The following is a 72,089-nucleotide window of genomic DNA, read 5'->3' as shown; positions in this document are numbered from 1 at the left end:
GCCGGAGGAGGCGGCGATACTGGTGGTGGTGGTCCTGCTGCTAATGCCAGATGAAGTGGAGGATGTGGATTGCCGAACTTTAGTACGTTTTGCACTTTCACCACCACTAATTGAGGTCGAGGTGGATGGAGGTCCCTTCTGGCGAGGAAGAAATATGGAAGCGGTACGTGTTGGTGTACTACTTAACTCCAATGATTGTGGTGTTTCTTTCATTGCCTCCTCGTCGACAACATCATCACGCTCAGCAGCTTCTTGGGCTAGGGTCAAAATGTCTGTTTGCTGCATGCCCGCTGGGGCTGAGTGACCTTTATGATGACTGCGTCGTCGTCGTGAGAGTCTTCATCAGCAGCAATATCCGCCACTTCTTGTTGAGCCTCATCACACTCCATAACTATGAGACGTTGGACAAGCTTCCTTTTACGCTTAACTACCTTTGTGAGATCATGGTGTGCCTCACTCTCAGACGGCAGTGGTGCTGGTTCCCAATTTTGATCCGTATCATCAGAAGGAGGTGTGCTTGAAGAAGATGTAGACACCACCCTTGATCTTTTCCTTGCTAGGGATGAGGAAGACAATGAATGATCAGGAGGAGTGGCTTCCTCAAATGATACCTCGGCTTGATTGTCGATTTCCTGATGTGCCCCTACTTCTGGAGGAACAACTATTGTGGGCACTTGTGACCCTCCATGCACCTCTGCTTGCGCATCTCCTTGCGCTGCCTCTCCTTCCACAAGTACTTGGGCTTGTACTTGCACATGTGGTTGTTGTTGCGGCTGTAGTTGTTCAATCAACACTTGTCAGATGAGTTACAACAACCTGTGTTGATTGAGGGACATTGCTGCTACTTTCTTGCGATGAGCCAACATCACTGGTCGATGGTGATTGAACAACTCGACTAAGTGCCTCTGCAGCACTCAAGGGCTTGGACTTCAGTTGGCGTGGTGGTGGTGGTGGCATTGAGCCCAATGGAGCGGGGGTGCTGCTCCCAGCTTGGTCCCCAGCAGATCCCGCTGCTGCTGCAGGCATACTTTTTTTTTTTACTCCCATAAAATGTGGCGGGCGGCACACCAGTCTCCTTGGTAACTTGCTTCTTCTGCTCCTTACTGGCAACTTTCTTGCTAGAGGAGCTACGGGGAACATTTTTGGGGGCCATCTTCTTCAGAGGTCAGAACAGCAGGCCGCAGTTGCACGAGTTGCAGAGTTGTCTGTGGCCAGACGTGACGTCGCGAGACGTTATGCTGCACACACACACCGCAGCAGGACTTCTTCCTGGCACTGGTAGTTCTCTTGAGTCTTGTGCACCTAAAAGCAATGGAAGACAGAGGAACATCAGTTCAGTTATACACCCCAAAAAATCGAAAAACACAGAAAAATCAGCACAATCCCATGCCATCCATGATGTTTAAATTCAAGACACCACACAGAAAGACTAGGCCCATGCACCACTCAATACCCCTGGTGAAAAGGCCACAACAGCCCAAAAAAACGAAAATCACAGAAAAATCAGCGCAATCCCAAGCCATCCAGGCCCTCCATGATGTTTAAATTCAAGACACACCACAGAAAGACTAGGCCCATGCACCACTCACTACCCCTGGTCAAGGCCCCAACAACAGGTCAAAAATCGAAAAACACAGAAAAATCAGCACAATCCCATTCAATCCATGCCCTCCATGATGTTTAAGTTGAAGACAGCCCACAGAAAGACTAGGCCCATGCTAGACTCAAATACCCCTGGTGAAAAGGCCACAAGTACAGGCCCAAAAAACGAAAATCACTGAAAAATCTGCACAATCCCATTCCATCCATGGCCTCCATGATGTTTAAATTCAAGACACCCCACAGAAAGACTAGGCCCATGCACCACTCAATACCCCTGGTGAAAAGGCCACAACAACAGCCCAAAAAAACGAAAATCACTGAAAAATCAGCACAATCCCAAGCCATCCAGGCCCTCCATGATGTTTAAATTCAAGACACCCCACAGAAAGACTAGGCCCATGCACCACTCACTACCCCTGGGCATAAAGGTTGAAAGCTAGGCATAATGGTTGCAGACCTAAAAACACTGCCTGCATTCAAAATGCCCCCCTGCCTCCCAGCACATGGCCAGGGCCTACCTGTAGCAGCACTCAAAATGGCCCCCACCCACATGGCCTGTACCCATGAACCCCCCAAAAAATCGAAAAACAGAAAAATCAGCACAATCCCATGCCATCCAGGCCCTCCATGATGTTTAAATTCAAGACACCCCACAGAAAGACTAGGCCCATGCACCACTCACTACCCCTGGGCATAAAGGTTGAAAGCTAGGCAAAATGGTTGCAGACCTAAGAACACTGCCTGCATTCAAAATGGCCCCCTGCCTCCCAGCACATGGCCAGGGCCTGCCTGTAGCAGCACTCAAAATGTCCCCCACCCACATGGCCTGTCCCCATGAACACCCCAAAAAATCGAAAAACACAGAAAAATCAGCACAATCCCATGCCATCCAGGCCCTCCATGATGTTTAAATTCAAGACACCCCACAGAAAGACTAGGCCCATGCACCACTCAATACCCCTGGTGAAAAGGCCACAACAACAGCCCAAAAAAACGAAAATCACAGAAAAATCAGCGCAATCCCAAGCCATCCAGGCCCTCCATGATGTTTAAATTCAAGACACCCCACAGAAAGACTAGGTCCATGCACCACTCACTACCCCTGGGCATAAAGGTTGAAAGCTAGGCATAATGGTTGCAGACCTAAAAACACTGCCTGCATTCAAAATGGCCCCCTGCCTCCCAGCACATGGCCAGGGCCTACCTGTAGCAGCACTCAAAATGGCCCCCACCCACATGGCCTGTCCCCATGAACCCCCCAAAAAATCGAAAAACAGAAAAATCAGCACAATCCCATGCCATCCAGGCCCTCCATGATGTTTAAATTCAAGACACCCCACAGAAAGACTAGGCCCATGCACCACTCACTACCCCTGGGCATAAAGGTTGAAAGCAAGGCAAAATGGTTGCAGACCTAAGAACACTGCCTGCATTCAAAATGGCCCCCTGCCTCCCAGCACATGGCTAGGGCCTGCCTGTAGCAGCACTCAAAATGTCCCCCACCCACATGGCCTGTCCCCATGAACACCCCAATAAATCGAAAAACACAGAAAAATCAGCACAATCCCATGCCATCCAGGCCCTCCATGATGTTTAAATTCAAGACACCCCACAGAAAGACTAGGTCCATGCACCACTCAATACCCCTGGTGAAAAGGCCACAACAATAGCCCAAACAAACGAAAGTCACAGAAAAATCAGCACAATCCCAAGCCATCCAGGCCCTCCATGATGTTTAATTTCAAGACACCCCACAGAAAGACTAGGCCCATGCACCACTCACTACCCCTGGGCAAAAGGCCACAACAACAGCCCAAAAAAACGAAAATCACAGACAAATCAGCACAATCCCAAGCCATCCAGGCCCTCCATGATGTTTTTATTAAAGAGACCCCACAGAAAGACTCAGTTCACCCACCACTGAGTACCCCTGGGCAAAAGGCCCAAAAATCGAAAATTCCAAAATTGTAGTTGCAGCAACTGTAATGCCCCAAACAAACTTACTTGTGAAATTTCTAATCCAAAAGTGATCCAAAGAAAGTCAAAAAGGCCTCAAATCCAAATTTCCAGCAGCATCCACAAAAAGTAATCCTTCCAGGTGAAGAATCTGAATGAAAGTGACCAGCACATGAAGAAAGCACTGGGAGGAGCCTGCTGGACAGGAACAGGAAGTTGGAGACTGTGGGGCACGTCCTTCCTCCCACCCCCCACCCCCCCCAAAAAATTGACTCCTTGCAAAAAAAAGTGCAGGCAAATGTCAACCTGAGGAGTTATTCTGATAAAAATCATCATTTCCAGAAGGTTTATGCTGCTTGCTGGTGGATTTCTTGTGCAGAATTGCAAATGTTGTAGTTTCGCGAGTTGCGAGATTGTTGCTGCCCGCCGCACCTACCTGTTCGCAATTGCGAACTCAGCCGATACGTGATCCCGGCGTACTCGCGTTGACAAACTCTCGCTGTGCAAGGTGGCAAGCCGCAATGACGCAATCGCGGTCGCCAAACTCCTGCGGGATCCCGCAGCAAGATCCAAAATGGCGCAGCACTCGCAAAATATCGAGAAAAACAACTCGGCAAACGCTGAATGGCGGTAAGTGAACGCCATATGCCGCAGAATTGTATCACCAAGAAAAAAAAATCCGCTACGTGCGAATTTGCGGATTTTGTGGGAAATTCGCGAATCTCGCAGATTGCGAATTTACCGAAAATCCACAAAATCCGCGAGCGGAACGGATTTTCCGCCCATGCTTATTTGTGATCGATCTCCGCGTGGTGAATAACATTGTAGTTCCGCAGTTTCCTGTTGTGCCTGATATCACTGCTTTACTGACTTTGATCCCGGCTACAGCCACGTGGTTTTCTGTGATTGACTTGAAGAATGCTTTCTTCAGCATCCCGATTGCCGTGGAAAGTAGAGATATCTTTGGCTTCTCTTCAGGAGGATGAAGTTTCCGGTTTAAGCGCGGTCCTCAAGGCTATTGTGAGTGTCCATCGATCTATAGTCAAGCTTTGAAGACGCAACTTGATTTGCTGGTTTTACCTGATGGTGCTGCTCTTATTCAGTATGTCGACGACCTGTTAGTTTCTGCTGACAATGAAGAGATTTGTAGAGAGGCTACTTTGTCGTTGTTACGTCATCTTTCTGATTTCCATCATAAGGTTTCTCTTTCGAAGTTGCAATATTGTCAACAAGAAGTAACCTACTTAGGTCACCTCTTATCGAAGGAGGGAAGGAAACTGACCCCAGAAAGAATCCAAGCTATTGCGAAAATGAGTGTGCCTACGACACAGAGAGAAGTACATGCTTTCTTAGGTATTACATCATATTGTAGACAATGGATCCCTAATTTTTCGTTGCCCGCGAAGCCTTTGATAGCTCTTACTGTTAAGGATACTCCTAATCCTATTCCTTGGACTGACAAATGTCAGAAGAGTTTTTCAGAATTACATGATGCGTTGTGTTCAGCTCCTGTGTTGGGTACTCCCGACTACAGCAAGCCTTTCACATTGTATGTCCGCGAGAGAGAAGGATGTGCATTGTCAGTTTTGACTCAACAGTTTGGCGATAAGCAGCGTCCATGTGCTTATTTTTCGTCGACTTTGGATCCGGTAGCTAGAGCGTTGCCGAGTTGTTTGAGAGCTACAGCGGCAGCGGCTGTTTCAATTCGACAGTCTGCTGGTTTAGTGATGGCCAATACACTGATTGTGATGGTTCCACATGCAGTGGATACCTCGTTGAATCGTACCAAGACACAGCACTTAACTAGTGCTCGGTTGTCGGGTTACGAATTGACACTGTTAGCGAGTCACGTGCACATAAAGAGATGCAATACGTTGAATCCAGCTACGTTGTTGCCGATTTCAACTGAAACAGATGTTACTGAACAGCATGATTGCTTCCTTAGGACAGAGGAAGAAACGAAATGGAGGGTAGATCTTAGGGATACTCCTCTTCCAGAGTGTGATGAAACCTTATGGGTTGATGGTTCGTGCTTTAAGCTTCCGAATGGTGATACGACTGCGGCATATGCTGTTACGACTTTGCATACGATTGTTGAAGCTGCACGTATCCCACATAATTCAGTGCAAGCAGCAGAGTTGATTGCATTAACGAGAGCGTGTGTGTTGTCGAAAGGAAAACGAGTGACTGTGTATACTGATAGCCAGTATGTGTTCGGTGTGGCTCATAGTTTTGGACGTTTGTGGAGAAAGCGTGGGTTCCTGATTTCGCATGGAACCAAGATACAGCATGGTCAGCTGGTGAATGAACTTCTTCAATCTCTCACTTTGCCGTTGCAAGTTGCGATTGTGAAATGCAGTGCGCATAAGAAAGTTAAGGATGATGTTGGTCGTGGTAATGCGTTTGCAGATGAAGTCGCGAAAGAAACTGCGAGAAATGTGATGAGTCGAATGTATGTTGCGGGTCCGGCGAGATGGGTTCCAGATGGAAGTATGTGTGAAGATGCGATTGAGAGTGTGAAATCCATCCAAGCTGAAGCTACAGAGAAAGAGTTGAACGAATGAAGAGAGAGTAAGGGTAAATTTGATTTGAATGGTTGGTGGATTGATTTGTCAGAGTATCAGAGATGGTTGTTACCCGATGCGTATGTGCTTCCAGTGGTTACAATGGCTCATGGATTGGCTCATATCAGCGTGAAAGGGATTTGTAAGTTGTTAGCTCCAGTATGGCAGAATGCTGGAATTCCTAAGTGTGCAGAGAATCTGGTTAAGAATTGTATGGTGTGTTTGATGTACAATTCTGGTAAGGGAATTCCAACTCCAGCTGGTCATTTTGCTCCTCCAACGTATCCGTTTGAGGCTTTGCAGCTAGATTTCATCCACATGGAGAGGTGCAACAACCTAAAGTATGTGTTAGTGGTTGTTTGCTCTTTTTCTAGATGGGTGGAAGCCTACCCTTTAAAGGATAACACTGCCTTGTCCACAGCGAAAGCCCTTATTAAGGAATTCTTCCCTAGGTATGGTTTGTCGAGAATGATCTGGAGTGTCAAAGAGAGTGAATTTGTGGGTCAAGTGATGAAGAGAGTATGTGATGGATTAGGAATTAGGCAGAATTTCCACGCTGCAAATCACCCCCAATCAGCTGGTCTAGTTGAGTGCTATAATGGCACTCTTAAACTGAAATTAGCCAAAATTCAAGCGAGCTCTGGTTTACAATGGCCAGATGCCCTGCCTTTAGCCCTTTTGTCCACTAGAATGACTGTGCATTCACAAATGGGTCTGAGTCCATACGAGGTAGTTTTTGGTCACCCGGCAAACATTTGGGATGTGCCGCGGCCGACAAAGTTTAGCGAAATAGAACATCCTGTGTTGCTTGACTACCTGTATGAATTGATGGCTAAATTGCGTGTTTTGCATCAACAGGTTCATGATAAACTGCCACCAGCTTCTGAAGATCCAGGACATGCCATTGAACCTGGCACGTGGGTGCTCGTGAGAAACTTTCAGCGGACCAAGAACGAGCAGCCCCGCTGGACTGGACCATAATTGGTGTTATTATCTACCCGTTCTGCAGTTCGAGTGCACGGCAAAAAGAACTGGATCCACGGCGTACATTGTAAGAGGGCCCCTTTGCCTCTGCCGTACGACCAGTGGGTCCAGAAAGGACTTCCTGATTCTGAAACTGAGACCGTGCCTCGTTTTCTGCCTTTCAGCGATGCCCGTTTGATTGGAACGAACACTGAGCAAGAAAGTGACGATCTTCTTCAAGAAGCTGTGCCTCCATTGAACTGTTTGAACACTGTTGAACATGACTTACTATTCCGAGAACAGACATTGCCTGGTAAAGAGCGTTATAATTTGCGACCGAGAGTCGCTGGACTAATAAAGAATTTAGATTTTTTTCTGATTTTGCAGGTTAACTCTCCTCCGAGGAACTACTTTGATTTTTGTTTTTTGAACCGCCATCCGGGATCAGCTGTAGGGTCGCGGTTGTCAAGTCTTTGGAGTGCAAGCCGAAGACGTTAGGTCGACGGTTCTGGTTGGTCTAAGGGAGTTGCCCTGGACTAACAGAAGCGTTCCTTAGCACAGAACACTCTACCGCCGCGAGCAGCAATTAGAGAGGATGGAGTTCTTCGAGATGGAGAAACCTGTTGAAAGAATAAGCTTTAGGAGCAAAATGTGTAAATTAATGAGCATAAAACGTTTTTTAATATTGTGTTTGCTTATATTGCTTAGCTTAATGATGTTTTTAATTGGATATGTGACATTCTCTTTTCAAGTGACGTTCATGCCCACTATGCAACCTATACCTCCTCCTACTGTTTCTTCTCATTCTTTTCACCCTCTGCCCGAACATGAAATTGTTAGAAGATTGGAATTTGCTAATAATTCCTTTGTTCAACTCCTGCATCAACACCAGCTAGTAATGAACACGACAAATTGTTGAGTTTGTGGCCTTATGCCCCATACTACCGATAAAAGTATTCCTTACCTGGTTTTGCCTTTTAGCTACAATGGCTCAATTTGGGCATATAGGTCGATGTTGCCCTTAGTAACTTGACTGCTGAGCTCCAGTCGGATCGACTTATGACTCTTCAGAACAGAGTTGCGCTAGATGTCATACTTGCAGATAGAGGTGGGGTGTGTAAACTGATTCAATCGAGCTGCTGCGTTTTCATTCCAGACAACGCTCCGACAGTTTTCCAGGCCATTTCCAGGCTACATAAGATCTCCGAGTCTGTACATATAGACGAGGAAGATTGGTCGTTGATGGGATGGTTTTGGGGATTGTTATCCACGTGGGGATGGAAGATTCTGATGGTCATTGGGATGATCTTAGCTATCCTTTTCCTGTTCTGTCTTTGTGTACAGTGTGCTCTTGCTATATGTGGCCTCTGTGCTACTTTGTGTGCGAGGAGACCTGTCCAGAGAGAGTTGCTAAGTACTAGGATGATGCTACAGCAACATCTTGATGATCTGATAAATATAGACCTGGATTCAGACTGACATGGGTTTGGGTTTGTTGCCTATGTAAGGGCAAAAGGAGGGTCTGAGGTTCCGAGGTTCTGAACCCGTTTAATAAAGGTCGTAGGATATGGACGATTTTGGTGTCAGCGGACCGCAAATGACGAGTGCGGTATGTACGAGTGTTTTCGTCATAACCGATCAATGAGAACACTATGTATTCATGGATTTGGTTCGAACCTTCGGGTTCCATTTTTGTACGGCAGCCATTTTGTGTGGTTGCCCTCACATAGGCCGATGACTACGGCCAAACAAGTCTTTAGGACACGTACACCTTAGTTGACTCCTGAGTGACCTGACCGAGCTGACTCCCTTGCCCGAGGCTGACCTCGTTGAGCCAGTTCCTTGTTAAGCAGCTGGTCAGATAGAGATCAAAGAGCAGGACATTGCTGAGTTTATGGTACATGCACACACCCTTCTATCTTGCTTCTCATCTGCTTCTGTTCCGTCCTTTATGGCTTAATTATTGATAAGGGTTGAGGTCTTTACGATGGGTTCGTCCGGCCCGGTCGAACAGGAATGTTGGATTTTGCTTGGTCATTTCTGGTGGGCTGGACAACGAAAAGTGGGATTGTCGTCATGCAATATGTTTGAAATGTCACTCTACGATTGGTCAGTTTGTATGTAATCAATGCTAGCCAGGAATGTGATTTTTAGCATAAAAGACGATGCTCCGCTCTATGAATTTGTGCAGTCTTTAGCGAACCACCCGTGTTGTGCTTCGTAGACCTCTGTTCCTGGTTGCAGCCAATAAATTTGGTCTTTGACGTCATCAAGAAGTGTCCTGTGTCTCTGTTTGCCAAGGCAGGGGAGTATGAAGACATCGGGCGTTATCCCTGGCGCCGCTGGGACTAAAACCCGGTTCTTCAACTTACCATGGTGCAAGGGTGCCCCCATTGGCATTAGGCAGCAGATTGTGTGCCAGCGCAATCAGTGAGCAGGAATGTCCAATTTATTGGTAAGTATAGTTCAATCCTGCCTTCTCTATTTCACGCAGCACGTTGTCCAGCTGTATTGCATTGCATGAAAGATTGATGAATCTGGGCCCTTATGTTTTACAAGAAACTGAAGCCCCACTCCAGAAAGCTTTTTCAGCGTCTATGTCTGATGTAGACCAAGAAAATACAGTGACACTGTCATGCACAGTTTACGCCTTATTCAAAACTGCATTGATAGATGCCTGCGAAGTGCAAGTGTTTAGTGCACAGGCACCTGACTACATTAAACACACTTATGTTTGTTCTTAGTCTTGGGGGCGTTAGCGAATGGGTCATTGAAATCTAGAGAAAATGAGGTAAATTCCTAGCCATACTTAGGTGGGTCTTAAAATCATTTTGCAACACATTTACTACATTTATCAGCATATCTCTCTCCTACAAAGAGAAGTGGAACGCTGTTGAAAATATAGGAAGGTGTATTAATTGGGTTGCAATTGACAGGATAATTGCAGGAAAAGTAGATGTTTAATAGAAAGCATGTAAGAGATAGAAAACGTGTCTTATGAAAAAAAAAAATCTTGTCCACAAGCGAGTAAGGTCTTGCAAGTAAAAGACAAGTTTAAATCAGCACTGTGAGGAAGTACAGTTTCTTCTGTGCTTCACTCCCCAGTGTTTAGTTCCTTAAATCTTGGGGTTTCATCCTCTTCAGTAGCCATTATCTGCTGCTCGGGATATAGCAAAGTGGACTCTGTTTAAAAGGACTGTAGATTTTAATCTGACGTTCTATACCCATCACTTGCAGAAATAACAGTCTGTGCCCTAGGGCTTTGTGCAGTTGTACATAATGCAGATATGAGGAGGAGGGCTGAATGAAAAACATGCTAGGCTCATTGCACCTTCAAATTTAATATGTGCATTTTGAGAGTACATATTTATTGCACCAATACAGTGCAGCATTTTCATTATATATTTAGGACTGAAACGTTATATGAACAATGATACATTCATTATCTGTAAAAAAGTGTTGCTTAGTTAGAGACAATTATTATGTTATATTAGAATTAGTTAATTTGGCAATTGAATTGAAACCTAAGCGCTATATTTTAGTATTACACAGTGGCGATCTGTGTTGTTATAGTTAGGTCAAAGTTTCAGTAGGAAGAGGGTTTTATGTTTTACTAAAAACGTTGGTGCCATTTGGCAAATCTTCATGAACCTTTCCAAAAACAGTTCATCCATCTTAACTCCTTTTGATGAATGTGTCACGGAATCTGTCAAGCAGGGGCCAAAATGACGGGAGGGGTCAAAATCCCATGTAATTTTCATAGGGAATTTTAGACGGCACTACAGCCAAACCGACTGAAAGGAATTACACCAAATTTGGCGGAAAGCTACATATTTCCCCAGAAACATGCTTTTTGTGATTTGGTGTAATCCATTCAGTAGTTTTTGAGAAATTACGGTTCACATTTTATAGATATGTTGAGAGTTGGGCTGAAATAAAAAAAAATTAACACTTCTGATTGGCTGAGTGGGCTTATTTGAGCAAGTGGTCTGAATGACTGGCCAAAACGTGAAGAGAAATGTTGTGGTGGCAGTTACAGGGCTGAAGGACTTGGTCCCTATGTATTGAACTTTTTTTTAAACAGGACATAAAGGGTCAGGCCCTGTATTTCACTGAATTACCCTGGGGGTGTGCCAGAGCTTGAGGGTCAGGGCATATTTAAATAATGTTTGGGGAAATGGGCATGAGACCATCTTCCTCACGCCAAGTTATGGCCCCAAGAACCCCATACTCTGGAACAGAGTGTGGAGTGGATGGGCAGGGAATTGTGCTTTGCTCCTTCATAATAATGGCTGCTCTAGCCCCACAGGAGCACAAAGAGAATGTTGCTGGCTTCCGTGCTGGCTCAAGAATAGAGGCTACCTACAGGGAGCAGGTGGTAACCAATGAAAAATAAATCTGTGGTACCTTGTGGGGATCTGGTGCAGCCCAATGTGAAGCTGTGAATATTTATGATAAAGGAGAGGCCAGAGCTGCTCATTTATTATTCTCTTCACCCATCAAGGAGCATCCCATAATGCCTTTTGTAGGCTCATTTACACATTTTGTCCTGCTTAATAGTGCCTCAATCTGGGCAGGGGCAACAGCAACATGTTAGAAAAAGTGTGGCGGAGGACCGCAAAGAGTGCAGCAACTCCCAGAAATCAGTTATTAAATGTAACCTTATGTTTCCTGGGGCAAATACAATGAGAAGGTTCACCAGACACTGATCTGGACGGCCTAATGCTCTGCTCTAATCACTCAAAGGAGTGTAAATCCATAAGTCTTTGGTAATTGTCAATAAAGTTAATCGGTGATTAAACACGATGTATGGACAACATCAAAGTAAGCGACGTCAAGTTCTTGCTTTTTTTAGTAGTGTTTCTTTATGTGAAATCAAAAGTTATCCAGGGAAATGTTCAAGGTTCACATAATCCCAACGGGAGTATTGAAGCAATTCTTCAAAAGCAATTCAGTTTAAAAATCCCAACACATTTCGGGCTAAAGGGACAGCCCTTCATCAGGTGAATCTAGGAAAACAATATTGTATTTTAATAGAGGTGTATTGGATGCAGACATTTAATCAGCACAAGAGGATGCGAGGAAGACAAGCTAGGAAAGTTTGAAGCAAAGAGTAAAATTAGATGGGGTGAGTAAGCATTAGAAATACAAAGGCAGGTAAACACGCAGTAAAAGCTAGTGAGCAAGCAGTGAAAAACTTAAGCGGGTGAACAAACACTGGGAATCTAGTGAAGGAGCATTGAAAAACGTGATCAATCCCTTGACGTGAAAAAAGCAGATTGGTGGTGCTCGGTGTTACATAAACATGAGAGTGAATGAGAGCCAGTGAAAAAGATATTGTGCACGTGTGTAAATGGAAGTATTTAGAGAGTTGGCATGTATATGAACTTACTTAACAGAGCAAGATGCTCATAGGATCAATGTCAAAGGGTCAACCAAGAGGAAGGCGTAAATGCGTGGTCTAACAAAGAAAAAAGCATCAATAATAAAAACCCTTGGCGGTCAATAAGCGGGAGTGAGGTGAGTACTTAAACAAACAAGGGCTTACCAAAACACTCTCCGTAAAGGCACAAAGTGAGTCGTACTCGGAGGGGGAAGCTGCTCTGCACTGGAATAAACGTGCAAGGCATAAGAATCGAGGAAAAGCGAGTGTACTTACTGTGTAAAATGAAAAGAAATATAAAACGGCTCATCAGTGGCTGCGTAATAAAAGGACGTGCCGGGGACCCAGTGATGGCAAGGTTAGAAAAGCGGAAGCTGTTTCTGCAATGGTCCGTACATGCAGACGGCGCAGTAAAGAGTGAAAAAAGAAACAAAAAGTGGACTATGACCCGAAAAACGGTGTCAGCCATCTTGAAGTAATAGAACTCAGGATCAAAAGGGACAGCTTCAAAATGAAGTGTAAAAGAATAAGCAAAAGGAAGAGATGAAAGTCCAATGGGCAACAGATACAGTAAAGATTACATAATACTGACTTGTGTTATACTGAAAGGAACAAGAAAAACATTTGTCAGAAAGATAAACTGTACATATCAATAAACATGAGAACAGATCAGATACATCAATTAGAGAAAACATGCTAATTCAAACAAAAATTTACTGGTGTCTCGATCTGGGCGTTGTTCTACAGTTTCAAGTACCCCACATTTGAGTTGCGCAATATTGTGTCTAATGTTGTGCTATGGGCAAGCTTGTGGTATTTGCCCTGATGGGACTTTTATGCTCAGTGATGCGAATTTGTAATGCTCTCTCTGTTTTGCCTACATAGAATAGATCGCATGGACACTTAATGAAGTAGACTAAATGATGACTGTTGCAAGTCGCATTGAATTTGAGATGAATAGGTTTTCCTGATCTAGTGTGATGGATGACGTTCCCTTTGATGATATTACCGCAATTTGAACAATTCATACAGGTCAGCATCCCTTTGTATAGCACTTTAGAGCTCGGTGATTTATTCAGGATTTCTTTCAGGTTACTTGATCAGGGACCATCTCTCTTGGATGATGGCTTTAAGCACTTTGGATTGGGTGGAGTAGGTGGAAACGAAAACTTCTCTTCTGGGAGAATCAGCTTTAATTGACTTGGTGAGAAGTTGTTCTCTTTTGAGGGCTTGTTGAATCACTGAGGGTGGATACCCTCTTGACAAGTACTTATCTTTGAATTTCTCAATTGCCAGCATACCAGTTTGCTCATCTGAATGTATCCGCTTAATACGTAGAAATTGACTGTAGGGTAGGTGGCGTTTGAGTGACCAAGGGTGGAAACTCTGGTAGGCCAGAGCGTTGTTTCGGTCAGTCTTTTTAGTGAACAAAGTAGTCTTAATTTGATGTTCATGAAGAATGATGAGTACATCAAGAAAAGGAATGCTCTCAGCTTCAATTTGAAAAGTGAACTTGCTCCGAGGGTGGATGTTGTTCAATGCAAGAATGTTATTTTCAAGTGTGGTTCGTGAGCCTCGCTATATGATGAATATATCATCTATATACCGTTTAAACAGTAGTAGATGTTCAGACCATTCAGCTTGTGACAAGATGTTTTCAACTTCAAATTTCATCATAAAGATATTTGCATAGCTGTGGGCTCCTGAAAATCCCATTGAAGTACCGTTAGATTGTAAAAAGAAATGGTCTTTCCTTTGAAAATAGCTGTGAAAAAAACAAAACTGTAAGATTTCAAGCAGGAATACCCAATTGGCTCTCAATTAGTCAGTTCTGAGTAGTGCCCACTCGATGGCTTCAATGCCTTCAAGGTGAGGGATAGAAGTATACAGTGAAACAACGTCTACTGTACATAGCCAGATATCATCATTCAGCGGAATGTTAACACAGCCAAGGATAATCAGTAAATGTGTGGTGTCTTGAACATATGTTTCACAGGCTTTAACAATGGGTTGCAGAAAAGTGTCAAGATATCGTCTTGGAGTGTCATGTTTGGAACCACAACCTGAAACAATCAGTCTCAGGGGGGGGATCCACAAGTGATTGTGGCTCTTGGGAAGCATATACAGACGGGGTCTGCGTGGGAATCTTGTAAATAGATATTCTTTAGTTTTGTGAAGTATCCATTTCATTTCTAAGGGTCTAGTGAAAATAATGTCCAAAACTCTCAGAAATTCATTGGTGGGGTCATTGGACAAAAGGAGGTATGTAGAGGTATCTTTGAGCATCTCCTCTATTTTGTGATCATATTTAGTTTGGTCCATGACCACTAAAGCGCCACCTTTGTCTGCACGAGGGAAGTATAGTTCGGTGTCATTGTGCAATGATCGCATTGAGTCTTTTTCACTTTTAGATAGGTTTTGATTAGAGTGAGAAGTAAGAGGTAGTTTAGCAATGTCTTGCTTTGCAAGAGTCTCGAAAAGTTCAATGGCCTTGTGTGAGATAGGTGAGATAAAGGTACTTTTAGGTTTAAATTCTTGGATCTCAGTGGACTCAGGAGTAGACTCAGATGAATTGATGGTGGAAAAAAATATTGTAACCTCAATTTTCTGGTGAATCTAAACAATTCAATTTGGGCGTCTAGGTTTCTTGCTAGGTTAGTTGGAACAAAAGAGCAACCTTTGCTTAGTACGGTCATTTGAGTCTGAGTAAGCTGTTTAGAAGAGATGTTAACAACTAGTGTTTCTTCTTTCTGCTCGGTTTTCCTGAATCTGTGACCTCTGCAGGTTTTGGAGGTGCGATTTCTATAGGTGGTGCATTGGCAGCCGGACTGGTGGATAAAAAAGACTTCGATGTTGAAGGACCGCCTTTGGCTGGGTCACTAGTAGATATTGTAGAAACAGGTGGTCGAGACATGTGAGTGTCAGTGATGGAGACTACACTTTTGTCAGATGACGCTGTATCAGATTTTTTCTGCCATGTTCTTTTTTGAGCATAAACCTCAGCCCAAGAGTATACCTCGTCAAGTTTATAGTCGATGGTGTCTCAACGGAATTTTCTAATTTTGCGCTCATGGAGGTCTTTAGCGTTAGAGTCTAACCTTGTGTTGATCTCTTCTAAGGTAGAGGACAGTGATTCTGTTTCCATACGTTTAGTCGCAAAAGCTTGCAAGTCTTTAATTTCAGTCTCTAGTCCTACAAGAACTTGTGACAATTCCTCAACTATCAGTAAAATAAGGTCGAGGGAGCATTTATTTAGGATGGCATACCATCTTTCCATAAATTTCTTGTTCATTTTAAATAGCATAGGTTTAATTGCTAAACGTAATCCTCATGGAATACAACATGACCCCAGGAATAGTTTATGGTGTTTCTAAGCAATCCCAGTGCTGGTGGTTTTGTTCTGCAAATAAGGATTTTAAGGATCCCCTGTGGTTGTTCTGATTGCTGCATTATGTGTCTCCAGAAATATAAAAGAAAAACTCTGCCAGTACTGTTGTTGGCAAAGCCAATAGGCTTGCCTTGCTATGTTGATGTGGATATTCCTTGACAAAGCCAAGAAGCTTGCTTTGTATATTATTGGTTCTGGCCTTCATATAATGATCTGTTGGAGGAGCCAAGCTCGCGACCTTGATGGCCGCACTGTAGCTCGGCTCCGTCAACCTTCCTGCCTGAAACGCATATCCTGTAGCTCATCCTGCCCCGAGGAGACACCATCGGCTAAATATGGGAAGGTGAAACATTGCTAGCACTTACCGTCCGTCCCGGGGGCTCCTGGGTGCCGCGGGTCTGGAGTTGTGCCCTTGCTTGTTCCGGAGCCTCAGCGGCGTGCAGGCCGGGGACTCGCCTGCGACGGTCGGCCGGAATGGTGTGTTGACGCCGGCCCCCGGTGGAGGAGAGGGGTCGGCTGAAGAGGCCGTTGTGCGGTTGTTCCGGTGGCGACTGACCGGGCCCGGTCTGGTGGCCCGGGGGCTCTGTGGTGGGGCGCGGCCCGCATCGGACGGGGGTAGACCGTACAGGAGGCTTGTCCCCCCCTTTGTTGCCTTGTCTGGCCATCTTGAAGCCCTTCGCCCGGATTCGGCGGGCGGCGCCCGTGAGACGGTGGCGCCGGCGACCCCTTCTTTTTTGGTGGCCCATCTTTCTGCACCAAGATTGCCATTACTGGGGTTCGAGGAGACTCCGGTGGGCCTTATTCGAACGCCCGGTCCAGAAGTTAAGGAGCAGAGAGTCCCTGCTGCACTGACAAGATGGCCGCCGGCGCCCCGGTCCCGGACCTGCTTGGGGCGGCGAACCTAGTTTGTCGAACCACACGATGGCTGAGGCTTGTGGGCGTGAGCCCATGATCGGTGATGTCTTGGCCGCCCTATGTTCTTTACGTGCGGCCATGGCCTTCGACGCTGTTACGCGAGATAGCGATTCTGCCGCCGTGCCTGTTGGCCCGACCCCCATGAATGCGGCTCGACTGATGGTGTGTGCTGCTTTGCCCCCCTCGGCTGCTGCGAAGAGTGATGCCGCCGTGCACCTACGAGACTGTATGTCAGCGGACCCGAATCTCCAGGAAGCTTCTACTGTGGCGAACATGAGCGAGGGCCCCACGTTGGGACCCGTCCATGCCAGTCTGGCTGGGGAGCTCGGCGGATGTTTGATTCGAACTGCTTTAGTGAGGTCCCGCGGCTGCCTTGCAGGGGTTACCTCGCTGTTTTGGACGGCGGGGCCGCACCCAATCTGTTTGCTGCTCCTGATGTTTCTACTTGACAGTCTGGTCTGCCGCAGCCACTGCTTGCTTTGCTGTTTGAGACTGGGGTCCTCTGGACTGCACCCTTGGCCTGCCTTGTTTCGATCCTGTGTGCACTCCATGCCGAACTGCTTGCTACCTACCACTTTATTGCGCACGAAAGCTATGATCAGGAAAGGACAGGGGTGAGACAGAATTGCCATGGCGGACTACTGGTTAATGTACGTAGATGAGGACTACCCGCAGCTGTGACAATATGGCCGACTCCTTTTCCTGTTCCTGATATTTGAGGTTGTGTCTTTCTCGCTTTGATGTGGGTTTCAGTTGTGTTAAGGCGGGGGGTAGGAGCTGAATGTTCGATTGCAGATCTCCTTTCCCACTGGATCCCTTTCCCCTTTCCCTTCTCTTTTTCTTTTGGTCTGTTGTGTTCTTTTTCTTACTTTCTGATTCTTCTATATTTCGGGTTCCATTTAGGGCGACAGGCACGCTGCTGGGGGGGTAGGCCGTAGCCTTCTGCATGGGTGCAGGGTGGTGTGCCTTTCTGTTGTTGGGGTTTTTTTTTCTTTAGTTCAATGGCTCTTTTGTATCCCTTTATTGGGACGCTGTGTCTGCGCGCGTCTTCCATGGAGTGTTAGCGGATAGTGAAGGGGTTGCTTTCCCGCTTCCACGATATTGACTGCACATATAGCATATCTTACATGACTTGCCCCGATAGCGGGTCCTCCAGTTCTGCGTGCTTTATTCGCCGTGGGGCGAGTGAAGTGGCGCCGCGTTCTTTCTTTCCCTCTTTCTGACATTCTCTTCTCTACCCCTCCCCTCTTTTTCTCTTTATTTGGGTTAGTATAGTGGATGGCTATTACGTTGCTGCTCTGATTCTTCCGATCCGTGCCAGCATGCATTCAGGCGGTGACGGGTGTGTGGCGGGCCGTGGTTAGGAACTGATCTGAAACGGGACGACCATAAGTTGATTCCTGTCAATTGCTGCTATTACTTCCATTTATCAAGGCCCCTTTGTATTGATGCTTTACATATATGCCGCCATGGGAATTCAGATGTCGAAAGTTGCAACTGATCCTGCTATACTTCCTATTATATTATAAAATTAACCTTGTTTAATCCTGCTTCTAGCGGTTGCATTCGGCCTCTTAATGTTTGATTGCTTGCCTGTATACCACTGGGTGACTGCCGGGGAACTTCAATGTTGACTCCTGTGCGTTCATAATGTGTCGTGGCCGGCCTGATTGGTTGTAGGCCCGTATTTGTATGCCTTTATTCGCACAATAAAGGTTTAAAAAAAAAAAAATATATATATATATAATGATCTGTTGAACCCTTGACAAATATTGATGTGGTCATCTCTTGACAAGGGTTATAGACCTGCCTTTAATGTATTGATGTAGTGATCCCTTGACAATGCCAGTAGGCTTGGTTTCTATATTGATCAGTCACCCCTTGACAAGGGCAATAGGCTTGCCTTCATATAATAATGTGGTGACCCCTTGACAAAGCCAATAGACTTGCCTTGTATATTAGCCTGCCTTTTACAAATTGATGTGGTGAACCATTGACAAAGCCAGTATATCTGCCTTACCTAAAATGACACCCCTTTATATTGTGATGTGTGTGCTCAATTGGCTGGCCGTGAAAGAGGTAGGATTAGCTGTGAGCCTGTCCATCACAGGCCAGTGATGGTATATTAGACATAGTAATTAGATCATACTTGCCTTGTGAAATTTACTGGAAAAAAACAAAGGTTAAAGTGACATTGCAGTTAAGTAGGGTAATAAGGTCTTGCTTTACATTCAAAAACTTTAGAAATTCACTCAAAGAAAACAAAGGTTAAAGTAATATTCCAGTTAGGCGTGTTAATAATTTGCTACTTTGTAGCTTTAAAAAAAACCTGGAAATTTGTTGAAGAAAAGGTTAAATTGACGTTATATTTATGGCTTCTCCCTATGTTGTAGGCACAAGAGCCTGTGGACGCCTCAGGGCGGCATGGGTACCCAGAGAGTCTGTGTGCCGGGCGCCTCTCGCGCAGTGCTGGCAGAGGTAAATCTCCTTGAGTCTGTCTGCTTTCTTGGCTACTAACCTTCCTCTGTCTGGCTGGCCAGTATCTGGGCTTCAGCGGCAGCAGTGTGAGGGTGCTTGCAGGCGTCTGCCGAGACCTCCCCCTTCACACGGCCACAGATCTCGTGCTCCCACTGGATAAGTGTCGGGTATGGGAAGCAGCGGTCGGGTGACACGAGGGGCTCAGTCCCCTCTGCAGACATGGGTGGTTGCAGACAGCTCGCTGGGGGTAGCGCTTGCCGGGTTCATTTCTCCTCCATGAGGAACAAAGAAATAGAGTGGCAAGCATGCGAGGCTAGCTATCCCACCTTCATCACCAGTGTGGTGTTGGGCCTCAGGCCCACATGATGGCAAGGACGGACACAGACACCAGGGGTTGTGGTACAGTAAACTGGCCTTAAGCACGTGAACCCGGGCCCTTTTATTAGCGGGGTCACGTCACTCGTGACACCCGTGATGGATGGGTGTGGGGGTGCAGTGTGCCCAGCCCTCGAGGGAGTGGCTGGCATGACAACTTCCTGCGGGGCACTAGAACGTGTCTCGCAGAATACTACACGGGGCAGTCACTCGCAACCAAAGTCACAACACATGAAAAGGAGGGACAACAAGCAGCGTTTTGCCAAAGAAAAGTAAGCAATTTTATGTGGCCTCTATTACGCAAACTAAAAAAAGAAATATACAGTGTAAAGCTGCCTGCCTGATCAAAACACCGTCACTTCCTTTGTTACAATTGAAGCACTAGGAGAACGGCAGTAGCTACGTGTTTGCACTTAGACACAAATACAAATAATAACGTAGCTCAACTTAAGAACATACTTATTTTTCGTGAATATAGGAATCTTAAGTAATTAATCCACATTCATAGGCTATTAAGCAGAATCAGATTTAAAACCTAGTTTCCAAACTCGTACTTTGGCAGTTCTGCCCTTTAAACAACATCCCCTCCCCATTTGTACGGTTTGTGTGCTCTGTGTTAGGCAGGCAAAAAACAAGCATTTGCAATGCAATAGGTCTCGCATTAGGAATGTGTGAGCTATTGGTACATTGGTACTGTAAATGACAATTTTTTTTAATGTGTTGTTTTTGAAAATATATAAATTAATAGCATTGTTATTCACAAAGCCAATAGCTTACACTTTCCTAATGCGAGTCCTATTGGCTATGGCAATGCTTGTTGGTAGCAAGCAAGGACAGTGCTGGTGTGGTGCTGAGCGATGCTGTTGTGGTGCTGAGTGATGATGTGGTTGGACTGAGTGATGTGGTGGTGTATTAGAGTGATGTGGTGGTGTCCCAGAGTGATTTGGTGGTGTCCCTGAGTGATGTGGTGGTGTCCTTGAGTGATGTGGTGGTGTTCCTGAGTGATGTGGTGGTGTTCCCAAGTGATGTGGTGGTGTTTGTGAGTGATGTGGTGGTGTCCTTGAGTGATGTGGTGGTGCCCCTGAGTGATGTGGTGGTGCCCCTGAGTGATATGGTGGTGTCCCTGAGTGATGTGGTGGTGTTCCTGAGCTAAGTGGTGGTGTCCCTAAGTATTGTGGTGGTGTGCGAGAGTGATGTGGTGGTGTCCCAGAGTGATGTGATGGTGTTCTATAGTGATGCGATGGTGTCCTATAGTGATGTAACTGTGTCCTATAGTGATGTGGTGGTGTCCTATAGTGATGTGGTGGTGGCCTAGAGTGATATGGTAGTGTCCCTGAGTGATGTGGTGATGTTGTGTGGCATTTAGCAGTGTGAAGTGTGCAGCAGTGTGAGGCGTGCAGCAGTGTGAGGTGTGCAGCAGTTTGTGGTGTGTAGCAGTGTGTGGCATGCAGCAGTGTGAGTACTGCAGCAGTGTGCAGCGTGCAGCAGTGTGAGGCGTGGAGCAGTGTGAGGCGTGCGGCAGTGTGAGTCGTAGGGTAGTGTGCAGCATGCAGCAGAGTGAGTAATGCAGCAGTGTGCAGCGTGCAGCAGTGTGCAGCGTGCAGCAGTGTGCCGCGTGCAGCAGTGTGAGGCAAACAGCAGTGTGTGGCCAACAGCAGTGTGTGGCATGCAGCAGTGTGTGGCATGCAGCAGTGTTAGGCGTGGAGCAGTGTTGAACGTGCAGCAGTGTGTGGCGTGCAGCAGTGTTTGGTGTGCAGCAGTGTGTCGTGCAGCAGAGTGAGTAATACATCAGTCTGCAGTATGCAGGTTTGTGATGCGTGCAGCAGTATGATGCATGCAGCATTGTGAGTCGTGCAGCAGTGTGAGGTGTGCAGCAGTGTGAGGCGTGCAGCAGTGTGAGGCATGCAGCAGTATGTGGCGTGCAGCAGTGTGAGGCGTGCATCAGTGTGCAGCATGCAGCAGCGTGACTAGTGCAGCAGTGTGACTAGTGCAGCAGTGTTAGGCGTGCAGCAGTGTGAGGTGTGCAGCAGTGTGAGTAATGCAGCAGTGTGAGCCGTGCAGTGGTGTGAGGCATGCAGCAGTGTGAGGCGTGCAGCAGTGTGAGGCGTGCAGCAGTGTGTGGCGTGCAGCAGTGTGTGGCGTGCAGCAGTGTGAGGCATGCAGCAGTGTGTGGTGTGCAGCATACAGCAGTGTGAGTAATGCAGCAGTGTGCAGCAGTGTGAGGCATGTAGCAGTGTGAGACGGGCAGCAGCGTGAGGCGTGCGGCAGTGTACAGCATCAGCAGTATGAGTAATGCAGCAGTTTGCAGCGTGTAACAGGTTGTGTGATGCAGCAGTGTGAGGCGTGCAGCAGTGTGAGGCGTGGAGCAGTGTGAGGCGTGCAGTAGTGTGAGGCGTGCAGCAGTGTGAGGCGTGCAGCAGTGTGAGGCATGCAGCAGTGTGAGGCCTGCAGCAGTGTGAAGTGTGCAGCAGTGTGTGGTGTGCAGCAGTGTGCAGAGTGCAGCAGTGTGAGTAATGCTGCAGTGTGCAGCAGTGTGAGGTGTGCAGCAGTGTGAGGAGTGTGGCAGTTGCCCCGTGTTGGTCTATGATTGGTCTAATTCGGACCACGTGACCGCGCGAAGGCTACTTCCTGGTCCTTGGTAATTGTCCCTGCAGGGCGATTCTATCCTTAAACGCGGATCGCATTGTCGACCCGTCGCTGTTGTATTCAGTTAAGAGCCCACAATTCAGGTCCCTGAATAGTTCTCTATATGACTTTCTCCCGTTAATTATCGCGTGGTGTGGAGAAGTAATATAGCGTTTCTCTTTACAGCCATCTTCCCATTACGGAGGTTGTATTGTTGCCTAAATTGGTAAGCTGGTCTCTTATATATTTTTAAAAAACACCTAGCGAATGCTCCGTTTGCCCATGGTTCTAAATTATTAACTTTTATATTTAGGTAGTTCCTAAACATTCAGGCTAGTGACATTTGCGCCATCCTTGCAGGTATAATTAATTCCCTCTCGTTTGCGATGAGGTGAGGTGACGGGTTCTTTAACATCCTTCACTTGTTGCACGTGATCCATAGCTATACTCTCTTGTGACCTCCCTAAAACACCTTTGCGCAACTAGTATTGTTCTGTGCACAATAATCGCCAGTCGCTTAATATGGGCTATACTCATGACGGTAGAGGTCTGCACACTATGGTTACGCTATGGGTTAGCAATGTCTATGTACCCTCATACTCACGACGGTAGAGGTCTGCACGAAAGACTTATGTTATGGTTTATTAATGCTTATGAATCCTTGGTTACACTTGTATTGTGTTTGTTTCTAATGGGGATAACGTTGCAACATTTAAGAGGCTATAATAATTTTTTGAATTTTTTGTGTGTGTACAGTTTTTCTTAAAAATGCCCTAATCTATGGAAATTGTTTGTCTCTCTTTTTTTCTCTCCCATCTAAATTTCTTGTTTGTTATAATATATGGTTTGGCAATTATTGTCCTCAGTAGGGGTTGAGAAAGTTAATTTTGACTTTTTTACAACTTTTCAAAAGTGGAAGGCATATAATTAATGTCTTGAGGATGAACCTGTATTACCCATAGGTTCGAAACATTGTCGACTGTGTCACACTATATGCAGATGAAATGTATTAATTGATGCCAGCAATAGTGTGTATATACTATCGTCTGATGGTGAATTAACTACACAGACTGTTGAATTGCCTTGTCTGTCTTTTTCTTTAGTGTAGAGGATGCAAGAGAAGGGTTGCTGCACTGTTCCTTGTGGAGAGATAGGGGAGGTTTAGCTGGCGTGACCAAAGGTGTTTGAATGACACCCTGGGGCATCCATTATGTTGGATGTAGTTGCCTCACACACCCAGAAGGGTGTCATGCTTCATCATTGGCGTTTGCTCCTCGTCGGGGAGGCGGTGCAATCCCCGACGGGCTCACCTCAAGAGGGGCTCTTTGGCGGAGATCTTTTTATCCAACAGCCTTATGGTGAAGTGGGGGTGTGTGGGCAGGATGGTGTGTTATTATGATATGGTTGTTAAAATGTAGCAAGGGGTACCGGAATTCACTTTATTCTGGGGGTCCCCTGGCTGCAGTTAAAACGTGGGACTAGCTCGCTAGGTGTCTACAGGTTAGGTCGAGTGACCCTAGAGAAGGCTATAAGTGAAAGTGGTCGACATGTTTCTCGCTTAGGGTAAAGTCACCCGCGATTTATCAGGACCTTACAAAAGTGAGGAAAAGAACAACATGCTTGTGTCATGTGTGTGGTGTATGTTACCTCTGTGGAATCTCCTATGCCTAAACATAGAGAAAAGAAACAATGGTTAATACGTTTTACAGTAGACCAAAACAAGTCACGTCAATGCCAGGGCATGTAGAAAATGTGGCATGCTGGTGGTACTGTGAACTATTGAGCACAACCAATGCATGCCTGGAAATAATGAGCGTGCAACGTGCATGTGGGGAGCACACACAATCACTGAGTATGTGAGGGGGACTGTGGTGAAAAAGGGTGATGTTTAAAAACAATGGTTAAAATGCAGCAGTCTAGGAGGGATGTACTGCCCATTCAGTGTCATATGATGAGCAGTTCGTGTGGTAAAGGCACCGATTAAAAAATACTATGTCTTGGCAAAAACAAATTCACACTGTGGCCTGACAAGTGCTGTAAATTATGAAGTACACGCTCCCTACTCACCTACTGGTCAGGGACTACTTGCCACATGAGGGGTCGGCGGGACAGAACATCAGGGGTGAGCCCATTAGATATAGCTAAGGGAGTACATAAGTAGCGCCTCTGGGTTAATAGCGCTAACAAAGTAATGCTCTAAGGGTAAAAGTTATGACCTCCCTTCTCCTGCTAAAACCGGTGTCACTCACCTCGATACGCCTGTGTCCGCGTGGAGAGACCTACCCATTTCCGCCGAGCTCGAGTAGATAAGAGAGCTCGGTGGTCAGAGTTATTTAAACAAACAACCAAACCGGCGCGCACAGGCGCGTCGCCGCCTACAGTGTAAAGTCACATGATAGACGCCGGTATTGTGGCGGCCATTTTGTAATGGTGAGGAAGTGCTGTATCGCTAATCACTTGAGTTTGTAGCGACCAATGATTTACACCAGTGGGCCTTGATATGGGAAACCTTTGGGGGAAGGAATGACCCCGTATATATCAAAAACATGCCCATTGAGTTTCTGCGTGTATATCGGAAAGGCTGCCCGGCCTGATGTCGGTTCTAAATGTGGCGGCCATGATGTAATGGGCAGAAAACCTCCCGTGAGCAGACAGTGTCGAACCCTTGGCTAGGGTGTGTAGGTCTATCGGCCGTGTGTATGACTTATAGTCAGGCGGATCCTGGTGTGTTGGTGGCAGAAACCCGTTGTTGACATGTGGGTCAAGGCCAGTGGGAGTTATAGTGACAACAAGGGAGAGTTAGACTAAATATTGTATTTACACTTGATGTTTCACCTTTGTCAGGTGTGAGAACAAGGGGATAAGAGTGACCACGGTACAAATTGTGGAACAGGATGATTTAAAGTGAGTGCCAGGGAATGTCTTCATTAAGGCCATGTTTATCAGAAGACAGTCGGTGTACCCATCTCTGTTCCTTCCGGAAAAGGGCATTTTTGGGGCAGTTTGGGCTGGATTCTAACACTACCCACTTCAAAGAGTCTTCATTGTGGTTGGAATCTACATAGTGTTTGCACATTTTTGTATGGGTCTTCTTGCAGCGGAAATTGCTGCGATGCTCGGTGATGCGGGTTTTGATGGGGCGGGTTGTCATCCCGATGTATTGTAAGCCACACGGACAAGTAAGCATGTATATGCAATGTGATGTGTTGCAATTGGTGTGATGTCTGAGCTCCCATTTGAAAGTCTCAGAAAGCTGTATGGTCTTCAGTGTCATGGTGTATCTGCAGACCCCACACATGCCACAAGGGTAATGGCCCGTCACGGGGGGCAAATGCCACAAGGTTTGTTGAGTTTCTTTCCTGACACTCTTGGGCCTTGTGTTGATTAGGATATCCTTCAGGTTTTGTGATCTCTTGAAGGTGAACCTCGGTTCTTCCAGTACCATGTCCCCTGTGTTGAGAATACCCCAGTGGTGTTTGATCGTATTCCTGATCTTACTGGATAGTGGGGTGAAAGTGGTCACACAAGTGATCGGTTGATTCTCAACCGGGACTCTTTCCTGCCGTTCAAGGAGGGCTTCTCGGTTATTATTCCTGGCCCGTTTTCTAGCTTTTAGGACATCGCTTTTAGGGTAGCCTCTATCTAGTAGGTTCCTAGAGAGGATTGCGGACTCCTTCTTGTAGTCGGTTATAGCACTACAATTGCGCCTTATCCGCAGGAATTGGCCAAAAGGCAGGTTAGTGCGTAAGGCCCTTGGATGGTGGCTCTTGTAGTGTAGAAGGCTGTTGCGGTCCGTGGGTTTTCTGTACATGGTAGTGCTTATGGACCCTTCTTCCAGTTTTATTGTTAGGTCAAGGAAGGAGATCTCATTTGGTGAACAGGCCATAGTGAAGTGTAGGTAAGGGTTCAATGTGTTGACCCATTCAAGGAAAGCTTCGTGAGAGGTTGGGGGGCCTTTCCACAGGATTAGGATGTCGTCAATGAAGCGTCCCCACATTTTGATGTTGTCCCGGAAAGGATTCGACTCATGGTGTATATGTAATCCCTCAAAATCCGCCATATACAGGCAGGCCACCGAAGGGGCAAAAGTACTGCCCATAGAGGTACCCTGGGTCTGGTGATAGTACTTGCCTCTATACTCGAAATAATTTTCGGTGAGGGCTAAGGTGGCGCATTCCATGATGAAGGTCTGCGGAGTGTTAGAGTTCCAGGTTTCTAAGCCCAGTCTTTCCTCAATTACCTCTAGAGTGGCCCTCTGCGGAATATTCGTGTAGAGGGCTTCTACGTCTAGGGTAATCAAGAGATCAATCTCTCCTATGTCCTGGATGGTATTCAAAATCCGTAGTACATCCGTGGTGTCTTGGATGTATGAGGGGATGCCTTTCACAAGTGGTTGTAAGAAATGGTCACAGAATTGTGAGAGTGGCTCCAATACGGAGTCTATCCCTGAGACAATTGGTCTCCCTGGTACTGGCCTGGTTGCTTTATGGATCTTGGGCAATATATAAAAATATGGTACCCTTGGGTCCTTTTTTATAAGAAAATCAGCCTCTTTCCTGGTGATCCATTGTTCACATTCCGCGCTTGTGACCAAGCTTGTGATCATGGTCTGCAGGCGCATGGTTGGGTCACTGGGGATGGGTGTGTAGTATCTTTGGTCGTTAAGTTGTCTGGTGCATTCCAACTCATAATCCACAGTATTCATTAAAACTGTGGCTCCCCCTTTGTCCGCCTGTTTAATAGTAATCAAGGGGTCTTCTGCCAGTGATTTCAATACAACCATCTCATTCATAGAGATGTTGGAGTGTGGTGTTTGCCGATCAAGTTTATTGATGTCTTTAAGTACAGCTTGTTCAAACGTCAAGACTTCATTTGGGACCATTCCATTATGGGGTGTAAAGGTTGAAGGATTGTGTAACCCTGAGTCTTCAGTTGGTTCGCAGGGCTTACCTTCAAAGAAGGTTTTCAGCCGTATTTTCCTGAAAAATGATTTGAGTTCTCTGGTTTGTTGGAATGAATCGATCCTGGGGGTGGGAACAAAGCCCAAACCTTTCTGCAGGACTTCTTCCTCTCTCTCTGTGAGGAGACGGTCAGATAGATTAACCACCAGGCTTATTTTGGTCCTGATCGGTTGGTGCTCCTCGTGTCCATTCCTTGGGGGCGTGCATCCTCCCATTGAACTCTCTTTTCTGGTACGTTCCCTCTTTTTCGCCCTCGCCCTCTGCCCCAGCCTCTGCCTAAAAAAGGAGGGTGAGCAGGGTTTTGGGGGGAATAGAATGGAGGATATTGTGGGGCAAAAGGTGGTTGGAAGTGGGGGAATTGTGGGTACTGCCAAAAAGGGGGACCCGACGGTTGTCCCTGGTTAGGGTAATTGGGGAAGTTATGTTGTCCCCGTCCCTTACCTCTTTTTGCCCTAGGAGGCATCTGTGCAGGATTATTTTCCCCGCTACTGTCAGAGCCACTATTGGAACCCCTTCTTGATGAAGTCGTGCTAGAGTCTGAATTGTAGCTAGTGCCCGGGGGGACGTAGTCATCCCTTAGATAGGGATAGACTTTCTCCTTTGAAAATTTCTTTATATCCTTTTGTAGTTTAGCTACCTTCTGGTTCATTAGATACTCTTTATGTTCCGCCATTTCTTTATTTAATTCAGCCAGTTTCGTTTTGAAGCCTGGGTTTTGTACCGCAGTCTTCAAAGCAGCCTCGGCTGCTTGGATCTTAGCTAGAAGCGCATCTGCTAATCGTTTAGCTGTATTTACGATGAGGATGAGGAGGTCGTGGGTGCACTTCCATGATACTTGTGACCATTCAACTTTAAATTGTCCGTCCTCCCAGAAAATTCTGGGGAAATTTTTGACGATTAAACCATTAGGTGCAATTTGGGCTTTAAAATACTCAGCCATCATAGTCCCGTGGATTGTTATCCTTATCCATTCTCGTTTGAGGTCGGACAGGGATTGCCACTCGGTTGTGTTACTGCCCGTTGCTGGTTCGATGTCAATGCCAAAAAGGGAAGGTGTCCTCATAATTGCTGCTGCATCCTCCTCACCAAAACTCAGTTCTTGACCCTCCATAATGGTGAGATCAAGGGGGGCTGGTCCCGGTGGGGTGGAGTCCTTCACAGAAGGTAGGGAAAAAGGGGTAAACTAAGAAGAGAAAAGGTTCCAACGCCAATATGGGGCGTGGACAAAATAAGACCCACCACAATGGTGTGGGCTTGATTGGTAGGGGGATTTGAACAATCTAACCCGCCGAGAGGGAACTCCCACGGTTGGCACCGTGCAAAAGTTTTTATCAAAAAGGAGGGAGGACAATTGATCACTTGATCAACGGACACTGATTACCACTCAGAATGGTGGACGGTCCAGTAACAGCTTGTGTCCGTATCTAGTACAGAGGATGCAAGAGAAGGGTTGCTGCACTGTTCCTTGTGGAGAGATAGGGGAGGTTTAGCTGGCGTGACCAAAGGTGTTTGAATGACACCCTGGGGCATCCATTATGTTGAATGTAGTTGCCTCACGCACCCAGAAGGGTGTCATGCTTCATCATTGGCGTTTGCTCCTCGTCGGGGAGGCGGTGCAATCCCCGACGGGCTCACCTCAAGAGGGGCTCTTTGGCGGAGATCTTTTTATCCAACAGCCTTATGGTGAAGTGGGGGTGTCAGTTGACATCGGCTGGTGTCGTACTGTTATACACTTTTTATGCTTCTAAAAATTGCCTACTAAAAATAAATCTGTCCGGCTGGACAAAGAATATAGTGTCTATCTAGCCTATATTTATTTACTAGTTAAATTTGCCTTGTCTAGGGACCACTGTCCTGTTTATAGTGCGCAGCATGCAGCAGTATTAGTAATGCAGCAGTGTGCAGCATGCAGCAGTGTGAGGTGTGCAGCTGTGTGAGGCGTGCAGCAGTGTGTGGCGTGCAGCAGTGTGTGGCGTGCAGCAGTGTGAGTAATGCAGCAGTGTGCAGCATTCAGCAGTGTGCAGCATGCTGCAGTTTGCGGCATGCTGCAGTGTGCGGTGTGCTGCAGGGTGAGGCGTACAGCAGTTTGAGGCGTGCAGCAGTGTGTGGCATGCAACAGTGTGCGGCATGCAACAGTGTGTGGCGTGCAACAGTGTGAGGCGTGCAGCAGTGTGAGGCGTGCAGCAGTGTGAGGTGTGCAGCAGTGTGAGGTGTGCAGAAGTGTGTGGCATGCAGCAGTGTGTGGCGTGCAGCAGTGTGTGGCATGCAGCTTTCTTTCATGCAGCAGTGTGCAGCATGCAGCATTGTGAGTAATGCAGAATTGTGCAGCATGCAGCAGTGTGATGCATGCAGCAGTTTGAGGTGTGCAGCAGTGTGAGGCGTGCAGCAGTGTGAGGCTTGCAGCATTGTGAGGCGTGCAGCAGTTTGAGGTGTGCAGCAGTGTGAGGCGTGCATCAGTGTGAGGCGTGCAGCATTGTGAGGCGTGGAGCAGTGTGAGTCTTGCAGCAGTGTGCAGCATGCGGCAGTGTGTGGCATGCAGCAGTGTGTGGTGTGCAGCAGTGTGAGGCATGCAGCAGTGTGAGGCGTGCAGCAGTGTGAGTAATGCAGCAGTGTGCAGCTTGCAGCAGTGTGAGGCGTGCAGCAGTGTGAGGCATGCAGTGGTGGGAGGCATGCAGCAGTGTGTGAGGCGTTCAGCAGTGTTTGAGGCATGCAGCAGTGTGTGAGGCATGCAGCAGTGTGAGGCATGCAGCAGTGTGTAGCATGCAGCAGTGTGTAGCGTGCAGCAGTGTGTAGCGTGCAGCAGTGTGTAGCGAGCTGCAGTGTAAGGCATGCTGCAGTGTGAGGCGTGCAGCAATGTGTGTCGTGCAGCAGTGTGTGGCGTGCAGCAGCGTGAGGTGTGCAGCAGTGTGTGGTGTGCAACAGTGTGAGGCGTGCAACAGTGTGTGGAGTGCAGCATACAGCAGTATGAGTAATGCAGCAGTGTGCAGCAGTGTGAGGCGTGCAGCAGTGTGAGGCGTGCAGCAGGTTGAGGCGAGCAGCAGTGTGTCGTGCAGCAGTGTGAAGCGTGCAGCAGTGTGAGGCATGCAGCAGTGTGAGGAGTGCACCAGTGTGAGGCGTGCAGCAGTGTGCAGCATGCAGCAGTGTGAGGCATGCAGCAGTGTGAGGCGTGCAGCAGTGTGAGGCGTGCAGCAGTGTGAGGCGTGCAACAGTGTGAGGCGTGCAACAGTGTGAGGTGTACAGCAGTGTGTGGCGTGCAGCAGTGTGTGGAGTGCAGCAGTGTGCAGCATGCAGCAGTGTGAGTAATGCAGCAGTGTGCAGCAGTGTGAGGCATGCAGCAGTGTGAGGCGGATGTATGACGTTACATCGCAAACTTTTACAACGCACACCGTTTCAACGCAATTTTTACAACGCAGATACATTTACAACGAATGCCTTTACAAAGCATGACATTACATAGCAGATGCTATTACAACGCATGCCATTACAACGTAAGTATAGGTAAGTATATTATTTTATTAAAAAATGTAATTCATTAAAATTTAATTAATTTAATAAATTAAATTATTTTTAAATAATTAATTTGTACATATATATATATTTTTTTTAAAATAGTTTAGGTATTTAAAAATAAAAAAATCTAACCCCAAAATCCAAACCCAACCCTGAACCCTAAAAATACCCCTGTACCCCAAAACCCAAACCCAGCCCTGAGCCCTAAAAATACCCCTGTACCTCAAAACCCAAACCCAACCCTGAACGCTAAAAATACCCCTGTACCGCAAAACCCAAACCCAGCCCTGAACCCTAAAAATACCCCTGAGGCATTCAGCAGTTTGAGGCATGCAGCAGTGTGAGGCATGCATCATTGTGAGGCGTGCAGCAGTTTGAGGTGTGCAGCAGTGTGAGGCCTGCAGCAGTGTGAGTTGTGCAGCAGTGTGAGGCGTGCAGAAGTGTGAGGGGTGCAGCAGTGTGAGGCATTTAGCAGTGTGAGGCGTGCAGCAGTGTGCAGCATGCGGCAGAGTGCGGCGTACAGCAATGCGTGGCGTGCAGGAGTGTGAGGCATGCAGCAGTGTGAGGCGTGCAGCAGTGTGAGTAATGCAGCAGTGTGCAGCGTCCAGCAGTGTGAGGAGTGCAGCAGTGTGAGGCATGCAGCAGTGTGAGGCATGCAGCAGTGTGTGAGGCGTGCAGCAGTGTGTGAGGCGTGCAGCAGTGTGAGGCATGCAGCAGTGTGAGGCATGCAGCAGTATGTGGAATGCAGCAGTGTGAGTCATGAGGTAGTGTGAAGCATGCAGCAGTGTGAGTAATGCAGCAGTGTGTAGCGTGCAGCAGTGTGTAGCATGCAACAGTGTGCAGCGTGTAGCAGTGTGAGGCGTGCAGCAGTGTGAGGCGTGCAGTAGTGTGTAGCGTGCAGCAGTGTGTGGCGTGCAGCAGTTTGAGGTGTGCAGCAGTGTGAGGTGTGCAGCAGTGTGTGGCGTGCAGCAGTGTGTGGCGTGCTGCAGTGTGCAGCATTCAGCAGTGTGAGTAATGCAGCAGTTTGCAGCAGTGTGAGGCGTGCAGCAGTGTGAGGCGGGCAACAGTGTGAGGTGGGCAACAGTGTGCAGCATGCAGTAGTATTAGTAATGCAGCAGTGTGCAGCATCCAGCAGTGTGAGGTGTGCAGCAGTGTGTGGTGTGTGGCAGTGTGAGGTGAGGGAGTGTGAGGGTGAGGGTGAGGGGGTGCAGCAGTGTAAGGCGTGCAGCAGTGTGAGGCATGCAGCAGTGTGCGGCAATGCAGCACTGTGAGGCATGCAGCAGTGTGAGGCGTGCAGCAGTGTGAGGCGTGCAGCAGTGTGAGGCATGCAGCAGTGTGAGGGGTGCAACAGTGTTAGGCATGCAGCAGTGGGTGGCGTGCAGCAGAGTGTGGCGTGCAGCAGTGTGCGGCATGCAGCAGTGTGAGGCGTGCAGCAGTGTGAGGCGGTTAGCAGTGTGAGGCGGTTAGCAGTGTGAGGCGTGCAACAGTGTTAGGCCTGCAGCAGTGGGTGGCGTGCAGCAGAGTGTGGCGTGCAGCAGTGTGCAGCATGCAGCAGTTTGAGTAATGCAGCAGTGTGCAGCAGTGTGAGGCGTGCAGCAGTGTGAGGCGTGCAGCAGTGTGCAGCATGCAGCAGTATGAGTAATGCAGCAGTGTGCAGTGTGCAGCAGTGTGAGGTATGCAGCAGTGTGAGGTGTGCAGTAGTGTGTGGCGTGCAGCAGTGTGTGGTGTGCAGCCGTGTGTTGCACACAGCAGTATGTGACGTGCAGCAGGGTGAGTAATGCAGCAGTTTGAAGCATGCAGCAGTGTAAGGTGTGCAGCAGTGTGAGACATGCAGCAGTGTGAGTCATGCGGTAGTGTGTAGCATGCAGCAGTGTGAGTAATGCAGCAGTGTGCAGCATGCAGCAGTGTGCAGCATGCGGCAGTGTGCGGCGTGCTGCAGTGTGCGGCGTGCTGCTGTGTGAGGCGTGCAGCAGTGTGAGTAATGCAGCAGTGTGAGCCGTGCAGTGGTGTGAGGCATGCAGCAGTGTGAGGCGTGCAGCAGTGTGAGGCGTGCAGCAGTGTGTGGCGTGCAGCAGTGTGTGGCGTGCAGCAGTGTGAGGCATGCAGCAGTGTAAGGTGTGCAGCAGTGTGAGACATGCAGCAGTGTGAGTCATGCGGTAGTGTGTAGCATGCAGCAGTGTGAGTAATGCAGCAGTGTGCAGCATGCAGCAGTGTGCAGCATGCGGCAGTGTGCGGCGTGCTGCAGTGTGCGGCGTGCTGCTGTGTGAGGCGTGCAGCAGTGTGAGGTGTGCAGCAGTGTGAGGCATTCACCAGTGTGTGGCGTGCAACAGTGTGTGGCGTGCAACAGTGTGAGGCATGCAGCAATGTGAGGTGTGCAGCAGTGTGAAGTGTGCAGCAATGTGTGACGTGCAGCTTTGTGTCTTGCAGCAGTGTGCAGCATGCAGCATTCAGAGTAATGCAGAATTGTACAGCATGCAGCAGTGTGATGCGTGCAGCAGTGTGAGGTGTGCAGCAGTGTGAGGCGTTCAGCAGTTTGAGGCTTGCAGCAGTGTGAGGCATGAGGCATTGTGAGGCGTACAGCAGTTTGAGGTGTGCAGCAGTGTGAGGCATGCAGCAGTGTGAGGCGTGCAGCAGTGTGCAGCATGCAGCAGTACGAGGTGTGCAGCAGTGTGTGGCATGCAGCAGTGTGAGGCATGCAGCCGTGTGAGGCGTGCAGCAGTGTGAGTAATGCAGCAGTGTGCAGCGTGCAGCAGTGTGAGGCGTGCAGCAGTGTGAGGCAGGCAGCAGTGTGCAGCATGCAGAAGTGTGAGGCGTGCAGCAGTGTGAGGCGTACAGCAGTGTGAGGCATGCAGCAGTGTGTGGAGTGCAGCAGCGTGAGTCATGCGGTAGTGTGAAGCATGCAGCAGTGTGTAGCGTGCAGCAGTGTGTAGCGTGCAGCGTGCAGCAGTGTGAGGCTTGCAGCAGTGTGAGGCATGCAGCAGTGTGTGGCGTGCAGCTGTGTGTTGCGTGCAGCAGTGTGAGGCGTGTAGCAGTGTGAGGCGTGCAGCAGTGTGTGGCATGCAGCAATGTGTGGCGTGCAGCAGTGTGCAGCATGCAGCAGTATGAGTAATGCAGCAGTGTGCATCAGTGTGAGGTGTGCAGCAGTGTGAGGCAGGCAGCAGTGTGAGGTGGGCAACATGTGCAGCATGCAGTAGTATTAGAAATGCAGCAGTGTGCAGCGTGCAGCAGTGTGAGGTGTGCAGCAGTGTGTGGCGTGCAGCAGTGTGAGGCGTGAGGTGAGGGAGTGTGAGGGTGAGGGTGAGGGGATGAGAGGGTGTGAGGGTGAGAGGGTGTGTGAGGGTGAGAGTGTGTGTGAGGGTGAGAGAGTGAGAGGGTGTGTGAGGGTGAAAGGGTGTGAGGGTGAGTGAGGGTGTGTGAGGGTGAGGCGGGTGTGAGGGTGAGGGTGGGTGAGAGGGTGAGTGAGGGTCAGGGGGTGTGAGGGTGAGGGGGGGTGTGTGAGGCCTGGTGTCCAAACTTCTTAAGGAAGGGCATGCTGGCTCATACCTCTTGAGGCCATTCTGGAACTAATGAAAGCTGTGGAAGTTAAGAATACAGGCAAGGCAGGACTAACCTGAAATTACAACTTGGTCCCGAGCATGGGGGGAAGTCGAGAGTGCTATTCCATTGTGCAGCGAAGTGCACTGTAGTGAGCTGGCAGTCAGCTCACTTACTATGGTGGCCCCAGCATGGTGACCTATAGGTGTGAATGGGTTACCAAGATGGTATATGCGCTTGGAGTGGTAATTAAAAAATATAGATAAAAGGTATGTGAAAGGGCACATACAGAAAAAAGTATCATGGTAGCAAAATGAAACCGACGAGCACTCCAAAGAAGTTTTTTAAAAGTGTGAATTTAAAAAATGGGAAGGGCAGTGCAGCAAGGGTTGGCAAATAAAGATGTGGGCAAACAAGAGTGGGTTGGTTTATTTAAATAAAAATAGGCAAGCAGGGTGGGAATGGGTAGAGGAATAAACAGACTAGCTAGGTGGGGTGAGAGCAACATGGAGAGAGTGAGTGGTAAGAGGCATGGGTGCGCGGGGAGAGAGAAAGAAAAAGCATGCAATCCCACAGTGTTAACAATTTCCTGAATGTAAGCAGCAGTAGGAGAAAAGGCAGATTGGTAAAAGGATGGTAAGCCGGCTCTCGGCATTGCTGTGGCGGGGGCGGGGCGGGAGCGCATTCCTTTGAAGTCTGATGGGGGGAGAGCTGGGGAGCGGCAGCCTTTGAAGTCTGATGCGAGGCACAGACGAAAATGGTGGTTTGTGACGTGGCTGGTTTGTGCACACGCATAGATCACATGAACTGTGGCTAATCCGCCGTTGGCAGACTTTTTGGACTGCTTACTAGAAATCTCGACAACAATGCTTTAGGTCAAGACCTAAAAACATGCTGTGTAAAGTTGCCACCTGATGAGAGGCCCAGCACCTCTTTTGTCACACATTAATCACTAGGAAAGAAGCTGTACCAAGCCACTATTGAATTTTGGTTTATGTGCTCTATGTTACACACACTAATAAAATAAATACACAGTATAAAGCTGCTGCCTAATCAAAACACCAGCACTTCCTTTGTTACAAATTAAGCACTAGGAGGGCGGTTGTAGCTACATGTTTGCAGCTAGACACAAGCCAAATTAGTAGCGTTAAATCAAATAACAATTAATTTGTTGAAATAATACATTTTTTCTTTTTTTTAAAAATTGCTTTCACGTTGCTTTTGTAACTGTGTCAATATAGTGTAATGTATTAACATTTGTTTGGGAAAAAGGGAGCCTGAAAGTCTGCTGTAGTGCGAGTTTCTGTGTAAGTTTTCACACTTGAGAAAGGAAACCAGGACAAGCTAATTAAGCGTAAATAAGCCTGGTAATAAAGATTGTACTGTTTTAGTCCTCAGCATCTGTGGGATGCAAAACAGCAAACAGCAGGATGCTAAAGTTGTTAAGTCAACTGTAGGTCACTAAAGGTAGGGAAAAAGAGAAATAAAAAACACAAGAAAAACCATATTTAAAAAAGATGAACAAAAAATTAACAGTTGCATGCATGTCTGTATTAAAAAAAAAAATCAAACAACAAGGAAACAGTAGACGTAAAAATATGACAATACAAACATATAAAATAAGAGAAAACAACATGATTTCTCAGCTCCAACGTTGACAGTTTGGGCTTTTAATCCACTTCCCCTCCGCATTTGTATGGTTTAAGTGCTTTTTGTTACACAGGTTCACACAAGAAATATGTTGTCTAAAGCTGCTGCATGATAACAGCCCGGCACTTCTTTGGGTTACAGATTAACCGCTGGGGCTGCTGTAACTACACCACTATTTAGAAAACATAGATAAATGCAAAAGAGAAAGTAGATTATGCAGCCCATTAAAGTTTTTAATATCGGCTGCTTATAGAACGTGCAAGGGAGTGCAGCTGGCTGGGCACAAGTGCATTGTGTGGGAAGATGCCTTTATAATTATTATAGATGCCAGTGGTGATTGTTTCTGGCTTTTGTGCAAGTTAACTCGTAGACGACAAACAAAAACTGCATGCGGTCTAAAATAGTGAAACCGGACTAAAATAAAGGTTAAAGGACTTCCGTTAATTCGGTTAACAACGAATCCATTAAAGTACACTACATGCATGTTTAACTTAAGCAACAAAAGGAAACAACTAAATCTATTGTTATCACTGCTAATCCGTTAAAGTACACTGCATACATGTTTAATTTAAGCAACAAAACTAAAACATTTTAGTGCAACACTCCCCAAAAAAACAGCATTCACATTTAAATAAAGAAATGAAACTTCAAACATGCACAAGCAAACTAAGCAAGCAGCCCAAAACAGTAGAGTTCCCACACTAACACCTAATCTCACTAATAGCATGTTTACAGTAGTTAGGCGTTGCTGTATAGGCGTTCCCAAGCAAAGAAAATTAACCTGTCAACACAAAGAGAATTTAAAAGACAAGTGAACGCACCAATAAAACGTCAATAGGTGGGGTTTAACCACATATACTAATTACTGCATGTCTGGGAGCGACAGCGCATGCGTTGCCTAGGCTTGACCTTATAAAGTAATGAGAAATGTAGGAGCATATTATCAAGAACGGCGTTAAAAATATCACATAGACCAAAAAGTCGAATGGATGAACAGAATGATGCATGCACGCATTTCCAGCAAGGAAGATCCATAGGTTGAATGGACAAATTCAAACCTGAAAAGCTAGACGGACCGTCAAGAGTTAGGGCTGGCAGTTCGATGGGTGAATGGGTGAAATGGATGAAAGGCCCTAATAATGAAAAATACATTGAACGGGCAGATGAACAAATGCATAATGAGTAGATCGGCAGGTGGAGATACCGAGTAGACATAGCTACAGTAAATGTTACAACTGCACCAGCAGTCCCCAGGCCCTCACTGCATACGACATGACTATCCCTAGCGCAACAGGTTCCAATGACAGGGACAGTCAATTGAAAGACTGTCCATGGGAAGTGAGGAAAGCAAGAAAATCCAGCTGGTGTAGTTGATAGCAGAGCCCCCCTGGGCCACGTGTGCCCCAGGTCCATCTTGCCCTTTGGTGTTCAGTCCACCTCTGGTATGTGAAGTTGCGGATGCATGGTACAAGGGCCCTGTCCTGCTCTGGTGTGTCTGTGCATGGACTGCAGCCTCCTCTACACACCCTCGGACCTCGAGGGCGTGGATGTCCCCTTCATGCTCTGGGTCAGTGTATACACATGTGCAGTGCACCATTGCTTACATCTCTCCTTTGAGGGGCTGCCATGTCTCCCTGGCCCCACCCCCTCGTGACCATGTCCTACCCCCTCATGGTCCTCCCAATGCACATTTTTAGGTTTTTCCTGAACACTGCTTGAGCTGTGCTTGTGAAATCTATTGTGCGTAATATAAATCCTAAAAGGGGCTTACATCCTGCCCTTCCTTTTTATTGGTTTGTGGGCTTGCTACTTACTTTTCCTTCATATCTATTGGCTGTCACACACTATTTCCTGTTGCTCTGTGTGTTTGCTCATATCAGTGGCCAAAGGCCAAAGTACTTCTTTTCATCTGCCAAAATTCTTTGTGAAGCTGCTCTCTTAGGTGTGCATGTACAGGATGCTGAGCCAATTCCAAGGCTTGAACCCGGCTCCCCAGCTCCAAGGTCAGCAGTTCTGTCCATTATGCTACATCTTCTGTTGTGCCCCTTCTCTTCTATTTTGGTGGTTCAACTTCATTTTCATCTCCATGAAAAGTCGCCAAGGCAGCCCACTGGATGACCCTACACAAAGCAGTATGATGTTTTTTTTATTTTGCACGTTCAGTGGCACTCACTTCCTTCTGCAATCGTGGCTAGGTCGCTTGCCCTCTTCTTGCAAACCGTCTTAATGCGGCCTCCCGTATTAGTCTACAGCCCATGTTCTGACTGCCCTTCCTGCATCCGCTGCTGTTGTTACAAAAAAACCCTAATGTGTGTTTTGTTGCAGTCTAAATCTCTCTTATACCCTAATTTGTGCTTGAGTGCCACACAAAATTGTTAAATAAATATATACATAATAAATACTAAAGCTCATTGTGTCTCGGTCTCCTCAGAGGAGGTACAGCCAGCTGCACTGTAGAAACCTCCCTCAGTGTGGGCCAGATTCCTTCAGCCATCAAAGCTGGATCACTTTGCTGCCACTTCTTGCAAACCCTCCCTCAACGCAGCCCTCACTATTTAGTCTCTGACTGCTGGAGGTGTCTCGATCTCCTCAGAGGAGGTACAGCCAGCCAAAAGGAGCAGGACGCGGGAGCCCTGCTGCAGGGCATCAGTCATTGCAAGTGGTTCAACTTCAGTTTCATCTGCATGAACAGTCACCGAGGCAGCCGCCTGGATAACCCAGGGGCATGGTGCAACAGGTGCGTGGCACCTGGGCCAACAACTCCAGAAAATCCACTGAACACCTATTATAGCTATATTTTGCTATTAAGCAAGCAGTCACAAGCACAGTTACCTTGCGGACACCAGGGCCATGATTTGGATGGTGCAGTGCCACTGGTGCCAAATAGTCCAGAAAGCCCACTAAACACTTATTATTGCTAGATGTTGCTACAAAGGAAGCCGTCACAAGCACAGTTACCTTGCAGACACCAATGCCATGATGTGAATGGTGCAGTTGGTGCAGTGCCACGAGAGCCAAAAGCTCCAGGAAACCTCACTGAACACTGATTATTTCTACTAAGCAAGCAGTCACAAGTGCAGTTACTTTGCAGGCACCAGGGCCATGATTTGGATGATGCAGCAGGTGCTGCGGCACAGGGGAAAAAATGTCCAGGAAGCCCACTGAACACTGATTATTGCTATATGTTGCTACTAAGCAAGCAGTCACAAGCACAGTTACCTTGCTGGCACCAGAGCCGTGATTTGAATGGTGCAACAGGTGCAGTGGCAAAGGGCCCAAAAGCTGTGATGTGCTTGTCAGCTGCATGTTTTTATTTTATTTCTCCTCTACCTTTATTTAATCTCCCTGCATTATATTATCACCAATAACTTCACAATTTAAGGGCTTTCTAAATGAACAAGTCATAACACTTTTATGGAGTTTCAGTAACTTATATTGCACAACTCCTCACCAAGCTACAACTTACAACAAAAAACTGATTATTATTAATCTGATAGGTGAAACCTATTGCATTTACCAATGCTTGTTAGGTATTGTGCCCTGTGGATTGTATTCTTCCCTTGGGTCCTCCCCTGCCCATCTCCTCCTGTCGGTTTTGTCTCTTTCCTTTTATTTGTAGCTCTGTGTTGGGGTTACTTATCCCCCCCCACACACACCACCTCAATGTGACCAGCCATGTGTAGAATGTGTCAGCCCTGGGACCCACTGAGAGTGCATCAGGCAGAATGCAACAAATCACTGTGAATTTCTTTGTCTCCAGGAGCCTTTCGCCTGCTTAGGAGCAGTGGTAGCGATACATATTATTTTACAGTGCCAGGAAACATCAAAGAGGCAGGAGCAAGGCCTATGTAAATCCTGTTATTGTCTGGTCACCAACAGATTTCTCTGCAACTATGCCAAAATTACAAATATATGATTAACTATTTGCCTTTCTTTTTACACTCTCTTAGTTACATTTTGGTGAAAAGTGTGAATTTCATGTTCTCATATAGATCAATGTGTTGAGTTGTAATGCAGCTTGATCGGTTACGCTCCTGCTACAGAGCTGTGTGTGTCTCCAGTAGGTTAAACGTTTAATCATGCCGACCCAGCCTTTTGTCTCTGTAAAGGGAACCTAAGATGCTTACTGTCCCGTAGGTGTTGCATATCCCCTCTCCAGTGTGGCTTGTTACAGCAGTCCCAGGAGACTGAAAGCCTGAGCTGGCTTTGCCAGAAGGAAACATCCGCCACCCTGTTCTCTAGAGTGAATAAACACATCCCTGAGTTTCCTAACAAATCAGATGTAGCACAGCAAGAGCTGGCGTTATTATCGCCATTTCACTTAATAAATGGGAATGTTCACTCTTCTTGTATTGCTCTTGATACATGTGTATATTCTGTTTCTAAGACCCACTGCCTTTGGCGGATAATGGACAAGAGACACAGAGAATAAAAAAAAAACGACGGGGCATATTATCAAGGACAGTCGATACAGTATTGCCGCTTTTATCGGCAGGAAACTGCTGATAAAGCGGCGATAATGGCCTTGTTAATATGCTCTATGAATTCCAATCGAAGCCCATGTTAGATGTGTTCACTTCTAACATGGGCTTCGATTGGAATTCATAGAGCATATTTTCAAGCCCATTATCGCCGCTTTATCTGCAGTTTCCTGCCGATAAAAGCGGCGATACTGTATCGCCTATCCTTGATAATATGCACCGACGTGTCCAAGAGCACACGTTCAGACATGTAAAATGGGGAAGTTGAGATTTGGGTCCAGGTTTCATGGTTACCACCATCTCCTGCACACACCCCTCACCCTTGCTGCGAACAGTCCTGAGGTGTGCATCTAAGGTCCATCCTGGGTGATTCGCCTCCAGCCTACGACCTTCTCAGGGGTGTTCACTTGTCAAGTCTACAATCTGATGAAATAGCTCTTATGAGCACCAGTGAGACACCCACCATTTGTCAAACATGAAATGGACACAAGCAACTCCTGAGCTCGTGTGTTTGAGTACCCACATAAGTCACTTGTAAGCGCCACAAACTTAGCAACGGCTCAGGTAGGCTGCGCAACAAAGGGCAGTCATGTGTTCTTGTTTCACAAATCACTGTTAACAGATTACTTTATCCAGGTTGTTTAAGTGAAACAACCGAATACTACAAGTCCCAGAATGTACCAATCTGTTACATGAAAGCCGTTGACTCGAGGGATGATGTCATGTAGGCACACCCAAGTTCAAATTGATTTCCCCGGTAATACGCCGGCTTCACTGGTGGCCAGTTAGGAATCACATTAAATTCAAAGCTCTCTGTATAGCATACAGAGCGGTTAATAATTCAGGACCTAAGTTCCTAAGAAGGTCACTAGGGTGTTATACCCCCAGTAGACCACTGCGCTCCTCCTCAGCTTGCCTTTCATCTGTCCCTCGTACAAAGAAATCATCATGGGGAGTCAGATGTTTCTCAATTGCCACAGCGAAACTATGGATCACCCTACCCTCTCACATCAGGGCTAGCCCCTCTCTCCTTACCTTCAGGAAGTCAGTAAAAACTTGTCTTTTCAACCCGTAAACAATATCTCTATCTGCTCTGTACTACGGTTTTCAGCGCCGAGACACCTCCGGGTATTTGTGCACTATACAAATTGCATAAATAAATAAATAAATGTTAACAACTAATTCGAACTTCAGAAAGCTGCCTCATGATTCTTGGGAGCTGCTGCTGGCAGCAGTGAGAGGGGGAGGGCCTCCTTGCAGTCACACCTTCATGACAATGACAAGGGGGTGGGGAAGGGAGGTTTAACAATGACCTGTCACTGGCAGGAGGATTAGCTTGAAGTCCTGTGAAGAGGGTTAGCTGCTGAGGCCCTGAGAAGCAGGATGACAGATGGGTAAGGTGCGTCCCTACAGGCTGGGGCATGCCTCTTCCCGCAGGGAAATGTAAAGCAAAAGGCTGTCTTCACCCTCTGACCCTCCACCACCAACCCCTAAGGATTGGACGTAAAGTCAAGAGACACAGCTTTCTTCTATGTGCCCAACTTCTTTCACCACAACATGAGCAAAACGTGATAAAGTAAAAAAAATGGAAAACGTTAGAAAAACTCACTAAGGGAGACCCCATTTCTTCCCCGGAACTAATGCACTTATGGGGGTTGTGCAGACCCGTGTGCAGTGTTTCCAGTTCTTTTCCCTACAGATGCTTTGAAGCAGCCGTTTGTTTCCATTTTATGCCATGCTGGAAAAAAGCAAAATGTAAAAAACAACAAAGTAAAATCCACAAAAGTGTTGCTTTGAACACCAAAACCAAATCAAGATTAAAGATTAACAACCAGCTGCACGGGTGCATGGAATCACATCAAAAAATGCAAAATGTAAAACAAGCTTAATGAAAACAGGCATTGCGCACAAGCTTAACAAAAACAATATACAAAAAAAAGGAAAATTCTACAGAGAAAGGAGACTACTAAAAGGCCGATTATTCAGGGGAGGGAACAAGCCATGAGAAGGAGAGACATATTATTAAAAGAAACCACATAGAAGCAAGTTTTTCAGAACGACTCGCATGTTCACAAATCAGCAGTGGGGGCAGAATAAACGCCCACATTTTAAATACAGCGGGCCTCATTTATGAAAAGTGATGCATTGCTGTGTGAAAACAGTGATGCTTCACTTTTCATTGCGCCCTCCTTGCGACATGCTGGATGCATCATATTTACAATATGACTCATCTCGTCACAAGGAGTTACAGATCTGTCGGCGCAAAAACAACGCATTGCTGGCTTGGATCACAAAAGTGACGCAACTTCAGCGGTAGGTCATTTACAATGGGCAAGTCCCAGTTCAATGTGCCTGCATCATTCTTACGCCTGCTGTGAGGCAGTCTAAGATATTGATGCATTTGTGTCCTAGAAGTGGTGCCGTGAAATCTTGTAGATTTCACTGTGTCACTCCTACGAGGCTTACTTGTATCAAAACGCCCACCCTGCATACATTATACCTGGCGCAGGTTTAATGTGGCGCAGGGCTTTACAAAGTAACGCAGCTACCTAGATGCGTCACTTTGTAAATATGACGCAACATGATGCATTTTTTACGCCGCTTATGCATCACAAAAAGTGACACACCGGCCACGCAAAAGTGACACAAGGGTTCATAGACTAGCCCCAGCATGTCTCAAAGAGAGTGCATTTGTGCTACCTAGGTTCGATGCGCTGCCTAGGTCGACCTAAAAGGGGCAAAAAGGGCCTGTTCCTGGATTAAAGGCTGCCCACCTTGTTATTCCGAGCACAGTTGTGGGCACCTGCACTCTTTCTTTCACAAATTAATCAGCCAACGTGACTAGAGAGAAAGCTTAAACTTAACAAGAACGATGGCACCTCTGTCACAGCTGCATTATGCTAAATTCAACTCAGTTCACCTGAAAATGTAAGACAGATATTTACAGAGATGTCTCTGGAAAAAAATGTATTACTCATATTTTAAAACTTGACTTGCAGACATAGGTAACCCACTGTGGTCACGCTGAGCATTAAACTACTGTCTCTGTGAAAGCGGAAGGAGTATAAAGAGAATTATTTAAAGTTTAGAAGTAAACAGTTTACTTCAGACTCTCAATATTCTTTATTCAGCTACAGAAGCCATAAAAACCTGGGGGCAGATTTATGTTGGTTATGTGCCACGTTTGCGTCACGCAACTGCGGCGTAAACGTGGCGCATCCCTACGACCAATTTACAACGTGACGCATCTAGGCAGATGCGTCACGTTGTAAAGCCCTGCGCCACATGTGGGCGTTCCGGGGCAGTTGCGCCTCGCAAAAGTGGCTGAGTGAAATCTATAAGATTTCACTCAGTCACTTTCAGGCCAATGCTGCGTCAAAACTCTGCGCCTGCTTGAAGCAGGCGTAAGGCTTGACGCAGCATTGGACAGATAGTGCACCCCCAAGCCTTGCTGGAGCTGCGTCGCGCTTGCGACGCAACTCCAGCAATGCGCCACCTTTACGGCACAGATGCGTCATACATCTGTGCCGTTTTTGCATCATGGGTGGCGGAGCTGCGGCGCAAAATAACTGGCGCATCCCCATGGATGCGCCAGTCATAAATCTGCCCCACTAAGTTAAATAAAACAGACGATTCATTTCATTCAAAAAAAGAAATTAACAAAGTTAAAACAATCAGGACCCATACTTCCTCCTAGTAGCCAAACAGCATCTTAGAAAATTAACAACAGCACAACAAATTTGCAAAGACCTAAGGGGGCCTATTTACAAAAAAAGTCACAAAGTGCAGTGCAGCAAGTCACCTTGTGTGACAGGGAAAGGGCAGGAATGCACCATATTTAAGGCAATACGGCGCATTCCTACCTTTTCCCCTGGGTTGGTGCCCTTTTGGTAGCCCATCGTCAACACTGTATTGCATGTAGGATTGTTTTTGTCCAGGAAGGGACACCGTCCTGCCCAAAAACAATACTGTTAGGCATATTCTACTTTCTATGTGTGCTGCAGACTGCAGCACTCATAGACAGATGAAGTAACAAGGAGAAATAAAGATATTTTTCATCATTATGCCACACCTATGAAGGCATATCATTTAGGCACATTTTCAGGTCTACCTGGTCTGGTAAATCTGTGAATGTGTCAAAAAGCTTGGGTGTTGCGTTGGGACATCCACGTAATGCCCAGGGACGCCTTCCCAGGAAAGAGTAAGGCAACCCATCGATTTGCTCTGCATTGACTTACTCCAGATTTATGGAGTCACTCAACGCAAAGTGGCCTGGCATGGCTTCATAAATCTTACTTAAGGTTTGTGTTGTGCATGTGCTACATTGCGTAGTGCAAACACAATACAAACCATCTTATAAATCGGCCCATAAGGTGATGCAAAAATACAAGGATTAGTAATATATTGTCTGATATTAACTTCTCGCAAAATTGGGAATAAGAAATGGTTTTGATGGCATGCATACAGAGGACAAAAGAGCATAAAGTACACTGTGCTTTGTTTGGAAGCATTATTGCAAGGACAGTAAGGGATATGTTTAAACCAAGAGTCCTGATTTGGAAATGCTACTAAAACGTGAACAGTATTAAAATGAAACATAGTTACATAAAATCTAAGATCCATATAAAAAATATTATATAGATAAAAATCCAATCCTGGAGAGAGTTTAATAAGGCTAAAATTAATATTTGCCAGCGGGGTCTGAAAATTCATTAGGCGAATGTTAGTACACCAGTTGCAGAACTGGCTTTTAGCCAAATGTTTAGAGTCAGCTTTTACCTTATTGGAGTTATTAAAAAACTCTGGTGTCCCAGGGATGTTGAGTGTCGATTTTACATATCCAAGCCATGGACTGGCTATGCAATCTGAAACAATCTCCCTTCTAAAACTTGCTTCGGAACATCTCCATAACCTTACCCAGAGTAACAGGGGGTTCAGTCTGATTTTTTTCCTCCATATATTCTAACCCAGTCTCCACGTGGCTCCCAAAGATTGGGGAAGATTTAGGAGTCCACAGTAATCTGCATAAATCATATTTTCCACTCACTGAAGCAGTTCATCCACTTTATCCCAGCACTAGGGGTGGGCGGAATTTGCATAATCACGTTACGCAAATCTACGCGAAACAGTAAAAACCTCCGCGAACGCGCAGAAATTCCGCAAACACACGGAATTGCTTGTTCGCAATGCTTTTTTCCTGTTCGCAATCACTGGTTGCGTGCTTGGGGAGAAATATCTTGCGAACATGCATTTTGAGAATGTGAACAAGCAAAAAAATGTGCGAAGTCGCAGATTGCTGAATTTTGGGCAATTTCGCGTTCTCCACGGAATGCAAAATTACCCAAATTCTGCAAATTCCACGAGTGGAACGGAGTTTACCGCCCAGGCTTACCCAGCACCACAGTTCCCTATAATTTACACACTTACTAATATGCATATTAATGACCTTCCTTATCCGTTTATGACCTAGTTTCCAAGTAAAATTGAAAACAGATTCAATTGAACTCTGGAATTGATGCACAGTAGTTTTGCATAAAAACTCCCAATTATTATCACAACCCAATGGGCAGCCCAAATACGTGATGTTTTATAGTTTAGATATTTTAACCCCTCCTAATTGAAATGTCTTTGTTTTTGTACCTTTCAGGCCTAATTTCATTATGAAAGATTTGGATACAATAATTTTAACAACCAGTTCATTCATATAGACATTAAGAAGATCTAAAAGTGCTTTAAGACCATTTGCAGTTCTCGATATTAGTACCCAAAGTGATACCATACTTTAGGCAACGTCTTTACCCTTTTTCCAAAGAAACGTTTCCAAACCATTTATGTACACTACAAACAAAAGGGTGGGGGCAACACACAATCCTGTCTGACCACCAGAGTAAAAGTTTGTCTTAGGGGATAATCTCCCTCTAGCCGATAACAGATTGCAACACATTGCTCAGATGCATCCAACGGAGCAGATCAATATTAGCTCAGTCAAACCCATATTTTCCAGAATTGCTCAAAGTTTAAGTGATTAACCAGCTCAAAGGCATTGCAGAGGTCCTTGTAGGCCAAGTAAATGGACCCTCTCCCAGTCTTTACATGCTGCTCTATATTTAATTGGAGATTGAGTGACTGCTCCACTGTGCCTATGCCAGGATGGAAAGCAAATTGTACCCTGGATAAAATCAGATTTTCCTCCACCCATACTTCCAATTTGAAAGCCTAAGAGCTTAAATGAACTACCTAATAAAGAAATTAGGCGGTAACAGTTTAGGCGGTTCCTGGTCCCTTTTATTAAAGATGAGAATCACTACTGCTTCCATCCATGAAGGCACTAGGGTGTAACTATAGTGCCCTGTTTATCAGCATATAGGCCCAAAATGAACTATTATCCTTGTTTAAGTCCATGGGAACACTGTCTGGACCTAGGGCTTTATCAAATTGGCTTGCTTTGATTGCAAGAGGGACATCCTTTACACTCAATGATAATAAGGCTCCCTGATCATAGGGTGCCCCACAATTCCTGGCATTTTGGATTCAGCACAAACAGGGCGGAAAATGTTGTAAAAATGATCAACCATGTCTAAAATTGGATGAAGGATTTAATTGTTGCTTTTTGGTATTCTGAAAAAATGGGTGGCTAACAACTTTCAAAAAACCCGCCCTGTCTTATAGCTTCCCCACCTTCCCTAAGATCTCCCATGCTTTTGCACTAATGAAAATTTTTCTGGTGTCTCAAGTTGTCTTATATGCCTTCCTGGCAAAAATAATTTCATCACTTGATTATAGATCATTTGAGAGTGGGAATTTAAGATGTTTATGAGCAGCTATTCAAGTATGACAAGTATGATTAAACCATTTGAGCGTACATTTCTTTTTTGATGACTTGTGCACCAGTAGCTTGACGCAATAGAAGAGCAGACTGTACTGAGAGCCTCAATGATATTCTGTGGCTCTTCACCATAATTATTAATTACCATGATAGAGTGATGATTGTCCTAAATATTATCTCTTTATTATTTACATTCTCCTATTGATTTGCACCCCTTTATTTTCTGTATAATCTATTTCCAGACACTCAATGCATATAGAGTATTTATATAGATTTAGACCAAGAAAAAATGTAAGTTGGTTATGATCACTGATGCAGCTAGCAATATTGGAGGACAAGGTATATCTGAGGGCCTATAATCCCTTGCAAATACCTTATTTTTAAGCAGTACTAAACCCATTTATCAACTCCCAATAAGGGACACCCTTAAAGCGAGTCTTTTCTTCCTCTTCAATGTCCACACATCCTATAATTACCTGGTGTACACAAACGTAAATTGAAATCCCCTACCCATTGTAGCAGAGCCTCTTTTTTGGGGATATCCCAAAAATTAGCAGTAACTGCTTCTAAATCATTGATGACCTTAGTAGAGTGGCCATTGAAAATATTGCAGTAGAAATTGATTAGCAGGATATCAAAGGAGTAAGGTATCAAAATGATCAGCAATTAAAAAAGCAGGGTGAAGCGAAATTCCTTTCCCACAACTTTTATTAGTTTGACTGCAACTAGAGTAGCTATACTATCTTTGCCCTACCAGCACTTGATGAAATAGCAGAGTGTTGTAAACAACAAAAAGCATTTACACTAAAGGGGTCGCATACCTAGGTTTCTTGAACACAGACAATATCATAATCATTTATGAAGGATAACCAGTCCGGGCTTGAGAGCTTTGCTCGAATGTCTGCAATATTCCATCCACAAAAGCACCTTTACCGTTTGGATTTTTTGTAGAGACGTTTTTACGGGGAGCTTCCATTAAAGAGCTTGGTAAACCCTGATTTATAGTAGACTGAGTCCTGTTACTCTCAGAGAGAGGTTGATCCACATACTCAAATGTGCTGCAAGTACTAAATCAATCTTGGCAGTCCAACAAGGATATAGTCTTGAAGCTGTTCCTTGTTTCAATAGTTTTAAATCCTCTTGGACTGGATGTCATTTATTGGTAACCGCATAATCAGTCTGTTCAAATAGCCTAAAGGAAATGTTTTTATAGAACATTGAATAAAGTTCAATCTCTACAAGCATTGCAAAATGACTCTTATAATAGAAGGGCTTTTAAATTTCACAATCATGCAGTCTCCTGGGGTTTCCGTTTCATAGATCCATAGCCAGAGAGTTTTTCTGACTGGCAGTCGATGTGATGATAGATCCCTGGACCCTCCAGATTTGGATATGAGTTAGTACACAATCTTGTTTTTTAGGGCATATTGATCCTACTTCTTTGAACCTGAAATAGTAATGATATCCCCCTGGCAGTGTCTTTCCAACCCTCTACTAGGCTGATTTCAGAATTTATATCCCCACAACTGATAACAGATAGTTAGTGATAGACCTACACCCAGTATCTGGGTTTCCCTTTTCCTCAGGTAGGTAGATTGCTTTCCTCTGTCCCAGTTTACTTACCAAAGGCAAAGTTGTTTCTAAACAAAACCATCTACCATGTTGATAAACAAGGTGAGGGAAATACCCTTAGATGATGTTTTCAATCCTAAACCCTCAGCCAAGGAGAGTGAGCCCAGCTCACCCTCATCCAAGCATGGAAATTTGCTGACATGGGCATGTCCATCACGCGTCCCAAGAGGCGGTAAGCTGCAGAAATTTTGTAGTGCCCACTAAGCACAAGTGAAGATGACTCCATCTCCCAAAGACAGGAAGGTCTGGGGCATGTAGTCACTGCAGGCCCAAAAGGAAGAAGCATCTTGTGCTGTGGAAAACGGCAGCAATTTGGAAGTTTCCGCTCTGCGCAGTTGAAGATGGCTCCACCTCTCAGAAACAGGTAAGCTGGGTGCATGTAGGCCAGCCCCACTGCAGGCCCACAACGAAGAAGCTACCCATGCTGTAAAAAACTGTGGACATGTTCTAGTGCCTGCTCAACACAAGTGGAAATGGCTCTACCTCCTTTAGACAGAGAGGTCTGGGGTGTGTAGTTGGCCAGACTGCAGGCTCACAAGATAGAAGCATTCCACACAGCGAGAAACTGTGGCATTTTTTGAGCACATGATCAGGGCGGGTGAAGATGGCTCCACCTCCCAGAGACAGGAAGGTCTAGGAAATGTAGTCTGGCCCACATTGCAGGCCGTCAAGGAACAAGCATCTTGAGCAGTGGGAAACTGCAGCAATTTTATGCACCCGGTAAGCGCAGGTGAATTTGGCTCCACCTCTCAAAGACAGGGTGGTCTGGGGAGTGTAGCTCGGCCCACTGCAGAACAAAGAAAAAAGCAACCAGTGCCACAGGGAATCTCAGCAATTTTGTTGAGTCCACCTCCCAGAGACAGGGAAGTCTGTGGCGTGTAGTCCGGCCTGCTGCAGGCCTACAAGGAAGAACAGTTTACTTATTTTATTTAGTACTAGAAAATAATGCTACTTACGAAAAATGTTTCTCTCTTTAGAACTCCCCTTAAAGGTCACCATACATCTTTTATAGTTGTTTTGAAATGGAATGCCATCAAATTATGCAATTTATTACTCTACTAGGTATGGGAAGGGCTAGACAAGGAGCTCCTTCAGCCTCTAACTGCAGCCTCCTCACGTCCATCAAATCCTGCAACACTCTGCTATCTCTGTAGCCCTGCCCACACTTGTATAAGAAAATGAGCCTCCCCCAGTGGTCCTGGAGCACTTTGAGATTATAATAAAGCTCGAAGGCAGAGCCTGCAACAGAGCAAGATGACAACTCCCCAATTGAACAACAGCCATGAGCTATGGCAGGTCACTATCTGAATAATTGATTAAATACCACAAGACCAGGAATGTATATACCCTGACCATGACAATGGGGCCAAGGACACATATCTTGCACGCCAAAGGCCCTTCTTAAACCCTACGGATCAACCCAAGTCACTTTACATAATACACAGGGTGCAAGTCGCCTGATTATGACATCCTCAAATTCGTCTAGACAACTCCTCTTTTCCAAAGCAGTTGCTTGAAACAAAATGTATTCCTGACTAACCAATGAATCAAAAATGTTAGACACCATCTTAGAGACAAGTTTGAAGAAGGCCACTTCCTTCAGTACAACTAAGGACTCCTTTGATGCAGAACTGTTGGAGCTATCTTCAGGAATGAAGTCCATCCGAACTGACCTTTAGACTGTCCACAGTATTAATTATTCTACCCATAGAATGTTGGATGATGTAAAATGGCAACTCCATGAGGTTCCAGATTGTGTCACAGGAAATATGGCAGCTGTGCCAAATGCTGATAGATATGGAAGATAGGTTTAGAAGGAATAACATTGCACAGTATGGCACAACAGATCAGACAACATGGTGGCAGCTTGCCTTCAGAAGCTATTGCCATGGTTGCTGAAAATTGATTTTTTTTAGAAACACTGGAAATACAGGGAGCCCACAGAGTGAAGAGGGGACAAGAACCAAACAAACCACACCCAGTGATAGGTTTCTAGCTACATCACCAGCAGTTACACTCTATCTTACAGGATGCAAAGAAGAATGGAGGAACCTTCTCCCTTGACTGCATGGTGATTAATAAAACGTTATACATTTCAAACAAAACCACCATCAAACAGAAAGAAAACGTTTGTTTTCATTCAGACAAGACTGCCAGATGGATAAAAGGGAATTTGGACTAATAGACCTGGTTGTGATAATTGTTACAGTAAATGAGAAATCAACAGAGTTCTCACAACTTGCGAACCTGGTAATCTTTCTGGACCACATTGCCACAGATTCAATGAACATGGCCTCAGCACAATACACTAAAGACACCCCAGACCTAACCAAAGGCCATAACCTGAAAAATCATGCAGTGTGGCACTCCTTATCAACCCCAGAAATATGTGTGGTGCTAAACACTTCAATAGAAACTGTCTAAGTACAGTGATGGAGGCCCTACAGGGGAGGGACAAATCGTGGTTCCCTGCAGGGGAGCTACAAATTACACTCACCTTTGAAAGACAGACCACAGACGTAAGGAGGGAGCACTAAGAATGACAGGCACTCAAACCTTCAGTGCACAGAAGAATTGCACCTAAGGAAAGTATACTGAATGTGTAAAACAACATTTAGTTATTGATGGTGTTTTCATTGTTGCATTATTTTCTTATCAAGTTTGTATTGTTGGTTAACAAAAAGATAACAATAGCACAGGAGCATACAAAAGAGTTGGCTATAGTACTGGTGGAACAACTCTATACACACTGCAGTTCAATGACAGGCTAAACCCATACAGGACAGAAACTCTAGAACTCAAAAAGATCAAAACAGGGGAGTGTGACAGCCAGAGACACACATCATCATACATACACCAGACTTAATAGTAGCACACTGCTTTTATTGGACCTTTCACACCTCAGAAAGCAACCAAATATAACACCAGAATGTCACACAGACACCCATAGTCTTACAGACAGAGACGTAGCCCCAAAAACACCCAGAGTGGAGGATATGGGAGATACACTACAAAGTTAAAAGTCAATAAGTAAACCTGGTACATGGCTAAAATATACCTAGCCAAAAATTTGTAAAATTAGAGAAAAGAATCCAGAAACTACAACCTAAGATTATTTGGATCACATACGTCCGCTCACATAATAGGAGAAAGTTTAGGATAATAGTCCCTTTGCACCCACTAAATTATGGAGACTCCTAAGCAGCCCATATGGCAATCCCTTGCAAACACAGAATTAGTACAACCCCACAGCAAATTATGTTGCAGCAAATGGAAAGCAGGCTATGACTTAAACTATTACCTATATGGACTATGACATTTAATGGCATGTATAGCTCTGTCAAATGTAAGAAAACACTTACTAACAAACTAGTGAATACAGTTTTAATTCTAAGGGTAGGCGTAATCTTCGTATGGGGTCTACGCGGAGAGGCATGGAGATGGAACCAATCTAGGCACTCTCCGCATAGCTCCGTTACGCGCCACCCACCTCCCTCCCACAGTATTAAAAACCATTTAAAAACATTATAAGTACCATTTTAAATAACCTTACCTTATCCGCGGTGTCGCCGGGCTTCCATCCGTCTCCATCGCATCTTTTTCTGGGAACTTCGCATGCGTGGGTGCATCCATTGCATCCATGGCATTGTGGCGTGCGGTGCTGTGAGCACTGCCTGCCACAATTTTGTGGATGGGATATGCCACCGCCACCCTGTTCGGTGGCATCCTGATAGCTGGTGCGGGACAGCCGCACCACTGGCGGCCGGTCCCAGCACCGCTAGGGTGGCGGGCAGACGAAAATCCGCCCGCTATCGTAATAGACCCCTAATTATTAACTTTAATAGATTGCAGTGCTTTCTGGTTTTTGTTGACGTGTTCCCCAGTAGGCAAAATGATATACGCAAAGGTTTGGCTGGAGAAAAAACATATAAGAATTTGGTAATTGATAATCTAGGTTCGAATTCCAAGTGGGCATCATTGCAATGTGTCAGTTCTTTGTTACACTTTAAATAAGCAGTATAATTTGCAGATGTAGTAGGTCCATCATAGAAAATAATAGCCACTGATGTATAAGTTCTTCCTGATATAGACATTTGATTACCTTTCAAATTTGTCATTATTGTTTCCAGTTTTTCCCATTTGCTCTACAACCTTGTAACTTTAAAATGACATAGTTTCCAAATCTATCTATATGTGATGTAGAGCACATCTCTGATCTACAATGTGAACATCCCATATCCTGATTTGCTGTTTTAATCAATTTGTTAAAATTGACTGATTTACAGTCTGGTATTGTTAAGTATAGGAATTGTTCTGTTTGTTTTTGAGTGGTAGTTGTAAATTAACACTCTTCACTGTGATGGTGCCATTTGTAACTTAGTCCAAATAAGTTATCAATGTGTATTCCTTTGAGTTCTAATACTCCAAGCATGAGCATTAGAAATTCATGTGCATCTTGGTCTATGTTTAGAGTAAATGTCAATGAACCAGCACATATATCTAAAAGATGTTGAATGCCAGAAGCTGTATGTAGTTTACATCTGTCAATTGCCAACCGCTGAAATAAATGATGTAGTGCAAAACATTTTTTTTTCACGATTTTCCATGATTTCATGAGGAAGATGTGGTAAATGAAACACAACATTCAGAATCACATTTGAATAACAGTTGACACCTGAACTGTTTTCCAAGTGGCATCCTACAATGTCATTATCACTTTCCACTTTTTTTGTATTTACTCCTTCAACTTTCTCTTCAATTGTTTTCTTTTTGTCAACCTCATTTGAAGGTTTGATATATTTCTGTTTTGGGCACACTATGCGTTTCTCATATATTGGATATTCACCTAAGTGAGGAGCATAAAGTGTGATTGTACTCTCTTATACAATTTGCACCAGCACTAATCTTTTTCTCATCAAAATCTATCAAATACAAACTAGACAATGTTCTTACTCAAGACAATGCAAAGTATGCCATTCCCTCTTTGAACACCATACTTCCAACATTTACAACAGCTCTGTCTATACTTAAACCTTGAGCTATATGAATAGTTACTGCATATGCTAGAGACAGAGGAAACTGTTTTCTATGAACATACAAGTCTTTTACAAGCTAAAAATGTACAACCCAATGCCCAATCTGTCTTACCTCATTAAACAGGTCACATTTTATAATCAAACATTCAATTCCATCTCTATTTTGAAAATTAACAAAATGAACAACTTTCCCCATTGCTCCATTTACTAATCCTTCTTCTACTTTCAAATAATGCTGCAAAATGACTTGACTGTTTTTACATTCACGTAAACTCCTTTCTAATCCTGCAGTTTTAGTTACAGACTTTTCCAAAGACTCCAATTTAGCCTGTAATTTTCTCAGAAGAATTGTTACTCCCTGATGTTCAATGTTGTCAATGGCTTTAATTTCCAGAATTTTTGTTTTTCCACTTTGAGAAGTTGTTTATTAAATGTAGATAAGTCTTGCAGTGTAGGCATTAAGCAAACTATAGACTTTTTTTTCTACAAGCACATTGCACATTACTTCTTCTGCTGTTTTTTCCAGATGTAAACAAGTTCCTTAGTAGCCGACTTTCTAAAGCTTGTTTACATTGTAATTACCAAGACATTTTTATGTGTTTGAGAATATTTCCATAATCTTCATCACCTGCTTGTCGCAAATTCTTAACAAGTACTTTATATTTAAAGTTTAACCAAATATTTACATTCCCAATACTTCTCAAAGATTTCCTTGTGTCATCATGGAGAAGTGTTTTAAAAAGAGAGTGACCTTTAATTGGAGTAAGTTGTAGTAGGTCTCCAAATACAATTAAATGTTTTCCTCCAAACATAACATCGTAATATATTTTTAAAATGTGTTACATTCGCAAGTGTACAAATGCAAGCATTAAGTTTGACACCATGCTCACCTCAACAATGATTAAAAGTTTTAGTTTCTTCAGTACACTTGAGACTTCATAACAAGCTTCTCCCGATAGCTTTTGATATTCCAATTTATTATCATGTTCAAAAGGTAGCCTAAGTAATCAATGTAAAGTAATACCTTTAATGTTGTGTGCTGCTAATCCAGTTCGAGCTGTTACAACACAAGATCTGTAGTTTTGTGTAGATAACTAGTCAAAACTTTAGAATAATTTTAAATGATGATCATCAGCATTCTTTTTTTCCTGGAGCGAGCCATGTTCTAACTGCTTTTTGACTTGCAGATATATTTCTTTGTGTTCAATATTTATTTGTTTCAAACTAAATAATATTCTGTTGTGCTTGATGCATTGTAGCTTTTACCTCATTCATGGCTATTGCTGCTTCATTTTCGTTGTCCCAGTGGATCTTGAGTCAGTTGACTAGAACTTTGAGTGCTTTGTGAACTTTCTCTAGCTATTTCAGCTGCAATAGTGCCATCTTGTCAAGTCTCATCATTTAACATTTGTAGGTAAATTGGAAAAATTGGACAATGAATGTTATCTTTATTAGCGTTAAAAGAACCTTCATAGCAGTCATAATCTCCAAGTAATTCTGTTTCACTACGCCAAGGCTTGAACAGTTGCAGAAGTGCTAACTAGAAAGATTCTCTCCTATCTGCAGTTTCACAACTCAGTGTTCTGTGTTTAATAAGATTCCCTTTGACATGTTTCACTGAACACCCATCACATCCAATTACTGCATATTTTTCTTCTTTTATATTTTCCGTAACATTCTTTTTAACCCTATAATGTTGATGTATTTCATACAGACATATGTTTTCCTTGATTCCACCACTCTCTGGTCCTCACTAATTGTTGGCGGACACTTTAACACTCAGTATGAGCCCCTCCCGGATCACCTGACAGGCTTAACAAGTGAAGAGGATGAACTCTGGGATATCCCCACCTTGGTGGGCCCCCCTATAAAGGCTTGGACACCACTCGCCACCCAAATAACATCTTTCACGCTCTGCCACTCGTTGAGGGCTTGTAATGGGCAGATTAAAGGGGACATCCCACCAAAACATACCTTCAACAGACCTGGATATGAGTCACGTATTGACTACATCCTGGTCTCAGTGAGGGACTGGGCTAAAGTGAGGGACTTTGGAATAATTGCCAGGTCTGACAGTGACCATAATTTACTCTCACTGAGATTTGCGATCAAGGGGTCACACACGGCTCTGGTAGAAGAAAATTTAGCATACCCAGCAGACCTAGTTCTAACCAGCAATAGACGCAGAATTAAATGGTTAAAATTGCTGGAAAACCCATCCAACATCCAAAAGCTGTACGCGCTAGTCGTCCCTGCCCTAGAAAAGGTTGAGGTCCTTAGGCACCAGCTAGTCAACGACACCGAGCCCTCTGCTCTAGAAAAAGCTGAGGTACCTATCACCTTGCTAGCCACTTCTGCAAAGTTCAATGCGCTTGGGGCTATTCATTCTGAGCTATGCACTAACCTGGTAGAAGTGCTGAACCCGGTAGCTAGGCCGAAGAAGCCTAAGAAGAAAAGAGCCACATGGTTCAACGCTTCCTGTAGGAGAGCAAAGGCCGTCCTACTAGAGTCCCTTAAAATACGAGAAACTCCCAGTAAGATCACGGAAAAGCGGTTAGCTTATAAGTCCATCCTACGCAGCGCCAAAATAGAATGGGATGAGGGAAACTGGTCCGAAATGACAGCTGCCCTTATACTGCGAGATGCCCGAAAATTTTGGCCAATCGTCAAGCATGGCTCAGCTGAACCCCTAGCGGCAGTAGAAGCAAACATAGCACCCCCCGTCTGGGAGGAACACTTTAAAACCCTGTATAAACCACACAATCGGGACCAACTGGTGACCCCATCAGAAGTTATAATGCACCAACCCAATGAAAGTGTAGCTCCCATGGATGGATTCACTTTGGCAGAAGTTAGTATGGCAATCATAGGCCTGGCTGCTGAAAAGGCGCCAGGTCTAGATAGGTTGCCAGGGGACCTATACAAACATGAAGTAAAAATTTGGGCCCCGTACCTAAGGGTGCTGTTCAACACGATTTTGAATGGCATGACAATCCCCCCAACTTGGCTAGGGGCAGAGTTAGTCCCAATCTTTAAGAAAGGATCACCTCTGCTCCCAGTCAACTATAGGCCAATAAGCCTGATAGACGTCTCACAAAAACTGTTTGCCAGGCTGTTGTTGGACCGCCTGTTGGATTGGATGACGGAATATGATATCCTGAGTCCCTTCCAAGCGGGCTTTAGGGAGAAGGTCTCAACTATAGATCAGGTCTTTCGGCTTGTCCTCATCTTTTGGAAAACGGTGCAGTTGGAGGGTGGCAGCCGCTACACTGTATTCGTGGACCTGAGGGCGGCCTTCGACCTGGTCCCCCGCAAAAAGCTCTGGGAGGTGTTGGCCAAACTGGGGGTCCCTGAGGGTTTGCTGGAGATGATTGTTCGTCTCCATAGTGCCAATTTTGCGCAGGTGAGGTGTGGCAAGGAGGGAGCTCTGTCAAATAGGTTCCCCGTTGACAGGGGGGTAAGACAGGGTTGTGTGCTTGCATCAACCCTGTTTTGCCTCTACGTCAACGGGGTTAACTCTCACCTAAACGGGGTTGCCAACTCCGATGCTCCCAAGCTGGCTGGTGCCAGGGTGCCGGCGATCATGTTCGCCGACGACACCCTGTTGCTTTCAAAGTCTGCAACGGTCATCCAGCATGTTCTTGATGGCTTTGCGGACTTCTGTGGGGAACACAGTCTAGAAATTAACACCTTAAAGACCAAATTTATGGTGCTTAACCCCCCACCGAAATTCCGCTTTAGCCCTAAAATTGGACAGAGCAGACTCGAAAGGGTGAAAACCTTCGAGTACCTTGGAGTCTTGCTAAATGAGAGATTGTCCTGGAGTACGCACCAGGAGAAAGCACTCCTTAAATTGACTCAATATTCGGGGGGTATCATGAATCTCCTGGGCAACAACAAATCATCCATCCGGCCCGTAGGTCCTCCTATACAGATCTACAAGGCACAGGCAAGGGGGGCTGCCATGTATGGGTGTGAGCTTTGGGGTCATGCAGTAACACTAGATCTGGTAAAAGAGGAGAACAAATTTATTCAGAGGGTTGTAGGACTCCCCCCCAGTACGCCTCTTGTTCCTTTAAGGCTGGACCTAGGGATGCGACCACTAGACGAAGAACTAGCTTTTCGTCCCCTGGCTTACTGGCGCAGGTTGTGGGCAACTCCCGAATTGACCAGCTACAGACAGGGACTACCGGAGGTGCTCACTATGCCCAATGCTGGGAAAATTAAGTGGCTGAAATTCATCAAATCAGAGTTGGAGGGTCTGGGACTCTCGAAGATGTGGTCTGATCCTCTAACCACTTGCCCACTTTTTCCCAAAATGAAATTAGCTAAGGTATACCATGATAGTAAATTAATGGAACTCTTACAGCACCAAAAACCTGGCTCATCGACCGAGTCTTTTCTATGCATTAAGGACACCTACAGCTTTGAACCAGTTAGTCAAGTCAAGTCAAGTCAGAGAATTTATATAGCGCACTACATACCCAGAGGGTCTCAAGGCGCTTAGAAAGGGGAGGAGGATTACTTGTCAAATATCCACGTTTTAAGTTGTTTTCTGAATGCTAGGTGGTTCTGGGTAAGGCGAAGGTAAGCGGGGAGTGAGTTCCATGTCTTAGCAGCCAGGTATGAGAAGGATCTGACTCCCATGGTGGTCTTGTTGATGCGAGGTACAGTGGCTAGGGCTTGGCTGGAAGAACGTAGTTGGCGGGAGGGGGTGTAGAAGGACAGTCGTGAGTTGAGGCATTCTGGTCCGATGTCGTAGAGTGATTTGTGTGCGTGGGTTAGCAGTCGGAAAGTGATCCTCTTATTGACGGGTAGCCAGTGGAGGTCTTTAAGGTGACCAGAGATGTGTTCGTTGCGTGGGATGTCTAATATGATCCTGGCTGAGGCGTTTTGGATTCGTTGGAGTTTCTTCTGGAGTTTAGCGGTAGTGCCTGCGTAGAGGGTGTTTCCGTAGTCCAGTCGGCTCGTGACCAGAGCATGGGTGACTGTTTTCCTTGTTTCAGTGGGGATCCAGCGAAATGTTTTTCTGAGCATGCGAAGAATGTTGAAGCAGGAAGATGATACGGCGCTGACTTGTCTGTTCATTGAGAGTGAAGAATCAAGGATGACGCCCAGGTTTCGTGCGTGGTCTGTCGGGATGGGTGCTTTTCCGAGGGCTTCCGGCCACCAGGAGTCGTCCCATGCAGAGGGGGATGTACCTAAAATGAGGACTTCTGTTTTGTCTGAGTTCAGTTTCAGACGGCTTTGTTTCATCCATTCGGCAACTTCTTTCATTCCTTCGTGAAGGTTAGTTTTGGCGGTGCTGGGGTCATTGGTGAGAGAAAGGATCAGTTGAGTGTCATCCGCGTAAGAGATGATGTTGAGGTTGTGTTGGCGGGCGATGGCCGCGAGGGGGCTCATGTATACGTTGAAGAGGGTGGGGCTGAGTGAGGATCCTTGTGGTACGCCACAGATGACTTCAGTGGCCTCGGACTTGAATGGTGGGAGGCGGACTCTCTGGGTTCTTCCGGTGAGGAACGAGGTGATCCATTCAAGTGCTTTTCCTTGGATTCCGATGTTATTGAGGCGTTGTAGAAGGGTGCTGTGGCAGACTGTGTCGAATGCGGCAGAGAGGTCGAGGAGGATGAGGGCGACTGTGTCTCCATTGTCCAGTAGAGTTCGAATGTCGTCTGTTGCTGCGATGAGGGCGGTCTCAGTGCTGTGTTTTGCTCGGAAGCCAGATTGTGAGGAGTCGAGGGATTTGTTGGCTTCGAGGAAGGCGGTGAGCTGGTTGTTGACAGCTTTCTCGATGACTTTGGCCGGGAATGGAAGGAGCGAGATGGGGCGGTAATTTTTGAGTTTGGTGGGGTCCGCTGTGGGTTTTTTCAGAAGGGCGGTGAGTTCAGCGTGTTTCCAGTCTTCCGGGAAGGTGGCGGAGTTGAAGGAGCAGTTGATGACGTCTCGGAGGTGCGGTGCTATGACGGAGTCTGCTTTGTTGAAGATGTGGTGAGGACATGGGTCTGTGGGGGATCCTGAGTGGATGGAATTCATCAGGCGGATTGTGTCCTCAGTGGAGATTGGGTTCCAGTCGTTAAGGGTGTTCACGGGGGGAGAATGTTCAGTGAGTGGTAGGGTGGGTTGGTTTCCGGGTTGGTTGTCGAAGCTGTTGTGGATGTCTGCAATCTTGTTGTGGAAGAATAAGGCCAGGGAGTCGCAGAGGGCTTGAGAGGGGGTGATGTCGTTGGAGTTGGCCGAGGGATTGGAAAATTCCTTGACGATGTTGAAAAGTTCCTTGCTGTTGTGGGCGTTGTTGTCAAGTCGATCCTTAAATGCTGTTTTCTTGGCCTTTCGGATTAGTTGGTGGTGAGTGCGGGTGGCGTTTTTGAAGGCGTCCTTGGTGCTAGTGGTTGGGTCTTTTTTCCAGCCCTTTTCAAGGGAGCGGCAGAGTTTCTTGGACTTCTTGAGATCATCGTTGAACCATGAGGCCTTTTTGCTGCCAGGTTTGCTTTGACGATTCTTCAGTGGTGCTAAGGTGTCGGCGGTGTTGGATAACCATAGGGTCAGGTTGGCGGCGGCTTCGTTTGCGTTAGAAGAGTGGGCTGGGGTATTTAGAAGGAGCGATGCGGAGATCTGGTCCGTGGTGATTTTGTTCCAGTTTCTTTGCAGGGTTGGCTGGAGGTGGTTGGTGGGTTTTGGTTTGTTGTAGGTGAAGTGAACGCAGCTGTGGTCAGTCCAGAGGAGATCCGTAGTGTGGCTGAAGGAGACATGATTGCTGGAGGTGAAGATGGGGTCGAGTGTGTGACCTGCGATGTGGGTGGGGGAAGTGACCAGTTGTTTAAGTCCGAGGTTGGCGAGGTTGTCCAAGAGGGTGGTGGTGTTGCGGTCGTTGATCTTTTCAAGGTGAAAGTTGAGGTCTCCCAGAAGGATGTAGTCTTTGGAGGGGAGCGCGTGAGGAGTGATGAAGTCCGTGATGTCTTCACTGAATTTTGCGCGGGGTCCTGGTGGTCTGTAGAGGAGGGTGCCTCTGAGTGTGGTCTTGGGGTCGATGTGGATCTGGAAGTGAAGGTGTTCGGAGTTAGCGAGGTTGGCGTCAGAGCTGGTTGAGATGCGGATTGATTTCTTATGGACGATAGCGATTCCTCCTCCTGTGTGGTCGGTGCGGTCCTTGCGTGTGATCTTATAGTCTTCGGGGATGGCAATGGTGATGTCTGGGGCGGAGGAAGCGTTCATCCATGTTTCTGTTAGGAAGGCGACGTCTGGAGAGATGGTGTCTAGTAGATTCCATAGGTCAATGGCGTGTCTGTGGACCGATCGAGTGTTGAGAAGGATGCACTGTAGGTGGTTGGGGTCGGGAATCTGTGTTGTGGTCGTAGCGGAGATGTTGTTGGTGCCGATGAATTTGCAGGAGTAGCAAGAGAAAGGTCCATGGGTGTGTCCAGGGGCGGCTTGGACACAGTTGGGGGCGCGACCGGGGTTAAGGGCTAGGAGGGTGGCGGCATCGTAGGTAATGCGGGGGGGCTGGGCAGCGCGAGGGGCAGGGGGTCTGGCGCTGGGCGCGGTCCAGGCGCGGACGGGCGTAGACGGGCTTACCTTTGGCGCACCTTCGGCGCGCATGGGGCGCGATCGTTGCGCGTAAACGCTGCGCGTAGGGGTGTCTGACGTATATGGGCGGATCAAGACGTGGGAGGGGCGAGGTGGGGTCAGCTGGGATGCGGGGGCGGGGTGGGAAGAGGGGCTGAGAGGCTGAACAACAAAATGGTGGCAGCAAAAAACTCGACCAGGTCAACAACAACTGCAACAACACAATCAGGGCTATGCAGGGATAAACAATTAAGTCTGCACAGTCAGCACTACAATCCAATTTAGTTATTAACACACGTTAAGCAGAGCGGGTAGTTGGGGGCAGAGAAGCGCTACGAACAGCTCAAGCAGAGAAGCGCTGCAATGTAAACAGGCTGCAGTTACATATGTTTATGCACGAGCAGGGAGGCGCTACGATCAGATTAAGCTGTGCCTAAGTATGTCTATGTGCGAGCAGAGAGGCGCTACACTGAAACAAGCTGCACTGAAATGTATCACTGCACGAGTGAAGAAGCGCTACGATCAGATCAGGCTAAAATGAGTGAAGGGTTGTATAAACAATTCTGCGCTACGATCACCTCAATCAACAAAAATAGCAGGGTTAGCAATGCAAATCTGGATCAGGAAAGCACTACGGGGTCCGAGGAGCACACGTAGTGGAGCGCTACGATACCAGAGCAGGGAGCAGTGGAGGCATGGGTCCCTCCCTCTTCGAGCATTCACAAGTAAGTGGAGTGAACAATCAGTCAGCATGTGTCCAGCTTGCAGAATGTCCGATGAGTCTGAACTCCATATACTCTTTTTTTGCCCGTTCTACCGTGAGATACGCAAGAAATGGATAGTTCCCCTATGCAGAAACTTGAGATTTGTAGAGTGTTTGGCCGCCTTTAGAGTTCTGAACTCAAATCTGTCGAACTACATTGTTTTTGCAGTGGCCAAATATTTGGGTGCCATTTGGTTTCTGAGAAGAAAATGCCTTAAGGCTGGCCACTGACTCTAACGTACCAAGGACATGATACTGTAACAAGAAACTCTGCTTTTAATGGCCATGGATGATCTTATAAAGTATAAATTCTTATCTTTTACTAATTTTATGGATGTTATAAATGTCTTTTATGGTGAAAAATTTTACCGAAATAAAGATTTATGAAATGAGTTTTCAAGGTGTAGACTCCTTTTGGGATAGTATGCATCCAATATATTAGTTTTGTAAATATCAGTACTTTCTGGCTCCTACTGTGCTAAGTTTTCGATTTCTTGTAAAGATTTCAATACTGTGTTTCATTTGGAGGCTAGACCTAGAATTATCAAATGATTCCTCCTGACTTTGAATATAAACTGGCTGAGCTCAAGTGATCCGAACATTTGTAGGATTCAATCTCTCAATGGGAAAGCATTTTCAAGCTGAAGCTGTACAATGTCTTGCTAAGACTCTTTTCTGTCGAAACTTCTTTCCACATTTCATTCATCTCTGACTTTTCAGATTTTGTAATATGTGATGTAACATAACGAGCAACAGCAATTGTATTATCTGCAACATATTGAATATCCATGTTTGCATTCCATATTTTCAAAATAACTGGTTTGTGGTCATTAATGTACTTTGAAGCTTCTGTTTGTTTCAAGTTGTATGCATTCGTGGCAGATTTTTGAGTTATTGTATGTCCTACTGCTGAGAAAAAACTATTTACTCTTCCTTCAGAAATGATAGCACATGGTAATCCAAAACGACATTTTGTACAAAACTTTCCTTTACATTTATATTTCCGTTGGCAGTATTTTCACATCTATGACTTTGAAAGCGTAACATTTGTTGTCTCAAGCTCTTTTCTCCTCCTTCTCTTTGAATGGCACATGTAACAAACTGTTCAATGAAAGACAAAACAGTCTCATCACTATCTGTTCCACATTTTGGTGCATTCCTTATCCATATTAGCATGTGTATATGAGGAGCACTTCTGGCTTGGTACTCTTTTCACTAAAAGAAATCAGTTACCTCTCCAAGAGGTGGAATGTTTTTATTGCAGATACATGACATCATACCTTGAAACCTATGGATAACATACCTGCAGATATTTACAGGATTCAAGGAACAGAGTTTTTCAGCTGCCTTCAATTCAATGTTTTTAAAATGTGAATTTGCTTTTCATAGGAATTCAAGTAAATCTACCAATGCATATTCCGAACAGCTAAGTGTTAGAAACCATGTAGGTGTACCTGAGTTTCTTAACATGCATTTAAGCTCACCATGACCTTGATACCAATATCCATTGGTGCCACATTGGCACACCATTTAATTATTTAACTGAGATTTCAAAATTTTCATCTCTTTGTTCAACTTTCGCAGGAACATGTTGAAGATAAATTCCTGTTTATATTATATGGTTTACTCCATGTGAAATTGCAGACAAATCCCTGTGAAACAGAAGATGAAATATATATGGAATGCACTGCCAAAATCATGGATCATCACAATAAATTTTTGTTACTCCGAAACTGAAATCCGTACAGCTACTCATCGAATTGCCCACCTTCCCTAATGGGTAATAGCTGTGGAAAACAAAGAGCTTCTAAACTTTTTTACCATACACTCATGGTAGTTTCCTTTGCTTCTTTAATTTGAAATGATTCAATACTGTTTCCTATGATTTCTTTCAGATGCAGAGGATGTATTATATAATGGTCATAAATCTCTTCAGTCCTGGAATGGTCCATGTTTTCAATTTGGTCACTTGACATTAGTGTTTAATCGTGTAAGCATATTACTTGTTCATCAACATTTACATTCTTATAAAAAATATTCTGAACCAAGAATAATTTAGTCTTTTGAAGTTTATTAACATTTACAAACTCCTGCCTTATTTGTATACTCTGTGTTGGTACATCATTTACCAGAATAACTACTGGCTTATTTTCCTCTTTCTCTACATCAACACTTGTAATGTTTTACAAAAGTTACTTCTATTAACAAGTCTTGCTAATCTGCTCTTCTCCTTCGTAAACACCATTGTTTTTTTTAACACAATTGTTTAATCCAATGTTCTCATTCTCTTCTATATTAATATAAATCCTTTTTGTTTTAGTTCAAAAGCAGTTTCTACTACACATTCAATGTGTTGCTTTTTCTTATAAGTTCCTTCTTGCCTTTCCACCTCCACAGTTTGAGGGCCAGGACCACATGTCCCAACATCCTTTGCGGCTCCCTGCCTGCCCCCAACTAGCTTCACCTGCACCTGGAGGTGCTAGAAAACCATTGCCGCCCTCCCGCAGCGCGGGACGCTCCTTCTTGCTTTTCAAGCTCCACAGCTTGGGGCCCAGGACCACGGGCCCCAACATTCTTTGCGGCTCCCTTCCTGCCGCCAATGAGCTTCGCCTGCACCTGGAGGTGCTAGAAAAAGGTTGCAGCCCTCCTGCAGCCTGGGACGCAACCGGGCAAACCCCCGGGCCAAGGGCGGGCCTGTCATTGCCAGGAAGAGGCAGGGCAGAGCTACCCCCGTTGGCTCCCCTCAAGTTACATCAAAGGTACCACCCATGCCCAACAGGCTTTTCAGCAGATGACTATCTTGAATTCAAGATAAACCAAAGATTACTTGTAGTCTCTCAACCCACCAACACCAGATTAGCAATAGCTGGAAAATTTGGTTAAATGCGTCTTATTCATTTTGTAATTTTCATCATTTATTACGTTTTCTTGCCAACAGAGCACCAAGCACTTTAGCAGCACAGGACACTTTCTTTGAACCGGCAGGTCCAACGGGACTACATTACCTGGCAGTCTCAGCGCCGGGAGGCACCTACGCACATTAGCTGCGCCAGGGGTGCATTTAAGTGGCTGCGTCACCCGCGGGGGGAACACCTGACATTACTTGCCAATGGACCACCAAGCACTTTAGCAGCACAGGGCACTTTCTTTGAACTGGCGGGACAAGCAGGAGTACATCACCCGGCAGCCTCAGTGCTGGGAGGCGCCTACGTGCATTAGACGTGCCGGGGTTCATTTAAGCGGCTGTGGGCTCCCGCAGCATGGGGCATGCACCAGCGTGCCTGGACCAAGTCCGGTCCAGGCCTGGGCCAAGGGCAGGCCCGTCTGCATCCTTCCTTGGCTGGACGAGGCTGGGCTAAACCTGGTCACTTGGCTATTGCTTAGGAAAAAAGGGTTGCCTCTTTTCCCCAATGACCAATCTCAGGTACACCTCAGCCAAAGGTAAGGAGTTGGGTAGGCACAAAACCATAATGCACTCTGCAAAGGGTTGCCCTTTAACCACATCAATCACCAGCTTTTTGACAACAGCAATGGTGGCAATAGCAAGTGAAATTGAGTCTGTAGAGCAGAGACTGGGGGCAACTCAAAGAGCCTTAGATAATAGTGTACCAACGGAGACTGACCCTGGGCTTGATCGAGCTGCGGAGCTTGGTGGTTCGGAACTGATTGTAATCACAAAGGTGAAGACCAAGAAGCAGGGGCCCTAGACTTTAAAGACTCAAATAAACTCCCAAATAAACGCAGGAATGTAGCCAACATTAGCACCACCAAACAGGGGGATTTTTTGAATACCTTATGCCCCCCTCCATCTAAGAAACCAAAGGATTGTGGTTAGGCCAAGAAAGACGCTCTGCCCCATATAACACGTAATAAAACTATGGTGTCTCTCCCAAGGAGAGCACCAAGGGTCCAAGCTCCAGAAACAGTACCGCTACTGTTATGGGTCCAAAGGATGCTGAGTCTACAGGTGATTCAGTGCCTCCTACACATCTTACTAGCTCGCTGGAGGTTATTATTAAGTCAATTCTTAAACCACTTGTAGGGGTGTTAAACAGCATTGACGTTTCTCTAAAAATACTAATAGGTTCTAGTGTCCCGAAGAGGACCTTTGGCTTGGGCACTACTTTGAACCCCACCACCAACTTCAACCCTGATACACCCTATGCAGCACCTCTTCTCTTGGTACCCCACCACAAGACAGCAACAGTAACATCCCTCAGACCACACAGACTGTAATACAACAAGTCACACAACAAGCCATACCGCCAACAATATGATAGGTGCTGGCTGGACAGGTGCAACATCTTAGCAAAGCGAGACTGGTGTGTCAAACTCTATTGATAATCAGCATAATATACACACACTGGGCAACTGTAAATATGCTGAGAGAATACTTCACCTGCCCCCTGAAGCAACTACATTTGTCATCGTCCTTAAAAATGTCCCTCTCTTATTAACTCATAAGGAAGAAGACAGTACATTGGTTGGCATATATAAACAATGCTGAACGTGTTTCATGGGTGGGTTCACAAGCAAAAACTGAAACAGGTGATTGTATCATTGTTAATGTTAGGACTAGGTCCCTAGTACGTTGGTTAATCTATAGGCTTTCTTGGAGTAATAACCCAAAGGGCCCTATTGAAGCAGTACCTTTAGGGTACTTTTACCAACCGCTGATAAATAGAGGATTTGGGCATGTCCCCCATCTGCAAAATTGCTGTTGCATTTGCCATTCCAACTTGTAACTATTTTTCTCCTTTAGATTATGTAGATTGACTGGACTCTCAGGTTCCGGGTGCGCTCAGTACCAATGAATCAAACCCAAAATATATATCCCCTCAGGCCAAAACATGCGGGCGGATAATTCATCATATCTTCCTATCTCTGGGTTAGGCAGTGTCAATTTCTCTGATTATTTTGTGAATCTTTCCTCAATTTCTAACGCCAAGTCGCAAGGAGAGTTACTTTCTGTTTAAGTGTGTGGTTGGGATAACTTAATCCTACCTATTAGGCCTAAGATAGTCAGTCACACTGATCTACCAGACACTCCTTTAGTACGATTTAACGTATTACCACTGGGTGCGTCAGATCCTCTTGCACCATTAATTTGTAGCCTATAAAGATGGCTTTGTCGCAGCCCCTCGTTGTGCATAGCACTCAAAATAACATGTTAATGCATGGAAGTCTTTTTTGGAATATTGCCGGACTGCCAAGTAAATTAGAATCTAAAGAATGGGCTACTTTTATTGAAAAATGTAGCATAGTATGCCTACAGGGAACCTGGATGCGAGATACTGCACATATAAATGGCCTTTACTCCACCCACACCCCAGCAAAAACCTCCCTAGGTGGACATGATAAAGGGGCCTATGAACTTTGGTTTCCACAACATCTAATGGCAGATTAGGAAAAATCCAGCTTGATTCACCACATTTTCAGATTATTATTATCTTGCTCAGGAAATACTTTCCTCTGGTTCTTGTAAATTTCTATCATAATAATTTCAATACTACAAACATCAGTATTGCTCAAGAACTGGAAACTGCACTATCAAGACATATTGAGGAGATAAACATGGATTTTGGGGATGTGATTTTAAATGTAAATTATGCCCCTTCTCAAAACAATCTGTATGCCACTTAGTAGCTGGGAACACTGATGGTGGTTGTAATTTTTATTTTAAGCCTTGTGCGAATATTCACTACTGTCAAAATGTTCTCTTTTATTAACTGTTGATCTTATCAAAATGGAAGGCCTGATTTAGTATCTTATGTTGGGATAGGCCAAGGCACTTTAATTGATTTTCTTGCTCTGTCTGACTATTTTAACACTTAGCTTGTGACATTTACTATACGCAAAATCTGCTTTAGTGATCACTAAACTTAACCTTAACCTTGGAGTTCGAAAGCCAATCTGATGACTTAACAACCCCCGTCAGATCATCCAAAATTATTCCACAATAAAAATAAGGGGTTATTACAGAAGTGGGCCACCCGAGACCCAGATTTTGTCCTAAATCAGATCATAAAAACGAATTTAAATCAAGTTTTCATCTGCCTGGAAGCCAGCATAAATCCTCAAGGTATGATAACATCCTTCGAGGCTATAACTGAGACAATAAAGGTGGTATTGACTATGAAAAAAAGTGATAGACCACGGAGAAATAAAAGGTGGTTTAATAGTTAATGCATACACTTAGACAATAGACTAATCAAGACATTAAAAGTTAAACCCCGAAACATACTTGAGGTGAAAAAGTCACAACTTGAATATAAGCAGGCGATAGAGAAACACAAGTGAGAAATTATGCAAGATACTTGGGATAGACTTCATGTAGTCTGCAGGAGTAAAGACTCTAAACTTTTTTGGCAAACTGTCAACCAGGATTATTATAATGGCACTAATAATGGAAGAATCAATGTTACAATTATGCCCGATACTTAGGTTGATCACTTCTCTGATCTTTATAAAATTCACAGCAACCCACACTCTAGCACTAACTTTCAATATGGGACATTAACTTTGGCACCTCCAACAATAGAAGAGGTGGAAAGGGCTCTATCTCAGACTGTGAACAACAAGGCCTCGGGCACTTATGGTATGTAAATGAAAATGTATGTGTCTTGTAAAGCGCACTGCTGCCCAGAGGCGTCGTGGCGCTGTGGACCGCTGGGGAACCCGTTCTGGCTATCCCTGTGAGATGGTCCCTACTGGGTATCTCCAAGGTGAAACCAGGCATCCCCGGCGAAGGGGGGGTCCATTTTAGAGATGAGGCAAGCTAATGCCCAGAGTTGCCGAGTGTGATCCCGGGTTAGAGTAGGCACCGAGGCGAGAATTATTGAGTCCGCTGACCCTGGTCCACGACCCTGCTGCGTCAGGAATTGAACCCTGGTCCCGGGTCATTCTCTGCTTCCGGGTCTGCCGCTTCTAACCAGTGAGCCACACCACTCCACGTAGTATCCCAGCAGACTTGTTTCTAGCTAATATTCCTATGTGGCTTCCACTGCTAAGAAACATCTTTAAATGCTATGTGGCCCAGGGTCCCCCTGAATTATGGAGAGTGGTGAAAATAGTTCCAATTTTTAAAAAGGGAGATAGGTCGGACCCTAAATGTTACCCGCCCATATCTCCAATTTACTGCTCCTGTAATATTATGGGCCGAGTAATATTGGAGAGGCTGGAGGATTGGGTAACGGAAAGTGGGAGCTTTTCTGACATTCAATATGACTTCAGGTGAGGCCTGGGCACGGACAAACAGTGCCTCAATCTGCGCCTGGTCATAGGTAAATACACCATAGCCAAGCCTGGATCTCTCTATCTTGGATTCATGGACTTGACGTCTGCCTTTAACTGGGTGCAGAGAGGAAGGCTTTAGGAGAAAATGTTAACCATGGGCATTGACCCGCCCATCGTGCATTTTCTAGCAGCTATACACCAGGAAGTGATGGGGAGAGTTTGATATGGAGCAGGTGTTGAACTTACTGCCCCAATAAGGATGGATCGCGGGGTCCGTCAGGGTTGCGTCCTCGCTCCCTTTTTATTTTGTTTCTACTTAAATGACATAGAAAGCCAAATTAAAAATGAGAATGCGGATGCCCCTCGGGTAGGTCGTAGGTCCCTGCCAGCACTGTTATACGGGAATGACTGCGTATTGATGTCCAGAACCGGGGTAGGGCTACAGAGGCTTTTTACTAGTTTTACCAACTTCAACAATGATCTTGGTTTAAAAACTAATGTAGCAAAATCTCACATTATGGTGATGGGTAAACCTCCCACATTTTAAAGACATGTTACATAATTAATGAAAAATTGCCTTTTGTGCCGACCTTTTCATATTTAGGGATTCTCTTCAATCAAAAAAGTTCCTGGAGTCAATTAGTTGAGGCAAAGACTAGGGGTTTCAATCAAAATGTAGAGGCTATCTTCAGATTTGCCAAAAAGTTAGGCTCTCGGCCCTTCAAAGTTATCATTGATATCTATAAAGTTACTCTGTATGGTGCTGGAGTTTGGGGTACTTGTAACATCAAGGGCCTGCAGGGAACACGTTCATGAAATAACTGAATACAGTCCCAAAAAGCACCACTGCCACCATCTCTCACAGTGAACTTGGTGTGACCCAGTTGTCTTTTCGCATACAACTAGCTCCTCTTTTGCTATAACATTTGGGCAAAAGAAGAAGCAGTCCTTAATCGTGCTATCATTTTAGATTGTTTAAAATTGGATTGTGTTAAAAAAAATCCCTAAGATTACCTATATTAATGATCAACTTGAGAAATTGGGATTGTTAGACTGCGAAAGCCCCAGAAACATAGTCAAAATATCGAGAGCAAGGCTGAAAAAAAAAATTCTTAACTCATTCCTATCTGGTCAGATATACCCTGGAAAGGGAAAAAAAAGATTTTTAACCATTCTTTGTTAGTTTGCTCCCTAGGTATTAAGCCCTACCTCACTTCTTATTTCAGCCATGCTAAAATGTTTTATTTGATAAGGTTCAGGATGGGAACTTTCCACTTGCTGGTCTCATGCCCATGTGATGCGCATTGTGATGACAATTTGGATCTGTGTCCATGTGAGTCAAAGTACTTTGCATTTTATGTTTTTTGTTAACTTTATACTAAACTGAGATGTGTCTTTTTAAAACCATTTTTAGGATTTTTAAACATTAGAAAGTGTTGGGCTGTGTTACATCATTTACTGCTATTAAATGATGAATTTATCTGCTTAATGGTTTATAAGTATATCTCCACAGCTGTTCGGCATCGGAATATTGTTTGAAAATAATCACTTTGTATGTTGATTATATCAATATGCCTAGGACTTAAGACTCCCTTATGTGGAATTAAATCATTATACTGATTAATTTTGGAAACTGAAGTCCACACTTACAAGGACGTCGTATATATAGATGTCATCTCTGCTTTTGGTATTACCCTGATTGAAATGCTGTTACATTTAGGTATTATAGCTCCTTGTTTGTGATCAAATTGCTCCAAGAGATTGACATCTGGTTATCTGTAACTGTCATCGCTATGGAATTATTATTTATTGCTTGTATTTTATAATTATGAAATGTTTTTATGATGCATTTTTTTATGGCTGGCACACAGCCGAATAAAGATTTTGACTGACTGATGTACTCTTTTTTCTTAAATAAGCCTTATGCGAAATGAAAAGTAGAGTGATTAATTTGTTTGGTGATTAAGAGTGCCCCAAGCCAACCGGTGTGTTCATACCATATACATTAAGCAAGTGACACAAGAAATTGAGCTGTTGTTACTACGTTTGCCCTGACTGAGGTATACTAGCAAGAGAAGATAGTACATCAGCTGTGTTATCTAAAAGATGGGGAAAAGAAAGGCCACAGAGATTGTGGCAGGTAGGAGCAAAGTACCCAAAACAACTTAATTGACGAGGTAGAGTCGATTTTATCCAATGGGAATAAGGTTTCAAATAACAATTCAAAGAAAATCTCCTCCTACTATACCAAGCAGGTCAAGCCCAACTGCCCGAAATCTCAGATACCGAGTATCCTTGTCGAAGCCATAAAGAGTTAGTAGTACATAGCCCAACCCCGCCAATGACCCATGTGTTGAATAACCCCCCTCGATCTAGTGTCCCTGTGCCTGGAATACTTTCCCTCAGTGAACATAGGAATAGTAGTAGTGACATTGCAACCATAGACTGCATAAATAGATTTGGTCCCTTAACAACACTACAGGACTCATTAGGTACAAGTCCAACAAAACAGGCCCAAAGTAACAAGCTAAAACCAGGCAGGGGCAAGGAGAAGGGGGCCCAGCCTGAAAGAATAGGCAAAACTGAAGACAATATAGAGCTACATCAAAAACTAGATACTCTGAAGGATGAGGTATCTGCCTTAAAAA

This window comes from Lissotriton vulgaris, chromosome 12 (assembly GCF_964263255.1).
Source record: "Lissotriton vulgaris chromosome 12, aLisVul1.2, whole genome shotgun sequence".
In the NCBI taxonomy this organism is placed as follows: Eukaryota; Metazoa; Chordata; class Amphibia; order Caudata; family Salamandridae; genus Lissotriton; species Lissotriton vulgaris.
This window is presented reverse-complemented; position numbering follows the sequence as displayed.